The 72,089-nt window shown below is 40.5% G+C and overlaps 3 protein-coding genes and 1 long non-coding RNA gene across 4 annotated transcripts; 3 read left to right on the top strand and 1 right to left on the bottom strand.

Annotated features, from left to right (window-relative positions):
- Positions 1-18,659: 18,659 nt before the first annotated feature.
- Positions 18,660-20,943, bottom strand: LOC140583076 (uncharacterized). Its single transcript, XM_072707672.1, has 3 exons — positions 20,162-20,943; positions 19,925-20,070; positions 18,660-19,818 (listed from the first exon to the last, which is right to left on the bottom strand). The coding sequence occupies exons 1-3, from the start codon at positions 20,397-20,399 to the stop codon at positions 19,126-19,128; spliced, it is 1,077 nt and encodes a 358-aa protein (XP_072563773.1). The 5' UTR covers positions 20,400-20,943; the 3' UTR covers positions 18,660-19,125.
- A 1,232-nt stretch (positions 20,944-22,175) lies between these two features.
- LOC140583006 (uncharacterized) lies at positions 22,176-24,487 on the top strand. Its single transcript, XM_072707574.1, has 3 exons — positions 22,176-22,994; positions 23,084-23,229; positions 23,336-24,487. The coding sequence occupies exons 1-3, from the start codon at positions 22,757-22,759 to the stop codon at positions 24,026-24,028; spliced, it is 1,077 nt and encodes a 358-aa protein (XP_072563675.1). The 5' UTR covers positions 22,176-22,756; the 3' UTR covers positions 24,029-24,487.
- Positions 24,488-26,858: 2,371 nt separating this feature from the next.
- Positions 26,859-33,139, top strand: LOC140582770 (uncharacterized). The gene is made up of 4 exons (XM_072707081.1): positions 26,859-27,545; positions 27,905-27,946; positions 29,770-32,436; positions 33,110-33,139. Exons 3-4 carry the CDS (start codon positions 29,770-29,772, stop codon positions 33,137-33,139), a joined length of 2,697 nt encoding a protein of 898 aa, XP_072563182.1. The 5' UTR covers positions 26,859-27,545; positions 27,905-27,946.
- Positions 33,140-38,924: 5,785 nt separating this feature from the next.
- LOC140582946 (uncharacterized) lies at positions 38,925-40,223 on the top strand. Its single transcript, XR_011985751.1, has 4 exons — positions 38,925-39,426; positions 39,584-39,713; positions 39,876-40,037; positions 40,154-40,223. It is a non-coding gene; the product is annotated as an uncharacterized lncRNA (long non-coding RNA).
- The last annotated feature ends 31,866 nt before the right edge of the window (positions 40,224-72,089 follow it).

A 72,089-nucleotide genomic window follows, 5' to 3' on the forward strand; every position in this document is an offset into this window, starting at 1 on the left:
ACAGTCCTACATCAGTGAGCCAAATGTTGTAATGATTGGCTGAAGCATCCCTGAGATATAGCTGTCTGATTGAAATGGGCAAGACAACAGTACAGTCAGGGTGTGGCTGGTGGCTGTATCTTACCGAAAGTTTAAGTTTTTTCTCTAAATCTTTAAAAGGACTGTCTCCTGATTTGAATGACAACAGATTTATGTATGTTGGGCGAAAATCGTAGGAGGTTAACAAGAAAACCTGTTTTAAAAACAACTATAAATCATGCAAGAAGGAAAAGATGTAGAACCAAGTTCTATATGCAGTTGGATTCGTCATGACATAGTGAATTGGACTGGCAATAAATTTCAACTGTAGGCTTGACAGGTCTGGAGATATAGGCAGAAATGCAAATCGGGGTGCTGTAGCGCCCCCATCTGACTGACTGGGATGGGTCAGTGTGACTGAGTAGTGGGTAGGAATAGGAATCTTGTTGCCAAATTTGGTCAGTCTAGGACTTACGGTTTAGGCTGGGCATTCAGTTTTAGGGAAGAAAAATAATTATTGTTCAACCCTCTGTAGTAGTGCCTGAGCAGGTCTAAATTAACAATAATAGAAGCTTCATTGATCCTCATGGGGAAAACGCCTTCACGTCTCCCCAGCTCACTTCACGGAGAGTATGCTGTGCACATTGGGCTGCCTAGCTCGAAGTACCCACCGAAGCTGGGTTCGAACCTGCGACCCTCTGATTACAAGCATACAAGTTTAGCCCACTGAGCCACCCGTTGCTGTTGTTAAAACAGGTGAGATCGGTAGACAACTTCCTACCTGATCTGGTTACTCATTTCAGCTCAATGAGCCTAGGAGGGTCTTAGACACATATCTGGCCAAGTGAGGTGTCCTTTACAGGGAGGGCTGAGGGTCAGAGGACAAATATACCACCGAAATTTGATTTGGATTGCTCATCGTTAAACCTGTCAAATAGCTGCTTGATTTTGATTGGCCGATGGCAGCCACTCTTTAAGGACTGATGACTGCCATTGTAGGTGACTGACCTCAGGCTGGGTGCTAGTACAAATATCCTAAATTTCAGTTGGATTGGCCAAGGCAGTCAGGAGATATTGGCAGATTTTAGTTGTAGCGCCCCCTATGGACGAAATGCGGCCCGCCTCGGACCATGCCCCCAGAATGGTGTCCAGAGATAGGCTTTAAAATTTGGTCAAGGTATGCCAAGGCACGGCCAAGTTATAGCAGTCAGACCAAAACGGGCCAGTTTTGGACATTGTTTGGTCGTGGCTAATGGCCGTAGGACATAGAAATGTCTGAAATTTGTGGATGATTCTTGATCAGCTCAGAGTTGTGATTCGTTTGACACCTCATTTGTCTGATTTGGTAGGACAAGCTTGGACTGTAAGGAAAAAGTAAGATTTGCAAAATATGCAAATAAGCAAAAATCTACGTAGACGGAGCTTCATGGTCCCATTGACTTTTTGGTAGGGCATGGCTGTCTGCATCAGCAGAAAAAAAAATTTCAGTTGTAGGACAAACAGGACAGGAGATATCGACCGAAACGTGTTGGGGGGCGCTACGGCGCCCCCCTCCGGCTGAGTCGGACGGGTCGGACAACCTGAGTAGTGGGTAGGAATACCAATCATCCTACCAAATTTGGTCGGCCTAGGACTTACGGTTTAGGCTGGGCATTCAGTTTTAGGGAAGAAAAATAATAAAAATAAAAATAACTAGAAACTGCAGGCAGTTACTGAAGGGTCCAAAGGGTATGACAAGTAGGACAGGTAGGACAGGTAGGACAACAGATGGTTTGAGTAGAAGGTAGAAATCAGGATGGAGATTGTTGAGTGTCCGTCTAACAGGTCAGGAAATGTAGGACAGAATGTAGGACCCTGTGGTGTAGTGCCTGAACCTGGCTGAATGTAATGTTTTGGTGAGATAGTCTGAGTAGTAGGTAGAAATCAGGATATAGACTAGTTAGTATCGGTCTAACAGGTCAGCAAATGCAGGACAGAATGTAGAACCCTGTGGTGGAGTGCCTTAGCCTGACTTAATACATGTTTTGGGTCAGATGGCCTGACTAGTTGGTAGATTTAGGGACCTTCATACCTGGTCTGGTAAGTGTAGATATTACATAGTTGCTTTTTTATACTGCCTGTGTAAACATAGGCTGTGTTGCATATTCTTAACAAAGTGCTGAGTTGCGGGAGTGTGACATGTAACAGCAGTAATATCATGCTGTATGCTATTCTAGGATGTATATTTAGACAGGAGAAAGGCTAAAAGTATTGAAGGCATTATTGAAATGGAGCGCTGACTCCACCTGCTGGCCAATTTATTATAAAATTGTAATTGCTGTAGTGTACACAGCCTGAAGAAAGATTAAAGTTTGAAAGATTTGTAAAAGTCAAATGGCAGGAGAATATAAGCAGATTAAAAATATGGACTTAGATGAAGGTTAAGGTGATTAATATTTTAATTTTTAAATAAACAATAAGCAGATTTCAGCTGCATTAACCAAGGTTGGTCTTAGACATATTATGACAGTGGCTGTAGTGCCCCCGTTTGACTGATTGCCACCAAACTTGGAAGGTCTTTTGCAGCTTGGCTGAGGCAGTCTAGTAACACAGCCGTGCATCAAATTTTGTGAGGATTGGATGAAGCATGCCAGAGATATAGCTATTTGAATGAAATAGGCATGGAAACAGTGTGGCCAGCAGGTGGAGTCAGCGCTCCATTTTAGAAATTGTATTCAATACTTTCAGGCCTTCTTATGTGTAAATTAAGTCTGATAATGTTCTATGAGGCAAATTGGTGAAAAATGAAAGTGAATAAAAAATATGGACTCAGGTGAAGGGAAAGGTAACAATTCTTTCAAGGTTTTATGAGAAATAAGGACATTTCAGCTGAATTTGCTAAGGTGGGTCTTAGACATATATGGACAGTGGCTGTAGCGCCCCTGTTTGACCGATTGGCACCAATATTGGAGGGTCTGTCTGAGGTCCCTTACTACATTAGGCCGTCAAATTTGATGAGGATTGGCTGAAGCACGGCTGAGATTCAGATGGTTGATTGAAATGAGCATGGATATGGTGCAGGTTTGTTGTAGCTGGTGGCCATAGCATACAGGTCAAGATATTTTTATGAATTATCCATAAGGGCAATGTCCTGATTGATGTACTACCAGAATGACCTACTTGGGCTGGATATTGTAGAAGTTACAGTAATATGTTATTTATTAAGTTATTAAACATCACAAGGGAATGAAAATGACTATCATTGGGCATTGCATATGTCTTGATTTGGCATGACTCACAGAACTGGCAGTACAAAATATTTTAACCAGTAATATGTCACTAGAACAGAAATGAGATAAATGTAAGTTGAACTGATTTTCAAGGTTTATACAGACATGTTATATTGTTGTAGCGCCCCCGTTTGACCGATCGGCACCAAATTTGGAGGGCCCTTCCGGACTACTATTCTACAGGATATATTAAAGTTTGGTGATGATTGGCTGAGGCAGGCCTGAGATATAGCTGTCTGATTGAATTGGGCATGGCACCTGTATGGTTTGTGTGTGGCTGGTGACTATACCTCATGGAAAGTTTATGATTTTTTTATGAATTATTTATTATGACTGTCTCCTGATTTAAATGATACCAGATTTGTGTAGGTTTGGTGAAAATCCTAGGAGGTTAACGAAATGTCTTGTTTTCAGACCAATATGAATTATGCAAAAACGCAAAGATGCAGAAGCAAGTTCTACATGTTGTTTGATTTGGCATGTCGTACTTAATTGACCGGGCAACAATTAGACTGCCATAACAGGATGGAGATTTAGCGTAGCTCTAATGTGACAGGAGATGTAGGGCAAACCGTAGAGGAGGATACTAAAAAGTCAGACAGAACTACAGGTCAGCAGATGTCAGACAGAACAGAACTTGTTTAGGTCAGATGGTTTGAGTAGAAGGTAGAAATCATGATGTAGATTGTTGAGTGTCGGTCTAACAGGTCAGGAAATGTAGGACAGAATGTAGAACCCTGTGGTGTAGTGCCTGAACCTGACTGAATGCATTGTTTTGGTCAGATGGTCTCAGTAGTAGGTAGAAATCAGGATATAGATTAGTTAGTATCGGTCTAACAGGTCAGCAAATGTAGGACAGAATGTAGAACCCTGTGGTGGAGTGCCTTAGCCTGACTGAATGCATGGTTTGGGTCAGATGGCCTGACTAGTTGGTAGATTTAGGGACCTTCATACCTGGTCTGGTAAGTCTAGATATTACAGTTTTCTTTTTTATACTGCCTGTGTAAACATAGGCTGTGTTGCATATTCTTAACAAAGTGCTGAGTTGCGTATTGTGACATGTAACAGCAGTAATATCATGCTGTATCATATTCTAGGTTATACATTTAGACAGGAGAAAGGCTAAAAGTATTGAAGGCATTATTGAAATGGAGCGCTGACTCCACCTGCTGGCCAATTTATTATAAAATTGTAATTGCTGCAGTGTACACAGCCTGAAGAAAGATTGAAGTTTGAAAGATTTGTAAAAGTCAAATGGCAGGAAAATATAAGCAGATTAAAAATATGGACTTAGATGAAGGGAAAGGTGATTAATTTTTTAATTTTTAAATAAACGATAAGCAGATTTCAGCTGCATTAACCAAGGTTGGTCTTAGACATATTAGGACAGTGGCTGTAGTGCCCCCGTTTGACCGATTGCCACCAAACTTGGAAGGTCTTTCTGAAGTCTAGTAACACAGATGTGCGTCAAATTTTGTGAGGATTGGATGAAGCATGCCAGAGATATAGCTATTTTAATGAAATGGGCATGGAAACAGTGTGGCCAGCAGGTGGAGTCAGCGCTCCATTTTAGAAATTGTATTCAATACTTTCAGGCCTTCTTATGTGTAAATTAAGTCTGATAATGTTCTATGAGGCAAATCGGTGAAAAATGAAAGTGAATAAGAAATATGGACTCAGGTGAAGGGAAAGGTAACAATTCTTTCAAGGTTTTATGAGAAATAAGGACATTTCAGCTGAATTTGCTAAGGTGGGTCTTAGAAATATATGGACAGTGGCTGTAGCGCCCCCATTTGACCGATTGGAACCAAAATTGGAGGGTCTGTCTGAGGTCCCTTACTACATTAGGCCGTCAAATTTGATGAGGATTGGCTGAAGCACAGCTGAGCTTTAGATGGTTGATTGAAATGAGCATGGATATGGTGCAGGTTTGTTGTAGCTGGTGGCCATAGCGTACAGGTTAAGATATTTTTATGAATTATCCATAATGGCAATGTCCTGATTGATGTACTACCAGAATGACCTACTTGGGCTGAACATTGTAGAAGTTACAGTAATATGTTATTTATTAAGTTTTTAAACATCACAAGGGAATGAAAATGACTATCATTGGGCATTGCATATGTCTTGATTTGGCATGACTCACAGAACTGGCAGTACAAAATATTTTAACCAGTAACATGTCACTAGAACAGAAATGAGATAAATGTAAGTTGAACTGATTTTCAAGGTTTATACAGACATGTTATGTTGTTGTAGCGCCCCCGTTTGACCGATCGGCACCAAATTTGGAGGGCCCTTCCGGACTACTATTCTACAGGATATATTAAAGTTTGGTGATGATTGGCTGAGGCAGGCCTGAGATATAGCTGTCTGATTGAATTGGGCATGGCACCTGTATGGTTTGTGTGTGGCTGGTGACTATACCTCATGGAAAGTTTATGATTTTTTTTATGAATTATTTATTATGACTGTCTCCTGATTTAAATGATACCAGATTTGTGTAGGTTTGGTGAAAATCCTAGGAGGTTAACGAAATGTCTTGTTTTCAGACCAATATGAATTATGCAAAAACGCAAAGATGCAGAAGCAAGTTCTACATGTTGTTTGATTTGGCATGTCGTACTGAATTGACCTGGCAAGAAATGTCGATTGTAGGCTTCACCGTTCTCGAGAAATAGGCAGAAATGCAAAAGTTGTCACTGTTGCGCCCCCATCTGGCCGAGTGAGGTGTCCTTTACAGTTTAGGCAGAGGGTCAGAGCACAAATGTATCACCCAAATTTGATTTAGATTGGTCATTGAGAAGCCTGTGAAATGCCTGCTTGATTTTGATTGGCTGATGGCGGCCACTCTTTAAGGAATAATTACTGCCATTGTAGGTGACTGACCACAGGCTGCTTCCTAGTACATATCTACCAAATTTCAGTTAGATTGGCAAAGGCAGTCAGGAGATATTGCCAGTTTTTAGTTGTAGCGCCCCCTATTGACGAAATGCGGCCCGCCTCGGACCGTGTCCCCAGAATGGTGTAGGGAGGTAGCATTTCAAATTTGGTCAAGGTAGGCCAAGGCACGGCCAAGTTATAGCCGTCAGACCAAAACGGGCCAAATTTGGACATTGTTTGGGCGTGGCTAATGGCCGTAGGATATAAAAATGTCTGAATTTTGTGGATAATTCTTGATCAGCAGAGAATTCTGATTCGTCTGACACCTCATTTGTCTGATTTGGTAGGACAAGCCAGGACTTTAAGGAAAAAGTAGGATTGGCAAATTATGCAAATTAGCAAAAAATCTAAGTAGGCGGAGCTTCATAGTCCAAATGGCAAGTTGGTAGGGCTTTGCTGTCTGTATATGTAGAACAAAGAATTTCGATTGTAGGTCTAACAGGACAGGAGATATCGACCGAAACGTGTTGGGGGGCGCTAAGGCGCCCCCATCTGGCTGGCAGGACTGGGTAGGACAACCTGAGTAGTGGGTAGGAATTGACATCATCTGACCAAGTTTGGTTGGTCTAGCTCTTACAGTTTAGGCTGTACATTCAGTTTTAGGGCAGAAAAATAATAATAATAATAATAATAATAATAATCCTAAGAAAAACAATAATGGTCCATAAGGACTTCGTCCTTTGGACCCTTAATAATAATAATCCTAAGAAAAACAATAATGGTCCATAAGGACTTCGTCCTTTGGACCCTTAATAATAATAATAATAATAATCCTAAGAAAAACAATAATGGTCCATAAGGACTTCGTCCTTTGGACCCTTAATAATCCTAAGAAAAACAATAATGGTCCATAAGGACTTCGTCCTTTGGACCCTTAATAATAATAATAATCCTAAGAAAAACAATAATGGTCCATAAGCATTTCATGCTTTGGACCCTTAATAATAAAGATAACTGCAAGCAGTGACAATCGGGTCCAAAGCTAATGGAAAGAAGCAATAAGAACATAAGAACATAAGAACTATACAAACGAGAGGAGGCCATTCGGCCCATCGAGCTCGCTTGGGGAGAACTTAACTAATAGCTCAGAGTTGTTAAAATCTTATCTAGCTCTGATTTAAAGGAACCCAAGGATTCAGCTTGCACTACGTTATCAGGAAGACTATTCCATACTCTGACTACACGCTGTGTAAAGAAGTGCTTCCTTAAATCCAGTTTGAAATGTTCTCCCGCTAATTTCCACCTATGGCCACGAGTTCTTGTATTGGAACTAATGCTGAAGTAACTATTCGGTTGAACAGCATCCAAACCTGTTAGAATCTTATAGACCTGGATCATGTCCCCCCTCAGTCTCCTTTGCTTGAGGCTGAACAGATTTAGCTCAAATAACCTTTCCTCGTATGACATTCCTCTAAGACCAGGAATCATTCTTGTGGCCCTACGCTGCACCTTTTCTAAGGCCGCTATGTCCTTTTTAAGATATGGTGACCAAACCTGTACACAATATTCTAGGTGAGGTCTCACCAAGGAATTGTATAATCTTAGCATTACCTCCCTTGACTTAAACTCCACACACCTGGAGATGTACCCCAACATCCTATTGGCCTTTTTTATTGCTTCCCCACACTGGCGAGAATGAGACATGGAAGCATCAACATACACACCAAGGTCTTTCTCATAATCAGCTACCTTTATTTCAGTAGGTCCCATAAAATACCTGTACTTTATATTTCTGCTCCCTACATGGAGTACCTTACATTTGTCTATGTTAAATTTCATCTGCCAGGTGTCAGCCCAGTCACTAATTAAATTAAGATCCCGCTGTAGCTGCTGAGCCGCTAGGTCAGTATCTGCTACACCACCCACCTTGGTGTCATCTGCAAATTTCACCAGTTTACTGTATATATTGGTGTCTATATCATTTATGTAAATTAGGAACAAAAGTGGTCCTAAAATTGAACCCTGCGGTACCCCACTATGAACGCAGGCCCACTGTGACATCGAGCCTCTTATAACTACTCGCTGCTTCCTATCCGTTAACCAGTTATCAATCCAAGTCGCTACAGTTCCTAAAATACCTGTCGCTTTGAGTTTAAGTGAGAGCCTCTTGTGGGGAACAACATCAAAAGCCTTTTGGAAATCTAAATAGATGACATCATAGGCCTTCTTATCATCAACTTCCTGAGTAGCTTCCTCAAAAAACTCCAACAGATTTGTTAAACAGGATCTACCTCTCCTAAATCCATGCTGGCTATCCCTCAAAATGTTATTTGAGTCCAGGTAATCTACCATTTTCTCTTTGATTATAGCCTCCATAACTTTACCAGTTATACAAGTTAGACTGATTGGCCTATAGTTTGACAAATTACTTCTATCCCCTTTTTTGAAAATGGGCGTTATGTTGGCATGCTTCCAATCAGAAGGTACCACACCTTCAGATAAGGATTTTTGAAACAGTAATGTTAAGGGTCGGCAAATAATATCCCTCATCTCTTTTAACACTATAGGTAAGATGCCATCAGGGCCCTGTGATTTATTTATTTTGAGCTTAGCTAGGCTTTGCAAAACATCAGCTTCAGTTATATATATATTAGTTATAGACGATGTTGAATTAGTAATAAGAACTGGTAAGTTACTAGTGTCCTCGACAGTGAATACCCGTGCAAAACTATCATTGAACTCATTTACTATGTCAATGTCGTTTTCAATTATAAGACCCTTACTATCCTGCAGATTAGTAATTTCAGCTTTTAGAGCTCTTTTAGAGTTAAAATACTGGAAGAAACTTTTAACGTCATCCTTAGCCTCCAATGCGATCTTCCTTTCGACATTCCTTTTAGCTCGTCTAATGTCATTTTTTAATTCAGCCTGTAGATTTAGATACTCTTGCTTTATTATGTCATCATCAGTTATTTTCCATCTCTGGAACAAAGCCCTTTTCCTCCTTACTTTATACTTTATGTCCCTATTAAACCACCTAGGTTGCAATTTCCTAGATTTATTCTTGCTAGAAACAGGTATGAAGTCCTCTTGTACTTGCAATAATGTGCTTTTAAAAAATTCCCATGCCTCTTCAACAGTTTTGTTATTTAACTCCATCCAGTTCACGGTTTCTAGTTTTAATCTCATACAATTGAAGTTAGCCTTCCTAACATTATATATTTTTGATTTGGACTTTGCTCTTCGGGCACTAAACTTAACCTCAAATTTAACCATGTTATGATCGCTACTGTCAAGTGGTTCTAAAACATCTAATTTACCAATCCTGTCCTGGTTATTAGACAAAACAAGATCAAGAATGGCATCTCCCCTGGTAGGGGTGTTAACAAACTGAGTAAAAAAACAATCCTGTACTAATTCCACCATCTCAAGTTCATTTTCAGAAGAGCCAGCAACAATGTCCCACTGTATCCCCGGTAGATTAAAATCACCCATAACTACCACATCATTTTTATTGCTCATAATCCTAATATCACTGTATAACAATCTGCTTTCCTCAGCAGCTACATTGGGTGCTCTGTAACAAACACCGACAATTAGGCTATTTGAGTTTGTAGCATCTAATTTTACCCATATAGCTTCCGTACTTTTACTTATATCAGTAAGCTCCCTTGCCTGCAAGATTTCCTTTACATATACTGCAACACCACCTCCCTTCTTACCTATACGGTCTTTACGGAACAATGTGTAACCATCCATATTATATTCTTGTCCATCCTTATCACTCAACCACGTTTCAGTTATTGCTATAATATCATAAGAGTCCGATGAGATAAGAGCCTCTAAATCATGAATTTTATTCCTAATACTCCTGGCGTTTAAATACAGACAACAAAGGGTAGGCTTATTACAGTGCCTACTTATAATATGATTTTTTTGGGCTTTCCGTTTCCCCCCAGTTACATACTTAACTAACCTCCCTGCCCCCCCAGTCCCTAGTTTAAACATTCCTCAACTACTCTACAAATACGCCTTCCCAGTACACTGGTTCCCCTCCGGTTCAGATGCAACCCATCCGGCTTGAACAGGTCCCACCTGTTCCAGAAGGTCCTCCAGTGCCCCATAAACCTAAACCCCTCTTTCCTACACCATCCTTTTAGCCACGCATTTAATCTCCTTATCTCAGCTAACTTAGCCTCACTTGCGCGTGGCACGGGGAGTATTTCGGAAAATACCACCATGGACGTTCTGCTTCTAAGCTTATTGGCGACTTCTATAAATTTATCCTGCAGAACAGCCCTTCTACCCTTGCCTATGTCGTTGGTGCCAACATGCACCACGACAACTGGATCCACCCCAGCTGGGGCCAAAAGCTTGTCCACACGATCTGGAAGGTCTCCTACCTGGGCACCAGGCAGGCAAGACACCGTACGGGACCCTCTATCACGCGTGCACACATAACTGTCTACTCCCCTAATAATTGAATCCCCCACTACCACAACCTCCCTCTTTCTGGGGGGAGGGGGCTCCTCAGTGCCCAAGGGCCCACCTGCTTCCCCAGTCCCTTCCGGCTCTAAAGCTGGAAGCACCTGAAACCTGTTAGACACAGACACCTCAGGTGATGCCGCCTCTGTAACGTGTGTACGCCTTTTCCTGCGTCTACGACCTACGGTCACCCAGCTCTCTCGACCTCTCTGCTCTTCATTCTCCCTCCACCCCGTTAGTGGCGTACACACCGTCTCCCTAAACGGCGTATCAACTAGCTCATCTAACTCACTGTTGCATTGGATGCGAGCCAGTTGCTCCTCAAGGTCGCGAACCTTGACCATGAGTGAGTCCACTAGCTTACATCGCTCGCAGATGAAGTCCGACTGGACACTAACGTCCAGAAGGGCAAACATCTTGCAAACGCAACACTGAGCTGGCCCCATAATTAACTAACTCACTATGACCCCGTACTCCCAGCCCAGTAAATTTATATAGTGTATTTAACTATAAAGATTAATTTGCGTAACAATAAATGCAGTAACGTGCGGAGTACACTAAAATAAGTTATTACTTGTGTTAAAACGGAACTTAATTATTATTTTATAAAAAATTTTAAACCTGATAAACTTACTACTACTTACCAGAAGAACTTCTGCCTGAACCAAGTATGAACTAAAAACAAGGCGAAATCGAAGTTGCTCTTGGGAGGTCGAAAAACCACAAAAACCCCCTCACAGCAGGCTACTGCCGGAGCGGGAAAAAAGTGGAAAATGTCCTCCCGGCCCCGACTGGCGACCGAGCAAAGCTCAGGAGCAACTGTCCTTTTCCGACGCTTGGTAGCGATACCGACGTTAGATGTTATTAGTTATAATCGCCCCGCGGGTGTTTGTTACGGAGTTTAAACGCGGACAGAAAAACGCCGCGCACGCGACACCCGCAGCTCTCTGTCGGTAATAATCGCGCTGTTGATTAACAGACAGGACAGACAAGCACTCACGCTGACCGAAATAAGAACAATAAATAGAAATAAACAGCCACCCACGTAAACAGGTAAAGCACACAAACACTCAAAACACTCCAAAAAAACAATCCCAAACAATCGCTGCAGCTCAACACCACTCTCTCGCAGCAATCCCAGCAATCCTCGCAGCAATCCCAGCAATCCTATGAATCCAATGAAGAGGAAAGAAGTGAATGGCATAAAATTAGAAGTTCACTAATTATTTGAAATGAAGTACAGACTGTAATTGATGAGCAATGCATTTAAATCAGCAGAAAATAGGAAATGCTACTATGAGATGATACCTGACATTTGAACATTACCGTAGAAATGTTGATTAAGGTACAATAAATGGAAATCGGTAGATGAGAAACAGAAGGGAAATGTGGTGACTAGCTGTTCAAAGAAATTGCAATTGCTGCAATGTACAGAGCCTGAAGTATCACTGAAGTTTGATACATTTCTAAAAGTCTAATGGCAGGAAAATTAAATCCTTTAGATGGTTGATTGAAATGAACATGGAAATGGTGCAGGTTGGGTGTAGCTGGTGGCCATAGCATACAGGTAGGTCAAGATATTTTTATGAATCATACATAAGGGCAGTGTGCTGATTGATCTACTACCAGAATGAGCTACTTGGGCTGGACATTGTAGGAGTTACAGTAATATGTCATTTATTAGGTTTTTAAACATCACAAGTCAATGCAAATGACTATCATTGAGCATTGCATATATCTTGATTTGACATGACACAAAGAAATTGCAGCACAAATGATTTTAACCAGTAATATGTCAATTGATCAAAAATGAGATAAATGTAAGTTGAATTGATTTTTCAGGTTTATACAGACATGTTATATTGCTGTAGCGCCCCCGTTTGACTGATTGGCACCAAATTTGGAGGGGTCTTCCGGAGTAGTATCCTACACAACATATTAAAGTTTGGTGATGATTGGCTGAGGCATGCCTGAGATATAGCTGTCTGACTGAAATGGCCATGGCACCTGTATGGTTTGGGTGTGGCTGGTGGCCCAACCTCATGGAAAGTTTAGGATTTTTTTAATATTTATTTATTATGACTGTCTCCTGATTTAAATGATACCAGATTTGTGTAGGTTTGGTGAAAATCCTAGGAGGCTAACGAAATGTCTTGTTTTCAGACCAATATGAATTATGTAAAAATGCTAAGGTGCAGAAGCAAGTTCTACATGTTGTTTGATTTGGCATGTCGTACTGAATTGACCTGGCAGTAAATGTTGATTGTAGGCTTCACCATTCTCGAGAAATAGGCAGAAACGCAAAAGTTGTCACTGTAGCGCCCCCATCTGGCCGAGTGAGGTGTCCTTTACAGGGTAGGCAGAGGGTGAGAGCACAAATGTATCACCCAAATTTGATTTAGATTGGTCATTGATAAGCCTGTCAAATGGCTGCTTGATTTTGATTGGATGATGGCGGCCACTCTTTAAGGACGAATTACTGCCATTGTATGTGACTGACCACAGGCTGCGTCCTAGTACATATCTGCCAAATTTCAGTTAGATTGGCCAAGGCAGCCAGGAGATACTGCCAGTTTTTAGTTATAGCGCCCCCTATTGACGAAATGCGGCCCGCCTTGGACCGTGTCCCCAGGATGGTGTTGCGAGGTAGGATTTCAAATTTGGTCAAGGTAGGCCAAGGAATTGCCAAGTTATAGCCGTCAGACCAAAATGGGCGAAATTTGGCCATTGTTTGGGCGTGGCTAATGGCCGTAGGATATAAAAATGTCGGAATTTTGTTGATGATTCTTGATCAGCTCAGAGTTCTGATTCGTTTGACACCTCATTTGTCTGATTTGGTAGAACAAGCTAGGACTTGAAGGGAAAAGTAGGATTTGCAAATTATGCAAATTAGCAAAAAATCTAAGTAGGCGGAGCTTCATAGTCCAAATGGTAAGTTGGTAGGGAATGGCTGTCTGTATCAGCAGAAAAAAGAATTTCAATTGTAGGACTAATAGGACAGGAGATATGGACTGAAACGCGTTGGGGGGCGCTAGAGCGCCCCCATCTGGCTGACAAGACTGGGTCAGAGAATCTGAGTAGCGGGTAAGAATTGACATCATCTTACCAAGTTTGGTTGGTCTAGCTCTTACGGTTTAGGCTGTACATTCAGTTTTACGGCAGGAAAAAAATAATAATAATAACTAGAAACTGCAGGCAGTTACTGAAGGGTCCAAAGGGTATGAAAAGTAGGACAGGTAGGACAAGTAGGACAGGTAGGACAAGTAATAGAGCAATAACGGCAGAGGACTGGTGACCAGGGTAGTAGAAAGTCAGACAGAATTAGACTGCCATAACAGGATGCAGATTTAGTGTAGCTCTATTGCGACAGGAGATGTAGGGCAAACTGTAGAGGAGGGTACTAACAAGTCAGACAGAACTACAGGTCAGCAGATGTCAGACAGAACAGAACTTGTTTCAGTCAGATGGTTTGAGTAGCAGGTAGAAATCAGGATGGAGATTGTTTAGTGTCGGTCTAACAGGTCAGGAAATGTAGGAAAGAATGTAGAACCCTGTGGTGTAGTGCCTGAACCTGACTGAATGCATTATTTTGGTCAGATGGTCTCAGTAGTAGGTAGAAATCAGGATATAGATTAAATATTATCGGTCTAAAAGGTCAGCAAATGTAGGACAGAATGTAGAACCCTGTGGTGGAGTGCCTTAGCCTGACTGAATGCATGGTTTGGGTCAGATGGCCTGACTAGTTGGTAGATTTAGGGACCTTCATACCTGGTCTGGTAAGTCTAGATATTACAGAGTTGCTTTGTTATACTGCCTGTGTAAACATAGGCTGTGTTGCATATTCTTAACAAAGTGCTGAGTTGCGTAGTGTGACATGTAACAGCAGTAATATCATGCTGTATCCTATTCTAGGTCGTACATTTAGACAGGAGAAAGGCTAAAAGTATTGAAGGCATTATTGAAATGGAGCGCTGACTCCACCTGCTGGCCAATTTATTATAAAATTGTAATTGCTGCAGTGTACACAGCCTGAAGAAAGATTGAAGTTTGAAAGATTTGTAAAAGTCAAATGGCAGGAAAATATAAGCAGATTAAAAATATGGACTCAGATGAAGGGAAAGGTGATTAATATTTTAATTTTTAAATAAACAATAAGCAGATTTCAGCTGCATTAACCAAGGTTGGTCTTAGACATAGTAGGACAGTGGCTGTAGTGCCCCCGTTTGACCGATTGCCACCAAACTTGGAAGGTATTTCTGAAGTCTAGTAACACAGATGTGCGTCAAATTTTGTGAGGATTGGATGAAGCACGCCAGAGATATAGCTATTTGAATGAAATGGGCATGGAAATAGTGTGGCCAGCAGGTGGAGTCAGCGCTCCATTTTAGAAATTGTATTCAATACTTTCAGGCCTTCTTATGTGTAAATTAAGTCTGATAATGTTCTATGAGGCAAATTGGTGAAAAATTAAAGCAAATAAAAAATATAGACTCAGGTGAAGGGAAAGGTAACACTTCTTTCAAGGTTTTATGAGAAATAAGGACATTTCAGCTTAATTTGCTAAGGTGGGTCTTAGAAATATATGGACAGTGGTTGTAGCGCCCCCGTTTGACCGATCGGCACCAAATTTGGACGGCCCTTCCGGAGTACTATCCTACACGACATATTAAAGTTTGGTGATGATTGGCTGAGGCATGCCTGAGATATAGCTGTCTGATTGAAATGGCCATGGCACCTGTATGGTTTGGGTGTGGCTGGTGGCCAGCGATTATTGCGGCTGGTGTGGCTGCTTCCCAGCGATTATTAATTGCTTTTATAAAACCAAGACCTAAATGAGAATGATACTAAAAAAACATTAGCATAACTTAAACCATCTAAAAACAGAAAACAGCAAATCGTCAACAAACTACAATTAAAAAGATGTGCCGTCAGACAATATTACAGATATTCTTACCTCTTGCAATGCCAGCAGCAAAATCTAAAAGACAAGCCTTGCAATGGCGGACACCGGAAAGCGGTCACGTACGGCAGCCAATCAGAACCGTAAAAACATGTCCCCCTTTTGGCGAATGTCTACTGAGCACAAACAAAATGTCCGCCACAGAAAGGCGTCTTCGCCGCTATGTAAGGGATAATGTACAGTCAGCCGGTAGTTATCGCAGAAATAAGCCCCGACAGTGTGATCAGGACCCGACGCGAAGCGGAGGGCCTTGTATCACACTGAAGGGGCTTATTTCGCGATGACTACCGGCTGCCTGTACATTATACCGCTTATTACACAGCTATTTGTCACATAAGGAAAAAACCTGGACATCAATATAAATTTGAAACATTTTATTGGCATATTTGTTTTAAATTAGCATTTTTACCCTTCCGCGAAACGATATAGTACCACGTGACCATGCGTTATTACTTTGGAGAGGTTATTTGAAAAGAACGAACCTGCAAATGTCTCAACTGACCAATCAGAATCAAGCATTCCAGAGAGCCATGTAATAAGCCGAATTAATGCTTAACCAGTTTATCCCTTTATGAAGTTAGTTTAGTCTAAATTAATAAATTCAACAGACTTAGCTCTTAAAGCATATAGCAGCAAACCTTTAACATACAACTAAAAACACCTTCGGCTGACAAAGAGCATATGATAACCTAGGCTGACCAGATAATCCATGTCAGGGAGGACACTTTAAGCTACTCCAGGTTTTACAAACTACTTTAAAACTGAAAGGCACCTGTGTTTGGCTAAATAGCTCACTTCTTCTTGTGCTTTGACTGGTTTGATTGAAAAACTCATCCAGCTGTTACACATTAACATTAGTGGCATATGCATGATTATAGGAGACTGATCAATCAGCACACAGCAAGAATTCGGTGCTTAACTGAGATCCAGGTCCTTTTAATTTAAATGGTATTTTACAAATCCTGTCCTAGCTCAATGTGTCCTCCCTGACATGGATTATCTGGTCACCCTAGATAACCCAATTAAAAAAGTAATAAAGTACAACTCCGACACTGACCAAAAAGCAATCATTTGCGTGCCGTTTGCGGTAAATCCCTTGTTGTAAACAATAACTACTAATCGAATTTTAATAACACAGAAGGATTCAAACATCGCCTGGCTGTTTCAGAATGCTTCGTTTTTGCTTAACCCGATAACATGTCTTATTGTAGGCAGTCCGGGCTAAATGTTAGTAAACGAAAATAAAGTTTATTTATTTAAAACTGAGGTACGCCTATCTAAAATCCAACAACAAGCAATCCAGCGAAAGAGGAAATGCTGCTTTCTGAAACTGACCCCAGCCGTTCGTAAAACTATTTATATTCATGGCTATATTTCACTGTTTGTCCGCTTTTTAGTCTTCACCGAGTAGGCCTATAGTCAATTAAACCGCAGATAATACCTAAGTAATAACAGGCGCTCTAAAACTACTAAAACGTTAAAACTGGACTGCATTATGCGTCTAGTTTCGGTCGCAAACCTACAGTCGATTTGTACGACAGACACGCGTATTTAATAAATGCTTCCCAGCGATTATTAATTGCTTTTATAAAACAAAGACCGAACTGAGAATGATACTAAAAAAAACCTTAGCATAACTTAAACCATCTAAAAACAGAAAACAGCAAGTCGTCAACAAACTACAATTAAAAAGATATGTCGTCAGACAATATTACATATATTCTTACCTCTTGCAACGCGACCAGCAAAATCAAAAAGACAAGCCTTGCTGTGGCGGGGGAATGTGGTCACGTACGGCAGCCAATCAGAACCGTAAAAACACATCCCCCTGTCGGCGAATGTCTACTGAGCTTAAACAAGAGAAAGGCGTCTTCGCCGATATGCCGAATTAATGCTTAACCAGCTTATCCCTTTATGAAGTTAGTTTAGTCTAAATTAATAAATTCCACAGACTTAGCTCTTAAAGCATATAGCAGCAAACCTTTAACATACAACTAAAAACACCTTCGGCTGACAAAGAGCATATGATAACCCAATTAAAAAAGTAATAAAGTACAACTCCGACACTGACCAAAAAGCAATCATTTGCGTCCGTTTGCGGTAAATCCCTTGTTGTAAACAATAACTACTAATCGAATTTTAATAACACAGAAGGATTCAAAACATCAAGATTTCAAACATCGCCTGGCTGTTTCAGAATGCTTCGTTTTTGCTTAACCCGATAACATGTCTTATTGTAGGCAGTCCGGGCTAAATGTTAGTAAACGAAAATAAAGTTTATTTATTTAAAACTGAGGTACGCCTATCTAAAACATTAAAACTGGACTGCATTATGCGTTTAGTTTCGGTCGCAAACCTACAATCGATTTGTACGACAGACACGCGTATTTAATAAACGCTTCCCAGCGATTATTAATTGCTTTTGTAAAACCAAGACTGAACTGAGAATGATACTAAAGAAACCTTAGCACAACTTAAACCATCTAAAAACAGAAAACACCAAATCGTAAACAAACTACAGTTAAAAAGATCTGCCGTCAGACAATATTACAAATACACTTACCTCTTGCAACGCCAGCAGCAAAATCTAAAATACAAGCCTTGTATAGCGGACACCTGGAAGCGGTCACGTACAGTACGGCAGCCAATTAGAACCGTAAAAACACGTCCCCCTGTCGGCAAATGTGTGTCAATATGTTGTAATTACATATTCTAAACTACAAACATTTTCTGATATATTAGACTGTGAAACTAACATATTTGGCAAGCTTGTAATAAGTGTAGTCTAACAAAATACAATTAAGCAAATCGCCTGCACTGTTCATTAGCTCAGAAAATGCGGGCTTTGACACAATTTAATGTTATGAAAATGCGCTATACAAATGAACAGTATATTTTCATGAGAGGTCGATTTGGCTACATACAGTATGTATATGCTCTCCTCTCAATAAATAGAACATTTTAAATCATAATGAAGTTCACAAACAAACATTCCCATAGTACGATTTGCCTTTAAACCCAAACAACTTCAAAAACATGAAACATTCACAGTCAATTTGACGTGGTTTTACTTTATAACACATAAAACACAAACCAAAATACAACCGAATTCGCCCTTCTCATGTAATACAAACTGTCATGTCACAAATAAATAGGTCAAACAAGAAGTAATGTACAGTACAATTAGTAGTCCCATACTACTGCCATTTACACAAACTTTATACAAAAAACTTCAAAACTTCACGCTCACAGCAACAGTAATGTACAGTACAAGTAGCCCTATACACCTGCTATTTACACAAACTTTATACAAAAAACTTCAAAACGTCACGCTCACAGCAACAGTAATGTACAGTACAAGTAGTCATATACTACTGCTATTTACACAAACTTTATACAAAAAACCTCAAAACTTCACGCTCAGACTGTCAGAGCAACACAACAAACATATTAAACTAAAAACAGAACACGCTAATACAAAACAAACTACTCCGGCGAGTCATCACATCTCTAGCTAGACGAAGGGACTGCGCTATCTGCAATGTCTACAATAGAAGAAACGTTGCATTCGTCGTCAAAAGAGAACTGAAGGCATTCCTCAAAAAGAAGATGCTCTTCAATAGCTTCCTCTTTGTCCATTAATGATGTTATATTCCGTCGTTTTAAATAGTCCACCAGAGTACAGTGTCCGACAGTCAATGTATAATCTGCGCCGTCATCATTTTTCACTTTTAAAGTTCCGCGTAATACTTTTGAAAATGCCCCCGATTTCTGCAGCATCCTGCAGCTCTGGCATCGTGCAAACCTGCTCTGGCTGTCCCAAGTATCCTGCCGGCTTCCACACAGGGCACACTTCAGGCTTGCCTTAATCTCAGCTCCACATATGGAAGCCTTCACCGTCACAACCGATTCCTCTTCTTGTACAGCGTCCGCGTCTCCCACATCCAAATCGCAGATCTTCTCAATCATGCTCTCTACGGTTGTTGTTAGTTCCACTTTCCCTTCAAAAACTCTAGTCGAAAGCTCCGTAAAGACGTAAGATGAGTCAACCTCCACGTCATGGATCAGTCTCTCCCAAACGCAAAGACTCATCTGGGCAGTTCCATCAAAGACTGTGAATCTCTTCACCTCTTTGTCGCTGCCTCTAATGCTTACAGTTTTCTGCAATGACGCTGCCACGACCTTGGCTTTCACCAAAGGCACCTATAGGAATGAACACCAGTCATTACTTTTCTAAACTTCTCATCCAGAAATAGCGAAATTTTACAAAAGGTGTACATTGTCATTGCAAACTTATTCTTAAACGCACCTTCTTGCCTGCCGGCAGAGCTGTGACATCAACCAGTGTCTGCCTAACGGGTGCTGCAGGTTTCCGAAAAGGAAACGTCACCTTCGTTACAGACAGCTCGGTCAACTGGTTCCCCATCACGTCGAAGTCAGACGTGCCTTTAAAACCTACCAAAAAAAAAAAAAAACCAACAGACATTAATACATACTCAGTAACAACCATGTCCTGGAAAACTGTGCTCTGTAAAGCAATACTTACTCAAAGCCTTTCTGACATGTGTCAGGCGTATTGCCGTGCCATTATCTGAAGCTTGGCTGAACAGCGCACGCTTTCTCGGACTGAAGATGGTCACATCGTGAAATTCTTCACGTCCAGTCTGTAGTACAGCATTAAAAAAACCTCTGTTTTTAGTGGTGAATTTTAATGCTGAGATAGAGTGGATATAGCCACTGACTACGTCTGTGTCCATCCTCATTTTCTTCGCTGGAGTCTCCATGTCGAAAAAGCAATTAGAAAAACATGCAAAACACCCCAATATATATACTGCTGGGACATGCCATTAACCTCCCCTTATTACACGACTCTCTGGAATGCTTGATTCTGATTGGTCAGGTGAGACATTTGCAGGTTTGTTCTTTTCAAATAATAACCGCTCTTTTCAAATAATAACCGCTCCAAAGTAATAACGCATAGCCGCTACTACTTGTATGTTTAAAATGTTAGTCACGTCGTACTATATCGTTTCGCCGAAAGATAAAAATGTTAATTTAAAACAAATATGCCAAGAAAATGTTTCAAATTCATATTCATATATTGTCTCGTGTAGAGTTAATGTTGTCTACACTGACTATAATTTATGTTTTTGTATTTGGGTACATATGTTTGTTCCTTATTTTATTTTTCCTTATTTATATAATTCTCTATGTCCGACATGGGGACTGCACCTAATTTAGTTGTACTTGTTACAATGACAATAAAGTTATTCTGATATTCATGTCCAGTTTTTTTCCTTATGTGGCAAGTAGCCATGTAATAAACTGGATAATGTACAGGCAGCCGGTAATTATCGCGAAATAAGCCCCGACAGTGTGATACAAGAAGCGGAGAGTCTTGTATCACACTGAAGGGGCTTATTTCGCGATAATTACTGGCTGCCTGTACATTATCCCTTACTTACACGGCTACTTGCCACATAAGGAAAAAAACTGGACATGAATATGAATTTGAAACATTGGCGTCGGGTCCTGATCACACGGTCGGGGCTTATTTCGCGATAACTACCGGCTGCCTGTACATTATCCCGCTTATTACACGACTCTCTGGAATGCTTGATTCTGATTGGTCAGTTGAGACATTTGCAGGTTCGTTCTTTTCAAATAATAACCGCTCTTTTCAAATAATAACCGCTCCAAAGTAATAACCCCTAGCCGCTACTACTTGTATGTTTAAAATGTTAGTCACGTTGTACTAATTATCGCGAAATAAGCCCCTTCAGTGTGATACAAGAAGCGGAGGGTCTTGTATCACACTGAAGGGGCTTATTTCGCGATAACTACCGGCTGCCTGTACATTATCCCTTACTTACACGGCTACTTGCCACATAAGGAAAAAAACTGGACATGAATATGAATTTGAAACATTGGCGTCGGGTCCTGATCACACTGTCGGGGCTTATTTCGCGATAACTACCGGCTGCCTGTACATTATCCAGTTTATTACACGGCTACTTGCCACATAAGGAAAAAAACTGGACATGAATATCAGAATAACTTTATTGTCATTGTGACAAGTACAATGAAATTAGGTGCAGTCCCCATGTCGGACATAGAAAATTATATAAATAAGGAAAAATAAAATAAGGAACAAACATATGTACCCAAATACAAAAACATAAATTATAGTCAGTGTAGACAACATTAACTCTACACGAGACAATATATGAATATGAATTTGAAACATTTTCTTGGCATATTTGTTTTAAATTAACATTTTTATCTTTCCGCGAAACGATATAGTACGACGTGACTAACATTTTAAACATACAAGTAGTAGCGGCTATGCATTATTACTTTGGAGCGGTTATTATTTGAAAAGAGCGGTTATTATTTGAAAAGAACGAACCTGCAAATGTCTCAACTGACCAATCAGAATCAAGCATTCCAGAGAGTCGTGTAATAAGCGGGATAATGTACAGGCAGCCGGTAGTTATCGCGAAATAAGCCCCTTCAGTATGATACAAGACTCTCCGCTTCTTGTATCACACTGTCGGGGCTTATTTCGCGATAATTACCGGCTGCCTGTACATTATCCAGTTTATTACACGGCTACTTGCCACATAAGGAAAAAAACTGGACATGAATATCAGAATAACTTTATTGTCATTGTAACAAGTACAACTAAATTAGGTGCAGTCCCCATGTCGGACATAGAGAATTATATAAATAAGGAAAAATAAAATAAGGAACAAACATATGTACCCAAATACAAAAACATAAATTATAGTCAGTGTAGACAACATTAACTCTACACGAGACAATATATGAATATGAATTTGAAACATTTTCTTGGCATATTTGTTTTAAATTAACATTTTTATCTTTCGGCGAAACGATATAGTACGATGTGACTAACATTTTAAACATACAAGTAGTAGCGGCTATGCGTTATTACTTTGGAGCGGTTATTATTTGAAAAGAGCGGTTATTATTTGAAAAGAACAAACCTGCAAATGTCTCACCTGACCAATCAGAATCAAGCATTCCAGAGAGTCGTGTAATAAGGGGAGGTTAATGGCATGTCCCAGCAGTATATATATTGGGGTGTTTTGCATGTTTTTCTAATTGCTTTTTCGACATGGAGACTCCAGCGAAGAAAATGAGGATGGACACAGACGTAGTCAGTGGCTATATCCACTCTATCTCAGCATTAAAATTCACCACTAAAAACAGAGGTTTTTTTAATGCTGTACTACAGACTGGACGTGAAGAATTTCACGATGTGACCATCTTCAGTCCGAGAAAGCGTGCGCTGTTCAGCCAAGCTTCAGATAATGGCACGGCAATACGCCTGACACATGTCAGAAAGGCTTTGAGTAAGTATTGCTTTACAGAGCACAGTTTTCCAGGACATGGTTGTTACTGAGTATGTATTAATGTCTGTTGGGTTTTTTTTTTTTGGTAGGTTTTAAAGGCACGTCTGACTTCGACGTGATGGGGAACCAGTTGACCGAGCTGTCTGTAACGAAGGTGACGTTTCCTTTTCGGAAACCTGCAGCACCCGTTAGGCAGACACTGGTTGATGTCACAGCTCTGCCGGCAGGCAAGAAGGTGCGTTTAAGAATAAGTTTGCAATGACAATGTACACCTTTTGTAAAATTTCGCTATTTCTGGATGAGAAGTTTAGAAAAGTAATGACTGGTGTTCATTCCTATAGGTGCCTTTGGTGAAAGCCAAGGTCGTGGCAGCGTCATTGCAGAAAACTGTAAGCATTAGAGGCAGCGACAAAGAGGTGAAGAGATTCACAGTCTTTGATGGAACTGCCCAGATGAGTCTTTGCGTTTGGGAGAGACTGATCCATGACGTGGAGGTTGACTCATCTTACGTCTTTACGGAGCTTTCGACTAGAGTTTTTGAAGGGAAAGTGGAACTAACAACAACCGTAGAGAGCATGATTGAGAAGATCTGCGATTTGGATGTGGGAGACGCGGACGCTGTACAAGAAGAGGAATCGGTTGTGACGGTGAAGGCTTCCATATGTGGAGCTGAGATTAAGGCAAGCCTGAAGTGTGCCCTGTGTGGAAGCCGGCAGGATACTTGGGACAGCCAGAGCAGGTTTGCACGATGCCAGAGCTGCAGGATGCTGCAGAAATCGGGGGCATTTTCAAAAGTATTACGCGGAACTTTAAAAGTGAAAAATGATGACGGCGCAGATTATACATTGACTGTCGGACACTGTACTCTGGTGGACTATTTAAAACGACGGAATATAACATCATTAATGGACAAAGAGGAAGCTATTGAAGAGCATCTTCTTTTTGAGGAATGCCTTCAGTTCTCTTTTGACGACGAATGCAACGTTTCTTCTATTGTAGACATTGCAGATAGCGCAGTCCCTTCGTCTAGCTAGAGATGTGATGACTCGCCGGAGTAGTTTGTTTTGTATTAGCGTGATCTGTTTTTAGTTTAATATGTTTGTTGTGTTGCTCTGACAGTCTGAGCGTGAAGTTTTGATGTTTTTTGTATAAAGTTTGTGTAAATAGCAGTAGTATATGACTACTTGTACTGTACATTACTGTTGCTGTGAGCGTGACGTTTTGAAGTTTTTTGTATAAAGTTTGTGTAAATAGCAGGTGTATAGGGCTACTTGTACTGTACATTACTGTTGCTGTGAGCGTGAAGTTTTGAAGTTTTTTGTATAAAGTTTGTGTAAATGGCAGTAGTATGGGACTACTAATTGTACTGTACATTACTTCTTGTTTGACCTATTTGTTTGTGACATGACAGTTTGTATTACATGAGAAGGGCGAATTCGGTTGTATTTTGGTTTGTGTTTTATGTGTTATAAAGTAAAACCACGTCAAATTGACTGTGAATGTTTCATGTTTTTGAAGTTGTTTGGGTTTAAAGGCAAATCGTACTATGGGAATGTTTGTTTGTGAACTTCATTATGATTTAAAATGTTCTATTTATTGAGAGGAGAGCATATACATACTGTATGTAGCCAAATCGACCTCTCATGAAAATATACTGTTCATTTGTATAGCTCATTTTCATAACATTAAATTGTGTCAAAGCCCGCATTTTCTGAGCTAATGAACAGTGCAGGCGATTTGCTTAATTGTATTTTGTTAGACTACACTTATTACAAGCTTGCCAAATATGTTAGTTTCACAGTCTAATATATCAGAAAATGTTTGTAGTTTAGAATATGTAATTACAACATATTGACACACATTCGCCGACAGGGGGACGTGTTTTTACGGTTCTAATTGGCTGCCGTACTGTACGTGACCGCTTCCAGGTGTCCGCTATACAAGGCTTGTATTTTAGATTTTGCTGCTGGCGTTGCAAGAGGTAAGTGTATTTGTAATATTGTCTGACGGCAGATCTTTTTAACTGTAGTTTGTTTACGATTTGGTGTTTTCTGTTTTTAGATGGTTTAAGTTGTGCTAAGGTTTCTTTAGTATCATTCTCAGTTCAGTCTTGGTTTTACAAAAGCAATTAATAATCGCTGGGAAGCGTTTATTAAATACGCGTGTCTGTCGTACAAATCGATTGTAGGTTTGCGACCGAAACTAAACGCATAATGCAGTCCAGTTTTAATGTTTTAGATAGGCGTACCTCAGTTTTAAATAAATAAACTTTATTTTCGTTTACTAACATTTAGCCCGGACTGCCTACAATAAGACATGTTATCGGGTTAAGCAAAAACGAAGCATTCTGAAACAGCCAGGCGATGTTTGAAATCTTGATGTTTTGAATCCTTCTGTGTTATTAAAATTCGATTAGTAGTTATTGTTTACAACAAGGGATTTACCGCAAACGGCACGCAAATGATTGCTTTTTGGTCAGTGTCGGAGTTGTACTTTATTACTTTTTTAATTGGGTTATCATATGCTCTTTGTCAGCCGAAGGTGTTTTTAGTTGTATGTTAAAGGTTTGCTGCTATATGCTTTAAGAGCTAAGTCTGTGGAATTTATTAATTTAGACTAAACTAACTTCATAAAGGGATAAACTGGTTAAGCATTAATTGGGCATAGGCGAAGACGCCTTTCTCTTGTTTAAGCTCAGTAGACATTCGCCGACAGGGGGACGTGTTTTTACGGTTCTGATTGGCTGCCGTACGTGACCACATTCCCCCGCCATAGCAAGGCTTGTCTTTTTGATTTTGCTGGTCGCGTTGCAAGAGGTAAGAATATAGGCTATGTAATATTGTCTGACGACACATCTTTTTAATTGTAGTTTGTTGACGACTTGCTGTTTTCTGTTTTTAGATGGTTTAAGTTGTGCTAAGGTTTTTTTTAGTATCATTCTCAGTTCGGTCTTTGTTTTATAAAAGCAATTAATAATCGCTGGGAAGCATTTATTAAATACGCGTGTCTGTCGTACAAATCGATTGTAGGTTTGCGACCGAAACTAGACGCATAATGCAGTCCAGTTTTAACGTTTTAGTAGTTTTAGAGCGCCTGTTATTACTTAGGTATTATCTGCGGTTTAATTGACTATAGGCCTACTCGGTGAAGACTAAAAAGCGGGCAAACAGTGAAATATAGCCATGAATATAAATAGTTTTACGAACGGCTGCGGTCAGTTTCAGAAAGCAGCATTTCCTCTTTCGCTGGATTGCTTGTTGTTGGATTTTAGATAGGCGTACCTCAGTTTTAAATAAATAAACTTTATTTTCGTTTACTAACATTTAGCCCGGACTGCCTACAATAAGACATGTTATCGGGTTAAGCAAAAACGAAGCATTCTGAAACAGCCAGGCGATGTTTGAAATCCTTCTGTGTTATTAAAATTCGATTAGTAGTTATTGTTTACAACAAGGAATTTACCGCAAACGGCACGCAAATGATTGCTTTTTGGTCAGTGTCGGATTTGTACTTTATTACTTTTTTAATTGGGTTATCATATGCTCTTTGTCAGCCGAAGGTGTTTTTAGTTGTATGTTAAAGGTTTGCTGCTATATGCTTTAAGAGCTAAGTCTGTGGAATTTATTAATTTAGACTAAACTAACTTCATAAAGGGATAAGCTGGTTAAGCATTAATTCGGCATAGCGGCGAAGACGCCTTTCTGAGGCGGACATTTTGTTTAAGCTCAGTATAGACATTCGCCGACAGGGGGATGTGTTTTTAGGGTTCTGATTGGCTGCCGTACGTGACCGCTTCCCCCCGCCATAGCAAGGCTTGTCTTTTTGATTTTGCTGCTAGCGTTGCAAGAGGTAAGAATATATGTAATATTGTCTGACGACACATCTTTTTAATTGTTGTTTAAATTGTTGTTTGTTGACGATTTGCTGTTTTCTGTTTTTAGATGGTTTAAGATGTGCTAAGGTTTTTTTTTAGTATTCTCAGTTCGGTCTTGGTTTTATAAAAGCAATTAATAATCGCTGGGAAGCATTTATTAAATACGCGTGTCTGTCGTACAAATCGATTGTAGGTTTGCAACCGAAACTACTAACATTTAGCCCGGACTCCCTACAATAACACATGTTATCGAGTTAAGCAAAAACGAAGTATTCTGAAACAGCCTGGCGATGTTTGAAATCCTTCTGTGTTATTAAAATTCGATTAGTAGTTATTGTTTACAACAAGTGATTGTCAGCCGAAGGTGTTTTTAGTTGTATGTTAAAGGTTTGCTGCTATATGCTTTAAGAGTTAAGTCTGTGGAATATTAATTTAGATTAAACAACTAACTTTATAAAAGGATAAGCTGGTAAAGCATTAATTCGGCATAGCGGCGAAGACGCCTTTCTGTGGCGGACATTTTGTTTTCGCGGCAGACATTTTCTTTACGCTCAGTAGACATTCGCCGAAAGGGGGACTTGTTTTTACGGTTCTGATTGTCTGCCGTACGTGACCGCTTCCAGGTCTCCGCTATAGCAAGGCTTGTGTTTTAGATTTTGCTGCTCGCGTTGCAAGAGGTAAGAATATATGTAGTATTGTCTTTGTGCCATTGCACTACTAAGAATGGTACAGTGCAAAATCTGTCTGTACGTTTATGGGAAGTTTATCATGCAGCTGCATATACTAATGAAATGTATGTACAAATGCACCTGTCAATCATTAACTGATGCATGTTGTCTTTGTAGACTGAAGGGCTGTGATATCACAGGAATCAAAAGTAAATATTTTTAGGGTGATGTCTATCAGCAATCGTGTTTGAGGTTTTCTTAAGTTGAATAACATTGAAAGGTATATCAACTTTACATGGTGTTTTCAATGAAGGTGACTGTTGGCAAATGTTTATGAAATGAAACTTGTGTGTCACTTTTCTCTGCAGAGTTGTGCTGGACTGCCACCCTTGAGGAGAAAGTGATATACGGTATGCTTTGTGTACTTAGACAACATACACTGACATACACTGTGTGCAGAATTAGGCAAGTAATATTTCCGGAGATATTTCTTGCCAACAGTTGGGCAGAATTATACATTCTGAAGTTTTTCTTTTGCTCTAAGTAAATGTACTTAGAGAAAATGTTACATTATAGTTTCACAAAGGAAAATAAAAGAAAAGCACTTCTGTGGGCACAATTATCAAGCAATCAGAAACTAAGTGGATTTTTTTCACTTAACTATCAACAGAAATAATAATGAAATTGTCTGAAGTCTATATAAGGAACAACGAACGTCACCAAGTTTATTGTCCTGTATCGTCACCTTTATTCTGAATGACCATCATCAGCCTGTTTGCCATTGAACCACCGAAGTCTTTGTTTTGATCCTGTCTTATATTAGCCACGTCAGCTAGGACCGTGTCCCAGATGCTGATCTGAGAAGTGTCCTGCTTGCTTGGTAAATCTCATACTTCACTCGGGCTGTGTAGCTCTTAATGGGCGTTGAGTCAGGCGATGATGACAGCCTGGTCATAAGTCAGTGACCTTTTTTGTCTAATCTATGGAATACTTTGATGCATGGGAAGGGGCACTGTCTTGCATGCATATCAAGGAGACAGGCACTGTTGTGCATGAATATCATAGGAAGGGGCAGTGTTCTGCATGCATGTCATAACATTTTTGAAAGCTGCTGAAATTTCCTCTAGAAATTGGCAGTAGTTAATTTTATACCACCTGGAAGTCTGAAAGAGCCAACAAGTTCATCACTGATAACTGCAGCCCACACCATCACTTCTCCACTGCCCTGTGGGTGCTCGAAGAAGATGACCATCCATGGACCTATCCATCTGCTACAAGAGTCACTCTCACCTCATCTGATTTTTTTCACAAAACCTTTATAAAATCATTCTTGACATGTCTGTGTGCATTCTTGACTTTTTAGCTTGCATACCTTTATTGCGTAGAGCTTATATTACAGCAATTCTGATCCTAGTGATTTCATGTAACACACTACAAAGTGCTTCCAGAGCGTTCAGATTGCAGTTGTTAAAAGTGGTGGCATTTGATTCTAAAGTCTTCTTTTTAATTGAACACATAACTTTGGCAGTTATTTTGTTGCCTCGCTATATGCTGCTTCCATCCTCTTTGTGTGTTGCCCACAAAACAATCAATTGTACAATAATTATGTTTTGAATGTTTAGCAGGTTTGGTTATTTCGACTGGCACTTTAATATTTTGATTTTCTTCTGTCTGCAAGGTGCTTTTCTGGCCCATTTCAGTAATCATAAACATGCTTCATTCTGCATAGGAAAGTATGTTTTCCTGTTATCAAAACAAAGTACTCAGATCAAAAACCAAACATTTTGCCATTTTTAAACATTCTGTTTTAGGTTCATCTGGACTGAAAACATTGGTCGACAAGATACAAATAAAGTACATGCCTAATTCTGCACACAGTGTACATATCACAAACGTGGGTCAGTTAGTGTTGAGGTGAAACTTTTGTGTGTAATGCAGATGTGACAGGTAAGTGTTTTGTCTGATTAAAAAAAAAACATAAGTCATGAGGCATATTTATTTTAGGATAATGAGTGTAATGGTTAAAATTCAGTTTGTAGGTTGTGTAACTTCCAGACAGTTGCTGAGTCAGCTGCATCACTGACTTACTGTAAGTGGTGAGAAAGCTGTTAGTGGAACTGCTCCTGATTGATGTGCACTATGTATACACATTTGATGGCTTTGTGACAACATCAGTGCAAAGTACAGTTGCAAGCAGGTGTGCTTCTCCCCCCCCCCCCCCGTTCATCTGCAGATGCCTCGCACAAAGGCTTCCCGGCGTTCCGCAGCAGCGAAGAAGAGGCTGTTGGACCGGCAGCGAGCTCCTGATAGTTTTGATGTGGCTATGACTGATGACGGGGTTAACCCGTTTCCCCCCTCTCGGAATACCAAAACGGCGATGACTGTGACTAATCGGACGAGCCACAACCAACGGACTGACCCCGCTGCTGCTGCCGTCCATGTCGTGGCTATGACTGATGACGGGGTTAACCCGTTTCCCCCCTCTCGGAATACCAAAACGGCGATGACTGTGACTTTCCTGACGAGCCACGACCAACAACCTGAGCAGGCCGCACAGCAGCGGCCTGTGTCCGTCATGGCTATGACTGATGACGGGGTTAACCCGTTCCCCCCCTCTCGGAATACCAAAACGGCGATGACTGTGACTTTTCCGACGAGCCATGACCACCGGGTTCCCGCCCTGGGTGCCATTTGTAGGACCGTCGACGAGTTCTGTATGCCTTTTCTTGATAAAGATAAGGCAAGGACGGACGAGGTACTGCAGCCCCCTCATAAAAGAAAGGCTGCAAAGTGGACTGACCCCAAAAGTGAACCAGAATGTGAACCAGCATGCGAACTTGAAACAAAACTTGAAACAAAACTTGAAACAGAACTTGAAACAGAACTTGAAAGTGAACTTGAACTGAGAAATACCCTGGCAGTGCCAAACTATTACCCAACCGTGGATCAACAACAGCATGTGAACCCTGTAACTATCTGTGTATCTCCTCATTTTCCTCAGGCACGTGCAGTGAGAGGCTCATTCCATCAAGGACACCCACGATTTGGAGTCAACAGTAACAAGCAATGTGTTGCTAATAGTTTGATTGCTATAGTAACGTGTAAGGTAAAGAATGTTTTAACCTGGTCAGTCACAGACATTGATCAAGTGCTGCTGAAAGGAGATGACCTCTACACTACCATCAGAGATGCTAGGAGAATTGGAGATGCTTCTGGGTATCTGTTAGTTAGAGATCTACCAACAGAGTACACATTGAATGGTGATAAATATGAAATAAACTACCATGATGACATGTTTGTTGGCTTGTTTGGTGTCAGTGAATATGGAGATATGGGTGACATTTTCATGTCAGCTGATGCAGCGGTAAGAAGAGTATTCTCACAGTATGATGCGTGTCTTTTTACTCTTAAAGTAAATACATGTGCCATCATTAAGCAAGGGTCATGGTATGTGGTGATCGACTCCCATTCCCGACGAGGAGATGGAGCAAGCGACGCATCAGGCAGAAGTATATTGGTGTGCCACTCTACCATAGATTCTTTGCTAGACCATGTGGATACCCTAGGACTATCTTTAGATGCAACAGGGGAACAGTTTGAGATTACAGCTGTGAGTGTGACTAGTCGAAGCATCCTGCACCAGCATCCAGATGGCAACTGCCCAGCCACCAGCGTCAACCAGCTTACCAGCATGTCAGGCCATCCAGACGGTAAGTCCTCAGTCACCAGTGTCAACCAGCGTACCAACATATCAGACCATCCAGACGACAACTCCTCAGTGACCAGAGTCCAGCAGTTTGCCAGAATGTCAGACAGCCAATATGGTGTGGTAAGGCCAAATGTGACACATGGTACAGACCCTGAGGTTGATGTCCGTGTGAACAATGAAGGTGATGTAGTTTTTATCAGTGAGCTACGCAGTGAGCAGTTTCTGTTCAGTCCTTTGACAATCCAGCAGCAAAGAAGGCTTTCCTGTAAGCTTGGTGTGGTGTACATTGATCATGGCCATGTAAACATGGATGCAGAGTTTCCAATGGGTGATCCTTGCAGAATGGTGCCAATCACTGGTGATGGCAACTGCTTTTTCAGATCTCTGGCTTTTGCTATTACTGGAAATGAGAAAGAACACAGGAAAATTAGGTGTGCTATTGTTGCTCACATACTAAGAAATGAATCCAGGTATGTTGCTTGTCTTAGAGATGGTCACTCTTCTGTCACTGAGTATGTCACTGCATCACGGATGAAATATGTTGGTACTTGGGCATCTGAGGTAGAGATTCAAGCTGCCGCTGATCTGCTTGGTGTGGATATTTTCACATACTCTGACAACAAATGGTTGAAGTACTCCACATGTATTGGTTCTGATCAGAGAGGTATATACCTGAAACATTGTAATGAGTCACATTATGAGGTTGTAATTTGTGTGAAAGGGCATGACACTGAGGGTTGTGCAACACAATGCTCTGAAATCGATAACACACCATCTGAAATGGCATCAAGTCGACGAAAACTTGAACGAGAAAAAAGACGGTATGAAGTAAGTATGGTGTACAAGGAGGAACAACTTGAGAGAAGCATAAAGCGCTACCGTGAGGATGAAGTGTACAGAGAACATGTTAAACAGTCAAGTATAAGTAAGTATGCAACAGATATGGGGCACCGCAAATATGTACAGCAGTCAAGTGTGAGCAAATATGCAACAGATGATAGACACCAGCAACGTGTAAAGCAGTTGAGTGTGAGCAAGTATGCGACAGACGTTGAACACCAGCAACGTGTGAAGCAGTCGAGTGTTAGGAAATATGCCACAAATGTTGAACACCAGCAATGTGTGAAGCAGTCAAGTGTTAGGAAATATGCCACAAATGTTGAACACCAGCAACGTGTGAAGCAGTCAAGTGTAAGTAAATATGCCACAGACATTGAACACCAGCAACGTGCGAAGCAGTCAAGTGTAAGTAAATATGCCACAGACATTGAACACCAGCAACGTGCGAAGCAGTCAAGTGTAAGTAAATATGCCACAGACATTGAACACCAGCAACGTGCGAAGCAGTTAAGTGTTGATAAATACAAAACAAACAGCGATTTTGCTACTGCAGTAAAAAAGAGAAATGTTGAGAAACGAACTAAGCAGAAGGATAAAAGAACAGATATTGCGTATGTGATCGAACAATTTGGAGAGAAAATAAATACAGGCCCTGTATACATTTGCTCAGTTTGTCATCGAATGTTGTTTAAATACCAAGTTGTGATATGCAGAAAAGATGAATACCTAAAAAAATCACAAGGAGTTGCATTACTGGCAATGCAGTGCATAACTGACACATACTTACACAAATGTATAGATACTTGTTCTGATGATTGTAGCAGTCTGTTGGGCCCTACAGGTTCATTATGGATTTGTCACACATGTCATAGAAAGATTCTTGATGGGAAAATGCCAGCAGAGAGCGTTGGAAACTGTCTAGCTCTAGACCCAGTTCCTCCTGAGTTGCAGTGTCTAAATACTCTGGAACAACATCTGATTGGTATTCATATTCCTTTTATGAGAATTGTGTCTTTGCCAAAAGGTGGACAAAATGGTGTTCATGGTCCTGTGACTTGTGTCCCGTCAAGCATTTCGAATGTAGCTGAATCTTTACCAAGAGTGAATAATGATGACCTTATGATCCGTGTGAAGTTGAAGCGGAAGTTAACTTACAAAGGGCATTACAAATATGAATTTGTGCATCCAGAAAAAATAAAGAAGGCTTTGGTGTATCTTACAGAGAATAACAAATTTTATAGCAATGTGCAGTTCAATGATGACTGGATTAATCCCCTGCAGAAAACTGAAGTGCCTGGTGATGTAAGTGACATACATGCAGATGAAGAGCGTAATGAAAATAACATGGAGGATGAGGAGATGGATGAAACTCTGCATGATAGACAACAACATGGCATGCACATGGATACGTGTCTTCAACCTGTCGACATAGCACAAGAGGTGTTGGATCAACACTTTGATGGAATCATGTCTATGGCACCTGCAGAAGGAAACAACCCAGTGAGGCTTCTAACTGATGAGTCAAATGAAGCTAAATGTTTTCCAGTCCTTTTCCCAAAAGGAACAGGCACTTTTCATGACAGAAGGAAGGGAAAACTGACACTGTGTAGGTATTTAAATACAAGAATTCTTAATGCAGATGGACGTTTTGGGAAAAACTTGGACTATATATTTTATGGGCAGTATTTGTCTGAGCTTCAGCAGGTTGTGTCAAATGTGTCAATTGCTGTGAGAAAGGGCTATGATGCACGGGATAAGTGTCCTGTCACATCAGAAACTTTGACAAATAAGGAGTCTCTACAAAAGATGTTCAATTTTGATGAAGGTTATAAATTTCTAAGACCAATCAGAGGCACCCCTGTTTTTTGGCAAAGTGTTCAGAAAGATCTGTTTGCAATGGTAAGACAGCTTGGTATTCCCACATGGTTTTGCTCATTTTCTTCTGCTGATTTACGCTGGAGAGAACTTATGACAGCAATCTTCAAACAAGATGGCATAGATGCATCAAGTGCTGAGCTTGACTGGTCAGAAAGGTGTGCACTGTTGAAAAACAATCCTGTGACAGCTGCCAGAATGTTTGATTATCGATTCCACTGCTTCCTAAAAGATGTCATCATGTCAGAAGCACAACCCATTGGCAAAATAGTTGATTATTTCTACAGAGTAGAATTTCAGCAACGAGGATCACCTCACACTCACTGTTTGTTTTGGGTGGAAGATGCGCCTAAGGTTGGCAAAGATGATGAAGATGAGGTATCAGCTTTCATTGATCAATATGTGACATGTGAAATGCCAGAGGGTGACGATGAAATGCATGAAATTGTATGTAGTGTACAGCAACATAGTAAGAGGCACTCAAAAACATGCAAGAAAAAAGGGAAAACTTGTAGATTCAATTTCCCACGTCCTCCAAGCAACAGAACATTTGTGTCATCATGCAAAGTTGGAGATGGTGAGACAGACGGACAGCCCCTGAAAAAAGAAGTAGCAGACGCTATCATGAAAAAAGTGAAGGATGCTGTACTAAACCCTGAGGCCAACTATGACTCTGTTGATTCCTTATTTAGTACAATTGGTATCAGTCAGGACATATTTCAGGCTGCGTACTCAAGAATCACAAAGAAAACTACCATTGTTCTTAAGAGGAGACCATGTGAAGTGTGGGTCAACCAATATAACAGAGACCTTTTACGCTGTTGGAATGCAAACATGGACATTCAGTTTGTGGTTGATGCATATTCATGTATTGTGTACATCATTTCCTACATTTCCAAAGCTGAGAGAGAGATGGGACTGCTACTGGCAAATGCTCAGAAAGAGGCCTCCCAGCAAGGTAACCTTGATGCAAAAGAAGCTCTTCGCCAACTTGGCAGTGTTTTCCTGCACAATCGTGAAGTTTCGGCCCAGGAAAGTGTTTATCGTCTGACTAACATGAGGTTGAAAGAGGGATCACGAAAGGTGCAGTTTATCCCAACCGGAGAAAATGTGGTAAAAATGAGCCTTCCATTGAACATCATACGGAAGAAAGCTGAGTGTGAGAATGAGGATGAACAAGGTATTTGGATGAACAGTATCACTGATAGATATAAAGCCAGACCAGAAACAAAAGAGTTTGCAGTAATGTGCCTGGCGAGATTTGCATCTGAGTACAGAATACTATGTAAGTCTCAGAGCTCATGCCCTGGAAGTGTGCAGTTGGACAGAAAATTAGGATTTGTGAAGAAAAGGACACGCACAGAGGCAGCCGTTGTTCGGTATGCTCGCTTTTCACCCACAAAGGACCCAGAAAAATATTACCACAGCATTTTGCAACTTTTTCTGCCACATTATTTCGATGCACAATTAAAACCTTCTACTTTTGGCAGTTACCAGGAATTCTATGAGACTGGTTGTGTCAAGTTCTTTGATGATGAATTGCATTCAGTAAAACTGGTTGTGCAGTCAAACATGTCAAGTTTTGAAAAGGAATCACATGCAATTGACAAAGCTGAAGAAGACTTACAGCAGCATGGTGTAATGGAAGATGCCTGGGCAGAGATTTGTCCGGAAACTGAACGTGAACGGCTAGAGTGTCTTGCTAGCAAATCCAACACTACACCAGAAATGAGAGAACAACGTGATGAGATACCAGATTTGTTACCAAGGCCGAGGCGCTATATGTTGCATGACAATCCTTGTGGTATGTCCAGGCAGGAAGCACTGGCTTTGCTTCGCTCACTGAATAACAAGCAGTCTGAGACTTTTTACAAAATACGAAACTGGTGTTTACAGAAGGCACGTGGTGAAAACCCAGAACCATTTCATGTATTCATATCTGGACCTGGAGGTGTGGGCAAGTCAGTCTTGATCAAAGCAATACATTATGAGGCAGCTCGTATCTTGCGTCAGTTGTCACAAAATCCAGATGAGACACACGTGTTACTGACTGCTCCAACTGGGGTTAGTGCTTACAACATCAAAGCTGCAACAATACACGCCTGTTTCCATATTGCAACGGACGCAAAGCTGCCATATGAACCACTTGGAGATGAAAAAATAAATTCATTGAGAGCTGAACTGGGAAACCTGCAAATATTGATCATAGATGAAATTTCAATGGTTGATCACAAGCTGCTTGCATGTATTCATGGCAGATTAAGACAAATCAAACAAATTGGAGATTATTCTGCTTTTGGAAATGTCTCAATCATTGCTGTTGGAGATTTCTACCAGCTTTGTCCTGTGAAAGGGAAAGCTTTGTATACTGAGGGTAAAGCTGTTGATCTATGGCAGAATCATTTCGCTATGGTGGAGCTGACTGAAATTATGAGACAGAAAGACATGCAGTTTGCACAGTTGCTGAATCGGCTAAGGAAACGCAAAAGGGGTGATGCAATGCTGGAGGAAGACATTGCTATGCTGAAACTACGTGTGACAGGTGAAGGACAAGACAGTACTGGTCTTCATATTTATGCAACCAATGATGAAGTTGATCAACATAACTACCATATGCTGCGGAAGATCTGCTCAGACCATGTCATCATTCATGCTCAGGATTTTCAAAGGGTTGCTGCAACTGGCAGACTGGAAAAGAAACATGGACATCATGCTAATGTTCAGAAGACATGTCTCCCCGAATCACTACATGTAGGTGTCAATGCACGAGTAATACTTCTGAAAAATATTGACGTTTCAGACGGCTTGGTAAATGGTGCATTTGGTACAGTTAGTGACATCTGCTTTGATACTGATGAGGATTTTCCATCAGAGATATACATCACATTTGACAACGAAGCAGCTGGAAAGTCACTCAGGGGAAAGAAGCCATGCCTAAAAGCAGGGTTGGACAAAGCTACACAAATCAAAGCAGAGGAGGAGAGAGTGACAAACAGTGGTGGAACACGACGGCAGTTTCCATTGAAATTGGCTTGGGCTTGTACAGTACACAAGGTACAAGGTCTGACAGTAGATAAGGCTGTTGTATCACTAAAGAAGATATTTGCAGCTGGACAGGCATATGTAGCATTAAGCCGTGTCACTTCTCTGGAAGGCCTTATAATAGAAGACTTTAAGGAGACTGCTATATATGCAAAACAAGACATTGAGACTGCAATGCAAAGCATGCCTGCATTTATTGAGCCCGTCATGGAAGTGCCATCATTATGTAAGATTTTACTGCACAATGTTGAAGGACTTACATGTCACCTGGATGACCTAAAGCAAGACAGAAGGTATATGGAAGCTGATATCATCTGCTTGACAGAGACATGGTTAAATTCAAAGGAAGACACAGAAGGTGTACAGCTGCCTGGATTTTCATACCATGGGAAGCCCAGACATCAGGCATATGATGGTAGTGATGCTATCTCTGCTGAACTGAAGAAGCAACAACATGGTGGTGTGGGTTTGTATTATAAAGAACATACCAACTGTACTGTGACTGATGTGCAGTGTGTCAACATTGAGTGTGTGCAGTTCAGTGTGGGCCTACTAAGAACAACAGTCTTGGTACTATACAGACCACCCTTGTATAATCTAACAATCTTTCAGAAGAACCTGATGCAGTTGATCACTCAGTTGGACAGTGTGGAAGGTGGGAAAATCATCATGGGCGACTTCAATGAAAATCTTCTGGCAGTAAGTACAATTGCTAATTTCATGGAAGAACATGGGTATGCTCAACTTGTGAAAGAAGCAACCACTGGGAAAGGCACTTTGATTGATCATGTGTATGTGAAAGACATTGTGACTAACAGCATCTCTGTTTCAGTAATGCCGACGTATTTCAGCCATCATGAATGTGTAGTGCTACATTATCTGTAAGAAACTGTATAAAAAAACAAAAAAAAAATTTGTCATGCAGTAAATCATTTGGCAGTAAGTACAATTGCTAATTTTATGGAAGAACATGGGTATGCTCAACTTGTGAAAGAAGCAACCACTGGGAAAGGCACTTTGATTGATCATGTGTATGTGAAAGACATTGTGACTAACAGCATCTCTGTTTCAGTAATGCCGACGTATTTCAGCCATCATGAATGTATAGTGCTACATCATGTATAAGAAACTGTATAAAAAAATATGAAAAAATTTGTCATGCAGTAAATCATTTGACAGTAAGTACAATTGCTAATTTTATGGAAGAACATGGGTATGCTCAACTTGTCAAAGAAGCAACCACTGGGAAAGGCACTTTGATTGATCATGTGTATGCGAAAAATATTTTGACTAATAGAATTTTTATTTCAGCAATGTAGATGTATTTCAGCCATCATGAATGTGTAGTGCCACATTATCTGTAAGAAACTGTATAAAAGACATTATGAGTAAGAAACATAAATTTTTTGCTGCAGTGATAGTTTTCTGGGGTGCGTCAGCCTCGGGAGGCTGGCACTGCGACTGGGGCTATGGCTGTACTAGGGGGGATTGGCAGGGAGGCTTGGCCTGGTGCCAAGCTTTGGGGGTTAGGCCTGGGGCTGGCCGTCAGCTGCTACCACTGGGGTTGCCGGTAGGCTGTGGGGGGCTAGGACTAGGGCTGGCCTTCAGAAGGCTGCAACTAGGCCTCAGAGGTTGGCAGTGGAGCTGGTGTTCCAGGGCTTGGCATTTAGCCTGAGGCTGATGTTGGGCTTTGGGGGTTGGGGTCGACCTTGAGGGGGCTGCTGCTGGGCCTGGGGCTGGCACCATGCTTTTGGGGGCTGCGGCTGGGCTTCAGGAAGCTGGCACTGGGGCTGAGGCAGGGGGTACTAAAGCTGGACATGGCGGCCTGTTGCTGGGGATAAGTCTGAGGTGGGCTGCTTGGGTTACCACTAGGCATAGGACTAAGGTTACGGGAGGGTCACTAGGGCTAGGCATAAGGGGGCTAGGATGGGGCACATGGCACTGGGGGTTGGTGTGGGGGCTAGGGGAAGTTTAGGACAGAGCAAGCAATGTGGTCTTTGAAAAGGGAGGTAATGTGCTCTGTCAAGTACCTCACAACAGCAGTATGCCAAACTTGTTAATGTCATGAATTTTCCACAAAAAAATAAACAATTTTAGATGTCCTGTGATATAATTCAGTATTTATTAAATGCATTGTTGCCTATATAGAAATTTTGTGTTGTGGGCCAGTACAGTGCACTGAACCTCTTTACAAAGCACCACACACTTGGAAAATGTAAATGTATAGTTGCTTATGTAACGTAGAATATATAATTACAATGAATTAAATGTAAGGAGATGAAGAAGTACCATCAGATGTAGACACTACCAAACTAATGTCTTGTACCACAAAACGTGCTGAAAAGACACAGAATTTCACAAAGCAAGGCTTTGATTGAAAAGAATGGTGAGAGGGTGAAGAGGCACAGACATCTATGGGCAAAGGTAAGACCATATACTGACATGTCTCTGTATAGTGTCGTAGAGTGTACTTTCACACTGTAAAAGGAAATGGACATATGTACACTGACTGTATTATGGCATTATGTATATGATGTAATTTTTGGAGTAATGTGTATGTTTTGTGTGTTTCTTGAAACAGCTAAAATGAAGTAACACTAAACAGTCATACATGTGGATGACCTAAAATCTAAGTGGGAAAGCTGGGCAGTGTGTGTGAGACATTCATCTAGACACAGTGGATGTGCCATGACTGGGTGGGCAAAGCAAAGGTACGTGAGTGACAGTTTCTCACTTAACATGAGCATGCTAGTTAAGACATACCAGTTTGCAGTGTATGAGCTTATAAATTGGGTAACTAAGTATTGTCAGAAATCCCTACTACATTGTTATATTCCATGTTTTAACCTGCCTTCTCCTATGTATAACCTCAGGTTACTAAGGCACAACTGTCATGTGCTTCCCTGATGATCAAGCCAACACACATCTGTCTGTTGAAGCTCTGCTATACTGCATCCTCCGTCATACAGCTGTACATTGGGAGTGTGACACATCACACTGAATGCTGCATAGCCAGAGGAGCAGGCGCTGACCTTGTGAGTTTGCCTTTTTCAGACATTTCTTCCTCTTTGGTGTAGTTCTAGTTTTACTCTGTCAGTGTTTGTCTAACTTACATGCCAGTTCATGCTTTTAATCTTTTAATCTTTTCCAGCGCCTGCTGTTGATGACACTGACCCCATGCCCACCACATCAACTTTCGTTAACACATCACACTGCCTGGTACGTTGGAACAATGAGATGGGCTGGCCTGGTGAGTTTGCCTCTTTGATGGATTATTTTGTCTGTGAAGTAGTTTCACTTTACAACTGCAAGTGTCTGATTGGCTGACATGCAGCTTTCTGGTTTTACTCTCTTTTCCAGTGCCTTATCTTCATATCAGTGACACCGTACTCACCACATCAAGTTTCCCTGCGCCCATGTTGTCGACAACCAAAGCGTTCTCTAAAGGACTCAGAGACTGGACACAGACAGTATGAACTACACACAGATGCCTGAAGTGAAATGCACCAGAAATCATCTCCACACACTATAGTCTGACAGCAAAGGTACTTTGAGTGAAATGTGCTGCTGCTTGTGGATGTTTATTGCTATAATGTCTCACAATTTTTCTTGTAGTATTTATTGAGTTATTTTCACTTTTACTCTGCAATAACAAAACATTAATGATGTGTTGTGACAGTTCTGTAGTACATAATATGTCATGTAATTTACAGTCATGATGCCATGGTTAAATTGATGTCAAAATAACGATCCAGCTTTGTTTGTGATGCCTGTGTTGACTTACACCAAATTGTATATTCAAAAGAATATTGCCATGTAGGGAGTTGTGTAGTATATATATACAGTATGAGTGCTACTATCACACTTTGTGGTCTTTGTACACTGTGTATGTAAGAATGGCATACACATCATATGCGAAATATTATGTCAATTGTGCTGGCTCAACTATTGTGGCCTCAATGTACTTTTTCAGCCTCCTCAAACAATGACACAAACCTAAATGTTTGGTTAAGACAAATGTAGTCAATTGCAATTTTACAATGTGTATAATGTGTTTTATATTATGTCTCTAATGAATAATAATAAATATTATAATCATTAATACAGTCATCATTCTTAAGCATGTTAAATACACATGTAAATGTCAGAATAAATTTTAATTAGCGTATAGGTGAAACAGGCAGTGAAGAAAATACGCATACAAAAAGTGCAGTTGAACCCGGTTATGTTGCCGGCCTAGGTGGTTGCCAAAAAGCGTCGAGATAACCGATGATCGAGATAACAGAAAACCAATATGGGGGCAATATACCATGTTGACATATGCTTGAAATTTATTTATGTGCGTTAATAAATGAGAATGTACATGCACTGGTTTTTGGTGTTTTTTTACACAACAGCGTTGCCGCGATTTGTTTGCTGACGCGATCGGCATGTTATATAAATGTACATACATGTTGGCTAACAACAAAAGGCATATGTGCACCAACCAAAAGCAGACATTTACCAGTATATAATATAAACCACCGTCGATTCTCGATAGAAGCCTTTAATTATATCATCCAACATTGCAAACACAAAGATCGCTCACAAAATCACATAAAAACCTGTGGGGTGTAGTTCGTTGTCACAAAAAGCAAACCAGTGTCAAAATCAAATTCACAAGTAATTTCGCTCTGACAGCTCTGAAAAGTATCGTACACGCAATTAATATGGTTTCTTTACAAAGTCTAAAATGCTTTGTTGCTTTTTGCCTTTGACAGTCTACTTGAAAATAAATGCTTCGATATTACTTATGCTGTCTAAAACAGTTTCATCCCCTGCAAAAGAACCATACCGTCGATTTTTTGTAGCATTTTTATCACCTCACTGGCAGAGGGAATTTGTTCCAAATCTTCGTCCGCATCTTCTTCATCTTCGTTGTCATTGCCGCATGCGGATATGCTTGGCTTTGGTTTTGATGGGGATTTACCTAGATCGCGTTTAACCGCTGCGTTGTTCAGCAAATTACCATGCGAATGGGATTTGAGTACGCGCTGTTTAGCACGTGAGATACATTTTAAAAAGCCGGCGATTAGTCACAGGGATCGAGATAACCGATGTTAAGTGGCGATTTTGGCCCTCTTTCGGGCTCGAGATATTAGGGTTCAGCGACATAAAAGAATCGACATAACCGATGAGAAATGCTAATGCAAAGAGGGAATTTTGGTGATTGCACTTCAAAAACATCGACTTAATAGGGTTGGCGAGTTAGCCGAGGTCGAGATAAGTGGGTTCGACAGTATTACAATGCCCTGAGCAACATTTAAGAAAAAACACACTACACTATAATGACATTCTATAGTGACTGGCCATAATGTATAATATGAACCTGCTGTATGCATGCATTAATGAAATACAGGACGAACTACTGGCCAATCTATAAAAAAAATCCAAAAAAGTACAATATAAGTAGAGCACCATCTCCACCTACTGGCCAATTGAATACAAAAAAGCGAAAAATCTGCAATATACACTGCCTGGTTTATAAATAAAATCTGATAATTTTCTGAGTCAAATAGCAGAAAAATGAAAGGAGCTTAAAATATGGACTGAGGTGAAGGGAAAGTCAACAAGTCTTTGAAGGTATTATGAAGGATATTTCAGATGAATTAGCCAAGGTAGGTCTTAGACATATTAGGACAGCGGCTGTAGCACCCCCGTTTGACAGATTGCCACCAAACTTGGAAGGTCTGTCTGTAGTCCAGTGATACAGAAGCGAGTCAAATTTTGTAAGGATTGGATGAAGCATGCCAGAGATATAGCTGTTTGATTGAAATGGGCAGGGAAATGGTGTGGCCAGCAGGTGGAGTCAGCGCTCCATTTTAGAAATTGTATTCAATACTTTCAGGCCTTCTTATGTGTAAATTAAGTCTGATAATGTTCTATGAGGCAAATGGGTGAAAAATGAAAGTGAATAAAAAATATGGACTCAGGTGAAGGGAAAGGTAACAATTCTTTCAAGGTTTTATGAGAAATAAGGACATTTCAGCTGAATTTGCTAAGGTGGGTCTTAGACATATATGGACAGTGGCTGTAGCGCCCCCGTTTGACCGATTGGCACCAAAATTGGAGGGTCTGTCTGAGGTCCCTTACTACATTAGGCCGTCAAATTTGATGAGGATTGGCTGAAGCACGGCTGAGATTTAGATGGTTGATTGGGTCAGATGGTTTGAGTAGAAGGAAGAAATCATGATGTAGATTGTTGAGTGTCGGTCTAACAGGTCAGGAAATGTAGGACAGAATGTAGAACCCTGTGGTGTAGTGCCTGAACCTGACTGAATGCATTGTTTTGGTCAGATGGTCTGAGTAGTAGGTAGAAATCAGGATATAGATTAGTTAGTATCGGTCTAACAGGTCAGCAAATGTAGGACAGAATGTAGAACCCTGTGGTGGAGTGCCTTAGCCTGACTTAATGCATGGTTTTGGTCAGATGGCCTGACTAGTTGGTAGATTTAGGCACCTTCAAACCTGGTCTGGTAAATCTAGATATTACAGGGTTGCTTTTTTATACTGCCTGTGTAAACATAGGCTGTGTTGCATATTCTTAACCAAGTGCTGAGTTGCGTAGTGTGACATGTAACAGCAGTAATATCATGCTGTATGCTATTCTAGGTTGTATATTTAGACAGGAGAAAGGCTAAAAGTATTGAAGGCATTATTGAAATGGAGCGCTGACTCCACCTGCTGGCCAATTTATTATAAAATTGTAATTGCTGTAGTGTACACAGCCTGAAGAAAGATTGAAGTTTGAAAGATTTGTAAAAGTCAAATGGCAGGAAAATATAAGCAGATTAAAAATATGGACTTAGATGAAGGGAAAGGTGATTAATATTTTAATTTTTAAATAAACAATAAGCAGATTTCAGCTGCATTAACCAAGGTTGGTCTTAGACATATTATGACAGTGGCTGTAGTGCCCCCGTTTGACCGATTGCCACCAAACTTGGAAGGTCTTTCTGAAGTCTAGTAACACAGATGTGCGCCAAATTTTGTGAGGATTGGATGAAGCATGCCAGAGATATAGCTATTTGAATGAAATGGGCATGGAAACAGAGTGGCCAGCAGGTGGAGTCAGCGCTCCATTTTAGAAATTGTATTCAATACTTTCAGGCCTTCTTATGTGTAAATTAAGTCTGATAATGTTCTATGAGGCAAATCGGTGAAAAATGAAAGTGATTAAAAAATATGGACTCAGGTGAAGGGAAAGGTAACAATTCTTTCAAGGTTTTATGAGAAATAAGGACATTTCAGCTGAATTTGCTAAGGTGGGTCTTAGAAATATATGGACAGTGGCTGTAGCGCCCCCGTTTGACCGATTGGCACCAAAATTGGAGGGTCTGTCTGAGGTCCCTTACTACATTAGGCCGTCAAATTTGATGAGGATTGGCTGAAGCACAGCTGAGCTTTAGATGGTTGATTGAAATGAGCATGGATATGGTGCAGGTTTGTTGTAGCTGGTGGCCATAGCGTACAGGTTAAGATATTTTTATGAATTATCCATAATGGCAATGTCCTGATTGATGTACTACCAGAATGACCTACTTGGGCTGAACATTGTAGAAGTTACAGTAATATGTTATTTATTAAGTTTTTAAACATCACAAGGGAATGAAAATGACTATCATTGGGCATTGCATATGTCTTGATTTGGCATGACTCACAGAACTGGCAGTACAAAATATTTTAACCAGTAACATGTCACTAGAACAGAAATGAGATAAATGTAAGTTGAACTGATTTTCAAGGTTTATACAGACATGTTATGTTGTTGTAGCGCCCCCGTTTGACCGATCGGCACCAAATTTGGAGGGCCCTTCCGGACTACTATTCTACAGGATATATTAAAGTTTGGTGATGATTGGCTGAGGCAGGCCTGAGATATAGCTGTCTGATTGAATTGGGCATGGCACCTGTATGGTTTGTGTGTGGCTGGTGACTATACCTCATGGAAAGTTTATGATTTTTTTATGAATTATTTATTATGACTGTCTCCTGATTTAAATGATACCAGATTTGTGTAGGTTTGGTGAAAATCCTAGGAGGTTAACGAAATGTCTTGTTTTCAGACCAATATGAATTATGCAAAAACGCAAAGATGCAGAAGCAAGTTCTACATGTTGTTTGATTTGGCATGTCGTACTGAATTGACCTGGCAAGAAATGTCGATTGTAGGCTTCACCGTTCTCGAGAAATAGGCAGAAATGCAAAAGTTGTCACTGTTGCGCCCCCATCTGGCCGAGTGAGGTGTCCTTTACAGTTTAGGCAGAGGGTCAGAGCACAAATGTATCACCCAAATTTGATTTAGATTGGTCATTGAGAAGCCTGTGAAATGCCTGCTTGATTTTGATTGGCTGATGGCGGCCACTCTTTAAGGAATAATTACTGCCATTGTAGGTGACTGACCACAGGCTGCTTCCTAGTACATATCTACCAAATTTCAGTTAGATTGGCAAAGGCAGTCAGGAGATATTGCCAGTTTTTAGTTGTAGCGCCCCCTATTGACGAAATGCGGCCCGCCTCGGACCGTGTCCCCAGAATGGTGTAGGGAGGTAGCATTTCAAATTTGGTCAAGGTAGGCCAAGGCACGGCCAAGTTATAGCCGTCAGACCAAAACGGGCCAAATTTGGACATTGTTTGGGCGTGGCTAATGGCCGTAGGATATAAAAATGTCTGAATTTTGTGGATAATTCTTGATCAGCAGAGAATTCTGATTCGTCTGACACCTCATTTGTCTGATTTGGTAGGACAAGCCAGGACTTTAAGGAAAAAGTAGGATTGGCAAATTATGCAAATTAGCAAAAAATCTAAGTAGGCGGAGCTTCATAGTCCAAATGGCAAGTTGGTAGGGCTTTGCTGTCTGTATATGTAGAACAAAGAATTTCGATTGTAGGTCTAACAGGACAGGAGATATCGACCGAAACGTGTTGGGGGGCGCTAAGGCGCCCCCATCTGGCTGGCAGGACTGGGTAGGACAACCTGAGTAGTGGGTAGGAATTGACATCATCTGACCAAGTTTGGTTGGTCTAGCTCTTACAGTTTAGGCTGTACATTCAGTTTTAGGGCAGAAAAATAATAATAATAACTAGAAACTGCAGGCAGTTACTGAAGGGTCCAAAGGGTATGACAAGTAGGACAGGTAGGACAGGTAGGACAACAGATGGTTTGAGTAGAAGGTAGAAATCAGGATGGAGATTGTTGAGTGTCCGTCTAACAGGTCAGGAAATGTAGGACAGAATGTAGGACCCTGTGGTGTAGTGCCTGAACCTGACTGAATGTAATGTTTTGGTGAGATAGTCTGAGTAGTAGGTAGAAATCAGGATATAGACTAGTTAGTATCGGTCTAACAGGTCAGCAAATGCAGGACAGAATGTAGAACCCTGTGGTGGAGTGCCTTAGCCTGACTTAATACATGTTTTGGGTCAGATGGCCTGACTAGTTGGTAGATTTAGGGACCTTCATACCTGGTCTGGTAAGTGTAGATATTACATAGTTGCTTTTTTATACTGCCTGTGTAAACATAGGCTGTGTTGCATATTCTTAACAAAGTGCTGAGTTGCGGGAGTGTGACATGTAACAGCAGTAATATCATGCTGTATGCTATTCTAGGATGTATATTTAGACAGGAGAAAGGCTAAAAGTATTGAAGGCATTATTGAAATGGAGCGCTGACTCCACCTGCTGGCCAATTTATTATAAAATTGTAATTGCTGTAGTGTACACAGCCTGAAGAAAGATTAAAGTTTGAAAGATTTGTAAAAGTCAAATGGCAGGAGAATATAAGCAGATTAAAAATATGGACTTAGATGAAGGTTAAGGTGATTAATATTTTAATTTTTAAATAAACAATAAGCAGATTTCAGCTGCATTAACCAAGGTTGGTCTTAGACATATTATGACAGTGGCTGTAGTGCCCCCGTTTGACTGATTGCCACCAAACTTGGAAGGTCTTTTGCAGCTTGGCTGAGGCAGTCTAGTAACACAGCCGTGCATCAAATTTTGTGAGGATTGGATGAAGCATGCCAGAGATATAGCTATTTGAATGAAATAGGCATGGAAACAGTGTGGCCAGCAGGTGGAGTCAGCGCTCCATTTTAGAAATTGTATTCAATACTTTCAGGCCTTCTTATGTGTAAATTAAGTCTGATAATGTTCTATGAGGCAAATTGGTGAAAAATGAAAGTGAATAAAAAATATGGACTCAGGTGAAGGGAAAGGTAACAATTCTTTCAAGGTTTTATGAGAAATAAGGACATTTCAGCTGAATTTGCTAAGGTGGGTCTTAGACATATATGGACAGTGGCTGTAGCGCCCCTGTTTGACCGATTGGCACCAATATTGGAGGGTCTGTCTGAGGTCCCTTACTACATTAGGCCGTCAAATTTGATGAGGATTGGCTGAAGCACGGCTGAGATTCAGATGGTTGATTGAAATGAGCATGGATATGGTGCAGGTTTGTTGTAGCTGGTGGCCATAGCATACAGGTCAAGATATTTTTATGAATTATCCATAAGGGCAATGTCCTGATTGATGTACTACCAGAATGACCTACTTGGGCTGGATATTGTAGAAGTTACAGTAATATGTTATTTATTAAGTTATTAAACATCACAAGGGAATGAAAATGACTATCATTGGGCATTGCATATGTCTTGATTTGGCATGACTCACAGAACTGGCAGTACAAAATATTTTAACCAGTAATATGTCACTAGAACAGAAATGAGATAAATGTAAGTTGAACTGATTTTCAAGGTTTATACAGACATGTTATATTGTTGTAGCGCCCCCGTTTGACCGATCGGCACCAAATTTGGAGGGCCCTTCCGGACTACTATTCTACAGGATATATTAAAGTTTGGTGATGATTGGCTGAGGCAGGCCTGAGATATAGCTGTCTGATTGAATTGGGCATGGCACCTGTATGGTTTGTGTGTGGCTGGTGACTATACCTCATGGAAAGTTTATGATTTTTTTATGAATTATTTATTATGACTGTCTCCTGATTTAAATGATACCAGATTTGTGTAGGTTTGGTGAAAATCCTAGGAGGTTAACGAAATGTCTTGTTTTCAGACCAATATGAATTATGCAAAAACGCAAAGATGCAGAAGCAAGTTCTACATGTTGTTTGATTTGGCATGTCGTACTTAATTGACCGGGCAACAATTAGACTGCCATAACAGGATGGAGATTTAGCGTAGCTCTAATGTGACAGGAGATGTAGGGCAAACCGTAGAGGAGGATACTAAAAAGTCAGACAGAACTACAGGTCAGCAGATGTCAGACAGAACAGAACTTGTTTAGGTCAGATGGTTTGAGTAGAAGGTAGAAATCATGATGTAGATTGTTGAGTGTCGGTCTAACAGGTCAGGAAATGTAGGACAGAATGTAGAACCCTGTGGTGTAGTGCCTGAACCTGACTGAATGCATTGTTTTGGTCAGATGGTCTCAGTAGTAGGTAGAAATCAGGATATAGATTAGTTAGTATCGGTCTAACAGGTCAGCAAATGTAGGACAGAATGTAGAACCCTGTGGTGGAGTGCCTTAGCCTGACTGAATGCATGGTTTGGGTCAGATGGCCTGACTAGTTGGTAGATTTAGGGACCTTCATACCTGGTCTGGTAAGTCTAGATATTACAGAGTTTTCTTTTTTATACTGCCTGTGTAAACATAGGCTGTGTTGCATATTCTTAACAAAGTGCTGAGTTGCGTATTGTGACATGTAACAGCAGTAATATCATGCTGTATCATATTCTAGGTTATACATTTAGACAGGAGAAAGGCTAAAAGTATTGAAGGCATTATTGAAATGGAGCGCTGACTCCACCTGCTGGCCAATTTATTATAAAATTGTAATTGCTGCAGTGTACACAGCCTGAAGAAAGATTGAAGTTTGAAAGATTTGTAAAAGTCAAATGGCAGGAAAATATAAGCAGATTAAAAATATGGACTTAGATGAAGGGAAAGGTGATTAATTTTTTAATTTTTAAATAAACGATAAGCAGATTTCAGCTGCATTAACCAAGGTTGGTCTTAGACATATTAGGACAGTGGCTGTAGTGCCCCCGTTTGACCGATTGCCACCAAACTTGGAAGGTCTTTCTGAAGTCTAGTAACACAGATGTGCGTCAAATTTTGTGAGGATTGGATGAAGCATGCCAGAGATATAGCTATTTTAATGAAATGGGCATGGAAACAGTGTGGCCAGCAGGTGGAGTCAGCGCTCCATTTTAGAAATTGTATTCAATACTTTCAGGCCTTCTTATGTGTAAATTAAGTCTGATAATGTTCTATGAGGCAAATCGGTGAAAAATGAAAGTGAATAAGAAATATGGACTCAGGTGAAGGGAAAGGTAACAATTCTTTCAAGGTTTTATGAGAAATAAGGACATTTCAGCTGAATTTGCTAAGGTGGGTCTTAGAAATATATGGACAGTGGCTGTAGCGCCCCCATTTGACCGATTGGAACCAAAATTGGAGGGTCTGTCTGAGGTCCCTTACTACATTAGGCCGTCAAATTTGATGAGGATTGGCTGAAGCACAGCTGAGCTTTAGATGGTTGATTGAAATGAGCATGGATATGGTGCAGGTTTGTTGTAGCTGGTGGCCATAGCGTACAGGTTAAGATATTTTTATGAATTATCCATAATGGCAATGTCCTGATTGATGTACTACCAGAATGACCTACTTGGGCTGAACATTGTAGAAGTTACAGTAATATGTTATTTATTAAGTTTTTAAACATCACAAGGGAATGAAAATGACTATCATTGGGCATTGCATATGTCTTGATTTGGCATGACTCACAGAACTGGCAGTACAAAATATTTTAACCAGTAACATGTCACTAGAACAGAAATGAGATAAATGTAAGTTGAACTGATTTTCAAGGTTTATACAGACATGTTATGTTGTTGTAGCGCCCCCGTTTGACCGATCGGCACCAAATTTGGAGGGCCCTTCCGGACTACTATTCTACAGGATATATTAAAGTTTGGTGATGATTGGCTGAGGCAGGCCTGAGATATAGCTGTCTGATTGAATTGGGCATGGCACCTGTATGGTTTGTGTGTGGCTGGTGACTATACCTCATGGAAAGTTTATGATTTTTTTTATGAATTATTTATTATGACTGTCTCCTGATTTAAATGATACCAGATTTGTGTAGGTTTGGTGAAAATCCTAGGAGGTTAACGAAATGTCTTGTTTTCAGACCAATATGAATTATGCAAAAACGCAAAGATGCAGAAGCAAGTTCTACATGTTGTTTGATTTGGCATGTCGTACTGAATTGACCTGGCAAGAAATGTCGATTGTAGGCTTCACCGTTCTCGAGAAATAGGCAGAAATGCAAAAGTTGTCACTGTTGCGCCCCCATCTGGCCGAGTGAGGTGTCCTTTACAGTTTAGGCAGAGGGTCAGAGCACAAATGTATCACCCAAATTTGATTTAGATTGGTCATTGAGAAGCCTGTGAAATGCCTGCTTGATTTTGATTGGCTGATGGCGGCCACTCTTTAAGGAATAATTACTGCCATTGTAGGTGACTGACCACAGGCTGCTTCCTAGTACATATCTACCAAATTTCAGTTAGATTGGCAAAGGCAGTCAGGAGATATTGCCAGTTTTTAGTTGTAGCGCCCCCTATTGACGAAATGCGGCCCGCCTCGGACCGTGTCCCCAGAATGGTGTAGGGAGGTAGCATTTCAAATTTGGTCAAGGTAGGCCAAGGCACGGCCAAGTTATAGCCGTCAGACCAAAACGGGCCAAATTTGGACATTGTTTGGGCGTGGCTAATGGCCGTAGGATATAAAAATGTCTGAATTTTGTGGATAATTCTTGATCAGCAGAGAATTCTGATTCGTCTGACACCTCATTTGTCTGATTTGGTAGGACAAGCCAGGACTTTAAGGAAAAAGTAGGATTGGCAAATTATGCAAATTAGCAAAAAATCTAAGTAGGCGGAGCTTCATAGTCCAAATGGCAAGTTGGTAGGGCTTTGCTGTCTGTATATGTAGAACAAAGAATTTCGATTGTAGGTCTAACAGGACAGGAGATATCGACCGAAACGTGTTGGGGGGCGCTAAGGCGCCCCCATCTGGCTGGCAGGACTGGGTAGGACAACCTGAGTAGTGGGTAGGAATTGACATCATCTGACCAAGTTTGGTTGGTCTAGCTCTTACAGTTTAGGCTGTACATTCAGTTTTAGGGCAGAAAAATAATAATAATAATAACTAGAAACTGCAGGCAGTTACTGAAGGGTCCAAAGGGTATGACAAGTAGGACAGGTAGGACAGGTAGGACAACAGATGGTTTGAGTAGAAGGTAGAAATCAGGATGGAGATTGTTGAGTGTCCGTCTAACAGGTCAGGAAATGTAGGACAGAATGTAGGACCCTGTGGTGTAGTGCCTGAACCTGACTGAATGTAATGTTTTGGTGAGATAGTCTGAGTAGTAGGTAGAAATCAGGATATAGACTAGTTAGTATCGGTCTAACAGGTCAGCAAATGCAGGACAGAATGTAGAACCCTGTGGTGGAGTGCCTTAGCCTGACTTAATACATGTTTTGGGTCAGATGGCCTGACTAGTTGGTAGATTTAGGGACCTTCATACCTGGTCTGGTAAGTGTAGATATTACATAGTTGCTTTTTTATACTGCCTGTGTAAACATAGGCTGTGTTGCATATTCTTAACAAAGTGCTGAGTTGCGGGAGTGTGACATGTAACAGCAGTAATATCATGCTGTATGCTATTCTAGGATGTATATTTAGACAGGAGAAAGGCTAAAAGTATTGAAGGCATTATTGAAATGGAGCGCTGACTCCACCTGCTGGCCAATTTATTATAAAATTGTAATTGCTGTAGTGTACACAGCCTGAAGAAAGATTAAAGTTTGAAAGATTTGTAAAAGTCAAATGGCAGGAGAATATAAGCAGATTAAAAATATGGACTTAGATGAAGGTTAAGGTGATTAATATTTTAATTTTTAAATAAACAATAAGCAGATTTCAGCTGCATTAACCAAGGTTGGTCTTAGACATATTATGACAGTGGCTGTAGTGCCCCCGTTTGACTGATTGCCACCAAACTTGGAAGGTCTTTTGCAGCTTGGCTGAGGCAGTCTAGTAACACAGCCGTGCATCAAATTTTGTGAGGATTGGATGAAGCATGCCAGAGATATAGCTATTTGAATGAAATAGGCATGGAAACAGTGTGGCCAGCAGGTGGAGTCAGCGCTCCATTTTAGAAATTGTATTCAATACTTTCAGGCCTTCTTATGTGTAAATTAAGTCTGATAATGTTCTATGAGGCAAATTGGTGAAAAATGAAAGTGAATAAAAAATATGGACTCAGGTGAAGGGAAAGGTAACAATTCTTTCAAGGTTTTATGAGAAATAAGGACATTTCAGCTGAATTTGCTAAGGTGGGTCTTAGACATATATGGACAGTGGCTGTAGCGCCCCTGTTTGACCGATTGGCACCAATATTGGAGGGTCTGTCTGAGGTCCCTTACTACATTAGGCCGTCAAATTTGATGAGGATTGGCTGAAGCACGGCTGAGATTCAGATGGTTGATTGAAATGAGCATGGATATGGTGCAGGTTTGTTGTAGCTGGTGGCCATAGCATACAGGTCAAGATATTTTTATGAATTATCCATAAGGGCAATGTCCTGATTGATGTACTACCAGAATGACCTACTTGGGCTGGATATTGTAGAAGTTACAGTAATATGTTATTTATTAAGTTATTAAACATCACAAGGGAATGAAAATGACTATCATTGGGCATTGCATATGTCTTGATTTGGCATGACTCACAGAACTGGCAGTACAAAATATTTTAACCAGTAATATGTCACTAGAACAGAAATGAGATAAATGTAAGTTGAACTGATTTTCAAGGTTTATACAGACATGTTATATTGTTGTAGCGCCCCCGTTTGACCGATCGGCACCAAATTTGGAGGGCCCTTCCGGACTACTATTCTACAGGATATATTAAAGTTTGGTGATGATTGGCTGAGGCAGGCCTGAGATATAGCTGTCTGATTGAATTGGGCATGGCACCTGTATGGTTTGTGTGTGGCTGGTGACTATACCTCATGGAAAGTTTATGATTTTTTTATGAATTATTTATTATGACTGTCTCCTGATTTAAATGATACCAGATTTGTGTAGGTTTGGTGAAAATCCTAGGAGGTTAACGAAATGTCTTGTTTTCAGACCAATATGAATTATGCAAAAACGCAAAGATGCAGAAGCAAGTTCTACATGTTGTTTGATTTGGCATGTCGTACTTAATTGACCGGGCAACAATTAGACTGCCATAACAGGATGGAGATTTAGCGTAGCTCTAATGTGACAGGAGATGTAGGGCAAACCGTAGAGGAGGATACTAAAAAGTCAGACAGAACTACAGGTCAGCAGATGTCAGACAGAACAGAACTTGTTTAGGTCAGATGGTTTGAGTAGAAGGTAGAAATCATGATGTAGATTGTTGAGTGTCGGTCTAACAGGTCAGGAAATGTAGGACAGAATGTAGAACCCTGTGGTGTAGTGCCTGAACCTGACTGAATGCATTGTTTTGGTCAGATGGTCTCAGTAGTAGGTAGAAATCAGGATATAGATTAGTTAGTATCGGTCTAACAGGTCAGCAAATGTAGGACAGAATGTAGAACCCTGTGGTGGAGTGCCTTAGCCTGACTGAATGCATGGTTTGGGTCAGATGGCCTGACTAGTTGGTAGATTTAGGGACCTTCATACCTGGTCTGGTAAGTCTAGATATTACAGAGTTTTCTTTTTTATACTGCCTGTGTAAACATAGGCTGTGTTGCATATTCTTAACAAAGTGCTGAGTTGCGTATTGTGACATGTAACAGCAGTAATATCATGCTGTATCATATTCTAGGTTATACATTTAGACAGGAGAAAGGCTAAAAGTATTGAAGGCATTATTGAAATGGAGCGCTGACTCCACCTGCTGGCCAATTTATTATAAAATTGTAATTGCTGCAGTGTACACAGCCTGAAGAAAGATTGAAGTTTGAAAGATTTGTAAAAGTCAAATGGCAGGAAAATATAAGCAGATTAAAAATATGGACTTAGATGAAGGGAAAGGTGATTAATTTTTTAATTTTTAAATAAACGATAAGCAGATTTCAGCTGCATTAACCAAGGTTGGTCTTAGACATATTAGGACAGTGGCTGTAGTGCCCCCGTTTGACCGATTGCCACCAAACTTGGAAGGTCTTTCTGAAGTCTAGTAACACAGATGTGCGTCAAATTTTGTGAGGATTGGATGAAGCATGCCAGAGATATAGCTATTTTAATGAAATGGGCATGGAAACAGTGTGGCCAGCAGGTGGAGTCAGCGCTCCATTTTAGAAATTGTATTCAATACTTTCAGGCCTTCTTATGTGTAAATTAAGTCTGATAATGTTCTATGAGGCAAATCGGTGAAAAATGAAAGTGAATAAGAAATATGGACTCAGGTGAAGGGAAAGGTAACAATTCTTTCAAGGTTTTATGAGAAATAAGGACATTTCAGCTGAATTTGCTAAGGTGGGTCTTAGAAATATATGGACAGTGGCTGTAGCGCCCCCATTTGACCGATTGGAACCAAAATTGGAGGGTCTGTCTGAGGTCCCTTACTACATTAGGCCGTCAAATTTGATGAGGATTGGCTGAAGCACAGCTGAGCTTTAGATGGTTGATTGAAATGAGCATGGATATGGTGCAGGTTTGTTGTAGCTGGTGGCCATAGCGTACAGGTTAAGATATTTTTATGAATTATCCATAATGGCAATGTCCTGATTGATGTACTACCAGAATGACCTACTTGGGCTGAACATTGTAGAAGTTACAGTAATATGTTATTTATTAAGTTTTTAAACATCACAAGGGAATGAAAATGACTATCATTGGGCATTGCATATGTCTTGATTTGGCATGACTCACAGAACTGGCAGTACAAAATATTTTAACCAGTAACATGTCACTAGAACAGAAATGAGATAAATGTAAGTTGAACTGATTTTCAAGGTTTATACAGACATGTTATGTTGTTGTAGCGCCCCCGTTTGACCGATCGGCACCAAATTTGGAGGGCCCTTCCGGACTACTATTCTACAGGATATATTAAAGTTTGGTGATGATTGGCTGAGGCAGGCCTGAGATATAGCTGTCTGATTGAATTGGGCATGGCACCTGTATGGTTTGTGTGTGGCTGGTGACTATACCTCATGGAAAGTTTATGATTTTTTTTATGAATTATTTATTATGACTGTCTCCTGATTTAAATGATACCAGATTTGTGTAGGTTTGGTGAAAATCCTAGGAGGTTAACGAAATGTCTTGTTTTCAGACCAATATGAATTATGCAAAAACGCAAAGATGCAGAAGCAAGTTCTACATGTTGTTTGATTTGGCATGTCGTACTGAATTGACCTGGCAAGAAATGTCGATTGTAGGCTTCACCGTTCTCGAGAAATAGGCAGAAATGCAAAAGTTGTCACTGTTGCGCCCCCATCTGGCCGAGTGAGGTGTCCTTTACAGTTTAGGCAGAGGGTCAGAGCACAAATGTATCACCCAAATTTGATTTAGATTGGTCATTGAGAAGCCTGTGAAATGCCTGCTTGATTTTGATTGGCTGATGGCGGCCACTCTTTAAGGAATAATTACTGCCATTGTAGGTGACTGACCACAGGCTGCTTCCTAGTACATATCTACCAAATTTCAGTTAGATTGGCAAAGGCAGTCAGGAGATATTGCCAGTTTTTAGTTGTAGCGCCCCCTATTGACGAAATGCGGCCCGCCTCGGACCGTGTCCCCAGAATGGTGTAGGGAGGTAGCATTTCAAATTTGGTCAAGGTAGGCCAAGGCACGGCCAAGTTATAGCCGTCAGACCAAAACGGGCCAAATTTGGACATTGTTTGGGCGTGGCTAATGGCCGTAGGATATAAAAATGTCTGAATTTTGTGGATAATTCTTGATCAGCAGAGAATTCTGATTCGTCTGACACCTCATTTGTCTGATTTGGTAGGACAAGCCAGGACTTTAAGGAAAAAGTAGGATTGGCAAATTATGCAAATTAGCAAAAAATCTAAGTAGGCGGAGCTTCATAGTCCAAATGGCAAGTTGGTAGGGCTTTGCTGTCTGTATATGTAGAACAAAGAATTTCGATTGTAGGTCTAACAGGACAGGAGATATCGACCGAAACGTGTTGGGGGGCGCTAAGGCGCCCCCATCTGGCTGGCAGGACTGGGTAGGACAACCTGAGTAGTGGGTAGGAATTGACATCATCTGACCAAGTTTGGTTGGTCTAGCTCTTACAGTTTAGGCTGTACATTCAGTTTTAGGGCAGAAAAATAATAATAATAATAATAACTAGAAACTGCAGGCAGTTACTGAAGGGTCCAAAGGGTATGACAAGTAGGACAGGTAGGACAGGTAGGACAACAGATGGTTTGAGTAGAAGGTAGAAATCAGGATGGAGATTGTTGAGTGTCCGTCTAACAGGTCAGGAAATGTAGGACAGAATGTAGGACCCTGTGGTGTAGTGCCTGAACCTGACTGAATGTAATGTTTTGGTGAGATAGTCTGAGTAGTAGGTAGAAATCAGGATATAGACTAGTTAGTATCGGTCTAACAGGTCAGCAAATGCAGGACAGAATGTAGAACCCTGTGGTGGAGTGCCTTAGCCTGACTTAATACATGTTTTGGGTCAGATGGCCTGACTAGTTGGTAGATTTAGGGACCTTCATACCTGGTCTGGTAAGTGTAGATATTACATAGTTGCTTTTTTATACTGCCTGTGTAAACATAGGCTGTGTTGCATATTCTTAACAAAGTGCTGAGTTGCGGGAGTGTGACATGTAACAGCAGTAATATCATGCTGTATGCTATTCTAGGATGTATATTTAGACAGGAGAAAGGCTAAAAGTATTGAAGGCATTATTGAAATGGAGCGCTGACTCCACCTGCTGGCCAATTTATTATAAAATTGTAATTGCTGTAGTGTACACAGCCTGAAGAAAGATTAAAGTTTGAAAGATTTGTAAAAGTCAAATGGCAGGAGAATATAAGCAGATTAAAAATATGGACTTAGATGAAGGTTAAGGTGATTAATATTTTAATTTTTAAATAAACAATAAGCAGATTTCAGCTGCATTAACCAAGGTTGGTCTTAGACATATTATGACAGTGGCTGTAGTGCCCCCGTTTGACTGATTGCCACCAAACTTGGAAGGTCTTTTGCAGCTTGGCTGAGGCAGTCTAGTAACACAGCCGTGCATCAAATTTTGTGAGGATTGGATGAAGCATGCCAGAGATATAGCTATTTGAATGAAATAGGCATGGAAACAGTGTGGCCAGCAGGTGGAGTCAGCGCTCCATTTTAGAAATTGTATTCAATACTTTCAGGCCTTCTTATGTGTAAATTAAGTCTGATAATGTTCTATGAGGCAAATTGGTGAAAAATGAAAGTGAATAAAAAATATGGACTCAGGTGAAGGGAAAGGTAACAATTCTTTCAAGGTTTTATGAGAAATAAGGACATTTCAGCTGAATTTGCTAAGGTGGGTCTTAGACATATATGGACAGTGGCTGTAGCGCCCCTGTTTGACCGATTGGCACCAATATTGGAGGGTCTGTCTGAGGTCCCTTACTACATTAGGCCGTCAAATTTGATGAGGATTGGCTGAAGCACGGCTGAGATTCAGATGGTTGATTGAAATGAGCATGGATATGGTGCAGGTTTGTTGTAGCTGGTGGCCATAGCATACAGGTCAAGATATTTTTATGAATTATCCATAAGGGCAATGTCCTGATTGATGTACTACCAGAATGACCTACTTGGGCTGGATATTGTAGAAGTTACAGTAATATGTTATTTATTAAGTTATTAAACATCACAAGGGAATGAAAATGACTATCATTGGGCATTGCATATGTCTTGATTTGGCATGACTCACAGAACTGGCAGTACAAAATATTTTAACCAGTAATATGTCACTAGAACAGAAATGAGATAAATGTAAGTTGAACTGATTTTCAAGGTTTATACAGACATGTTATATTGTTGTAGCGCCCCCGTTTGACCGATCGGCACCAAATTTGGAGGGCCCTTCCGGACTACTATTCTACAGGATATATTAAAGTTTGGTGATGATTGGCTGAGGCAGGCCTGAGATATAGCTGTCTGATTGAATTGGGCATGGCACCTGTATGGTTTGTGTGTGGCTGGTGACTATACCTCATGGAAAGTTTATGATTTTTTTATGAATTATTTATTATGACTGTCTCCTGATTTAAATGATACCAGATTTGTGTAGGTTTGGTGAAAATCCTAGGAGGTTAACGAAATGTCTTGTTTTCAGACCAATATGAATTATGCAAAAACGCAAAGATGCAGAAGCAAGTTCTACATGTTGTTTGATTTGGCATGTCGTACTTAATTGACCGGGCAACAATTAGACTGCCATAACAGGATGGAGATTTAGCGTAGCTCTAATGTGACAGGAGATGTAGGGCAAACCGTAGAGGAGGATACTAAAAAGTCAGACAGAACTACAGGTCAGCAGATGTCAGACAGAACAGAACTTGTTTAGGTCAGATGGTTTGAGTAGAAGGTAGAAATCATGATGTAGATTGTTGAGTGTCGGTCTAACAGGTCAGGAAATGTAGGACAGAATGTAGAACCCTGTGGTGTAGTGCCTGAACCTGACTGAATGCATTGTTTTGGTCAGATGGTCTCAGTAGTAGGTAGAAATCAGGATATAGATTAGTTAGTATCGGTCTAACAGGTCAGCAAATGTAGGACAGAATGTAGAACCCTGTGGTGGAGTGCCTTAGCCTGACTGAATGCATGGTTTGGGTCAGATGGCCTGACTAGTTGGTAGATTTAGGGACCTTCATACCTGGTCTGGTAAGTCTAGATATTACAGAGTTTTCTTTTTTATACTGCCTGTGTAAACATAGGCTGTGTTGCATATTCTTAACAAAGTGCTGAGTTGCGTATTGTGACATGTAACAGCAGTAATATCATGCTGTATCATATTCTAGGTTATACATTTAGACAGGAGAAAGGCTAAAAGTATTGAAGGCATTATTGAAATGGAGCGCTGACTCCACCTGCTGGCCAATTTATTATAAAATTGTAATTGCTGCAGTGTACACAGCCTGAAGAAAGATTGAAGTTTGAAAGATTTGTAAAAGTCAAATGGCAGGAAAATATAAGCAGATTAAAAATATGGACTTAGATGAAGGGAAAGGTGATTAATTTTTTAATTTTTAAATAAACGATAAGCAGATTTCAGCTGCATTAACCAAGGTTGGTCTTAGACATATTAGGACAGTGGCTGTAGTGCCCCCGTTTGACCGATTGCCACCAAACTTGGAAGGTCTTTCTGAAGTCTAGTAACACAGATGTGCGTCAAATTTTGTGAGGATTGGATGAAGCATGCCAGAGATATAGCTATTTTAATGAAATGGGCATGGAAACAGTGTGGCCAGCAGGTGGAGTCAGCGCTCCATTTTAGAAATTGTATTCAATACTTTCAGGCCTTCTTATGTGTAAATTAAGTCTGATAATGTTCTATGAGGCAAATCGGTGAAAAATGAAAGTGAATAAGAAATATGGACTCAGGTGAAGGGAAAGGTAACAATTCTTTCAAGGTTTTATGAGAAATAAGGACATTTCAGCTGAATTTGCTAAGGTGGGTCTTAGAAATATATGGACAGTGGCTGTAGCGCCCCCATTTGACCGATTGGAACCAAAATTGGAGGGTCTGTCTGAGGTCCCTTACTACATTAGGCCGTCAAATTTGATGAGGATTGGCTGAAGCACAGCTGAGCTTTAGATGGTTGATTGAAATGAGCATGGATATGGTGCAGGTTTGTTGTAGCTGGTGGCCATAGCGTACAGGTTAAGATATTTTTATGAATTATCCATAATGGCAATGTCCTGATTGATGTACTACCAGAATGACCTACTTGGGCTGAACATTGTAGAAGTTACAGTAATATGTTATTTATTAAGTTTTTAAACATCACAAGGGAATGAAAATGACTATCATTGGGCATTGCATATGTCTTGATTTGGCATGACTCACAGAACTGGCAGTACAAAATATTTTAACCAGTAACATGTCACTAGAACAGAAATGAGATAAATGTAAGTTGAACTGATTTTCAAGGTTTATACAGACATGTTATGTTGTTGTAGCGCCCCCGTTTGACCGATCGGCACCAAATTTGGAGGGCCCTTCCGGACTACTATTCTACAGGATATATTAAAGTTTGGTGATGATTGGCTGAGGCAGGCCTGAGATATAGCTGTCTGATTGAATTGGGCATGGCACCTGTATGGTTTGTGTGTGGCTGGTGACTATACCTCATGGAAAGTTTATGATTTTTTTTATGAATTATTTATTATGACTGTCTCCTGATTTAAATGATACCAGATTTGTGTAGGTTTGGTGAAAATCCTAGGAGGTTAACGAAATGTCTTGTTTTCAGACCAATATGAATTATGCAAAAACGCAAAGATGCAGAAGCAAGTTCTACATGTTGTTTGATTTGGCATGTCGTACTGAATTGACCTGGCAAGAAATGTCGATTGTAGGCTTCACCGTTCTCGAGAAATAGGCAGAAATGCAAAAGTTGTCACTGTTGCGCCCCCATCTGGCCGAGTGAGGTGTCCTTTACAGTTTAGGCAGAGGGTCAGAGCACAAATGTATCACCCAAATTTGATTTAGATTGGTCATTGAGAAGCCTGTGAAATGCCTGCTTGATTTTGATTGGCTGATGGCGGCCACTCTTTAAGGAATAATTACTGCCATTGTAGGTGACTGACCACAGGCTGCTTCCTAGTACATATCTACCAAATTTCAGTTAGATTGGCAAAGGCAGTCAGGAGATATTGCCAGTTTTTAGTTGTAGCGCCCCCTATTGACGAAATGCGGCCCGCCTCGGACCGTGTCCCCAGAATGGTGTAGGGAGGTAGCATTTCAAATTTGGTCAAGGTAGGCCAAGGCACGGCCAAGTTATAGCCGTCAGACCAAAACGGGCCAAATTTGGACATTGTTTGGGCGTGGCTAATGGCCGTAGGATATAAAAATGTCTGAATTTTGTGGATAATTCTTGATCAGCAGAGAATTCTGATTCGTCTGACACCTCATTTGTCTGATTTGGTAGGACAAGCCAGGACTTTAAGGAAAAAGTAGGATTGGCAAATTATGCAAATTAGCAAAAAATCTAAGTAGGCGGAGCTTCATAGTCCAAATGGCAAGTTGGTAGGGCTTTGCTGTCTGTATATGTAGAACAAAGAATTTCGATTGTAGGTCTAACAGGACAGGAGATATCGACCGAAACGTGTTGGGGGGCGCTAAGGCGCCCCCATCTGGCTGGCAGGACTGGGTAGGACAACCTGAGTAGTGGGTAGGAATTGACATCATCTGACCAAGTTTGGTTGGTCTAGCTCTTACAGTTTAGGCTGTACATTCAGTTTTAGGGCAGAAAAATAATAATAATAATAATAATAATAATAATCCTAAGAAAAACAATAATGGTCCATAAGGACTTCGTCCTTTGGACCCTTAATAATAATAATCCTAAGAAAAACAATAATGGTCCATAAGGACTTCGTCCTTTGGACCCTTAATAATAATAATAATCCTAAGAAAAACAATAATGGTCCATAAGGACTTCGTCCTTTGGACCCTTAATAATAACTAGAAACTGCAGGCAGTTACTGAAGGGTCCAAAGGGTATGACAAGTAGGACAGGTAGGACAGGTAGGACAACAGATGGTTTGAGTAGAAGGTAGAAATCAGGATGGAGATTGTTGAGTGTCCGTCTAACAGGTCAGGAAATGTAGGACAGAATGTAGGACCCTGTGGTGTAGTGCCTGAACCTGACTGAATGCAATGTTTTGGTGAGATAGTCTGAGTAGTAGGTAGAAATCAGGATATAGACTAGTTAGTATCGGTCTAACAGGTCAGCAAATGCAGGACAGAATGTAGAACCCTGTGGTGGAGTGCCTTAGCCTGACTTAATACATGTTTTGGGTCAGATGGCCTGACTAGTTGGTAGATTTAGGGACCTTCATACCTGGTCTGGTAAGTGTAGATATTACATAGTTGCTTTTTTATACTGCCTGTGTAAACATAGGCTGTGTTGCATATTCTTAACAAAGTGCTGAGTTGCGGGAGTGTGACATGTAACAGCAGTAATATCATGCTGTATGCTATTCTAGGATGTATATTTAGACAGGAGAAAGGCTAAAAGTATTGAAGGCATTATTGAAATGGAGCGCTGACTCCACCTGCTGGCCAATTTATTATAAAATTGTAATTGCTGTAGTGTACACAGCCTGAAGAAAGATTAAAGTTTGAAAGATTTGTAAAAGTCAAATGGCAGGAGAATATAAGCAGATTAAAAATATGGACTTAGATGAAGGGAAAGGTGATTAATATTTTAATTTTTAAATAAACAATAAGCAGATTTCAGCTGCATTAACCAAGGTTGGTCTTAGACATATTATGACAGTGGCTGTAGTGCCCCCGTTTGACTGATTGCCACCAAACTTGGAAGGTCTTTTGCAGCTTGGCTGAGGCAGTCTAGTAACACAGCCGTGCATCAAATTTTGTGAGGATTGGATGAAGCATGCCAGAGATATAGCTATTTGAATGAAATAGGCATGGAAACAGTGTGGCCAGCAGGTGGAGTCAGCGCTCCATTTTAGAAATTGTATTCAATACTTTCAGGCCTTCTTATGTGTAAATTAAGTCTGATAATGTTCTATGAGGCAAATTGGTGAAAAATGAAAGTGAATAAAAAATATGGACTCAGGTGAAGGGAAAGGTAACAATTCTTTCAAGGTTTTATGAGAAATAAGGACATTTCAGCTGAATTTGCTAAGGTGGGTCTTAGACATATATGGACAGTGGCTGTAGCGCCCCTGTTTGACCGATTGGCACCAATATTGGAGGGTCTGTCTGAGGTCCCTTACTACATTAGGCCGTCAAATTTGATGAGGATTGGCTGAAGCACGGCTGAGATTTAGATGGTTGATTGAAATGAGCATGGATATGGTGCAGGTTTGTTGTAGCTGGTGGCCATAGCATACAGGTCAAGATATTTTTATGAATTATCCATAAGGGCAATGTCCTGATTGATGTACTACCAGAATGACCTACTTGGGCTGGATATTGTAGAAGTTACAGTAATATGTTATTTATTAAGTTATTAAACATCACAAGGGAATGAAAATGACTATCATTGGGCATTGCATATGTCTTGATTTGGCATGACTCACAGAACTGGCAGTACAAAATATTTTAACCAGTAATATGTCACTAGAACAGAAATGAGATAAATGTAAGTTGAACTGATTTTCAAGGTTTATACAGACATGTTATATTGTTGTAGCGCCCCCGTTTGACCGATCGGCACCAAATTTGGAGGGCCCTTCCGGACTACTATTCTACAGGATATATTAAAGTTTGGTGATGATTGGCTGAGGCAGGCCTGAGATATAGCTGTCTGATTGAATTGGGCATGGCACCTGTATGGTTTGTGTGTGGCTGGTGACTATACCTCATGGAAAGTTTATGATTTTTTTATGAATTATTTATTATGACTGTCTCCTGATTTAAATGATACCAGATTTGTGTAGGTTTGGTGAAAATCCTAGGAGGTTAACGAAATGTCTTGTTTTCAGACCAATATGAATTATGCAAAAACGCAAAGATGCAGAAGCAAGTTCTACATGTTGTTTGATTTGGCATGTCGTACTTAATTGACCGGGCAACAATTAGACTGCCATAACAGGATGGAGATTTAGCGTAGCTCTAATGTGACAGGAGATGTAGGGCAAACCGTAGAGGAGGATACTAAAAAGTCAGACAGAACTACAGGTCAGCAGATGTCAGACAGAACAGAACTTGTTTAGGTCAGATGGTTTGAGTAGAAGGTAGAAATCATGATGTAGATTGTTGAGTGTCGGTCTAACAGGTCAGGAAATGTAGGACAGAATGTAGAACCCTGTGGTGTAGTGCCTGAACCTGACTGAATGCATTGTTTTGGTCAGATGGTCTCAGTAGTAGGTAGAAATCAGGATATAGATTAGTTAGTATCGGTCTAACAGGTCAGCAAATGTAGGACAGAATGTAGAACCCTGTGGTGGAGTGCCTTAGCCTGACTGAATGCATGGTTTGGGTCAGATGGCCTGACTAGTTGGTAGATTTAGGGACCTTCATACCTGGTCTGGTAAGTCTAGATATTACAGAGTTTTCTTTTTTATACTGCCTGTGTAAACATAGGCTGTGTTGCATATTCTTAACAAAGTGCTGAGTTGCGTATTGTGACATGTAACAGCAGTAATATCATGCTGTATCATATTCTAGGTTATACATTTAGACAGGAGAAAGGCTAAAAGTATTGAAGGCATTATTGAAATGGAGCGCTGACTCCACCTGCTGGCCAATTTATTATAAAATTGTAATTGCTGCAGTGTACACAGCCTGAAGAAAGATTGAAGTTTGAAAGATTTGTAAAAGTCAAATGGCAGGAAAATATAAGCAGATTAAAAATATGGACTTAGATGAAGGGAAAGGTGATTAATTTTTTAATTTTTAAATAAACGATAAGCAGATTTCAGCTGCATTAACCAAGGTTGGTCTTAGACATATTAGGACAGTGGCTGTAGTGCCCCCGTTTGACCGATTGCCACCAAACTTGGAAGGTCTTTCTGAAGTCTAGTAACACAGATGTGCGTCAAATTTTGTGAGGATTGGATGAAGCATGCCAGAGATATAGCTATTTTAATAAAATGGGCATGGAAACAGTGTGGCCAGCAGGTGGAGTCAGCGCTCCATTTTAGAAATTGTATTCAATACTTTCAGGCCTTCTTATGTGTAAATTAAGTCTGATAATGTTCTATGAGGCAAATCGGTGAAAAATGAAAGTGAATAAGAAATATGGACTCAGGTGAAGGGAAAGGTAACAATTCTTTCAAGGTTTTATGAGAAATAAGGACATTTCAGCTGAATTTGCTAAGGTGGGTCTTAGAAATATATGGACAGTGGCTGTAGCGCCCCCATTTGACCGATTGGAACCAAAATTGGAGGGTCTGTCTGAGGTCCCTTACTACATTAGGCCGTCAAATTTGATGAGGATTGGCTGAAGCACAGCTGAGCTTTAGATGGTTGATTGAAATGAGCATGGATATGGTGCAGGTTTGTTGTAGCTGGTGGCCATAGCGTACAGGTTAAGATATTTTTATGAATTATCCATAATGGCAATGTCCTGATTGATGTACTACCAGAATGACCTACTTGGGCTGAACATTGTAGAAGTTACAGTAATATGTTATTTATTAAGTTTTTAAACATCACAAGGGAATGAAAATGACTATCATTGGGCATTGCATATGTCTTGATTTGGCATGACTCACAGAACTGGCAGTACAAAATATTTTAACCAGTAACATGTCACTAGAACAGAAATGAGATAAATGTAAGTTGAACTGATTTTCAAGGTTTATACAGACATGTTATGTTGTTGTAGCGCCCCCGTTTGACCGATCGGCACCAAATTTGGAGGGCCCTTCCGGACTACTATTCTACAGGATATATTAAAGTTTGGTGATGATTGGCTGAGGCAGGCCTGAGATATAGCTGTCTGATTGAATTGGGCATGGCACCTGTATGGTTTGTGTGTGGCTGGTGACTATACCTCATGGAAAGTTTATGATTTTTTTATGAATTATTTATTATGACTGTCTCCTGATTTAAATGATACCAGATTTGTGTAGGTTTGGTGAAAATCCTAGGAGGTTAACGAAATGTCTTGTTTTCAGACCAATATGAATTATGCAAAAACGCAAAGATGCAGAAGCAAGTTCTACATGTTGTTTGATTTGGCATGTCGTACTGAATTGACCTGGCAAGAAATGTCGATTGTAGGCTTCACCGTTCTCGAGAAATAGGCAGAAATGCAAAAGTTGTCACTGTTGCGCCCCCATCTGGCCGAGTGAGGTGTCCTTTACAGTTTAGGCAGAGGGTCAGAGCACAAATGTATCACCCAAATTTGATTTAGATTGGTCATTGAGAAGCCTGTGAAATGCCTGCTTGATTTTGATTGGCTGATGGCGGCCACTCTTTAAGGAATAATTACTGCCATTGTAGGTGACTGACCACAGGCTGCTTCCTAGTACATATCTACCAAATTTCAGTTAGATTGGCAAAGGCAGTCAGGAGATATTGCCAGTTTTTAGTTGTAGCGCCCCCTATTGACGAAATGCGGCCCGCCTCGGACCGTGTCCCCAGAATGGTGTAGGGAGGTAGCATTTCAAATTTGGTCAAGGTAGGCCAAGGCACGGCCAAGTTATAGCCGTCAGACCAAAACGGGCCAAATTTGGACATTGTTTGGGCGTGGCTAATGGCCGTAGGATATAAAAATGTCTGAATTTTGTGGATAATTCTTGATCAGCAGAGAATTCTGATTCGTCTGACACCTCATTTGTCTGATTTGGTAGGACAAGCCAGGACTTTAAGGAAAAAGTAGGATTGGCAAATTATGCAAATTAGCAAAAAATCTAAGTAGGCGGAGCTTCATAGTCCAAATGGCAAGTTGGTAGGGCTTTGCTGTCTGTATATGTAGAACAAAGAATTTCGATTGTAGGTCTAACAGGACAGGAGATATCGACCGAAACGTGTTGGGGGGCGCTAAGGCGCCCCCATCTGGCTGGCAGGACTGGGTAGGACAACCTGAGTAGTGGGTAGGAATTGACATCATCTGACCAAGTTTGGTTGGTCTAGCTCTTACAGTTTAGGCTGTACATTCAGTTTTAGGGCAGAAAAATAATAATAATAACTAGAAACTGCAGGCAGTTACTGAAGGGTCCAAAGGGTATGACAAGTAGGACAGGTAGGACAGGTAGGACAACAGATGGTTTGAGTAGAAGGTAGAAATCAGGATGGAGATTGTTGAGTGTCCGTCTAACAGGTCAGGAAATGTAGGACAGAATGTAGGACCCTGTGGTGTAGTGCCTGAACCTGACTGAATGTAATGTTTTGGTGAGATAGTCTGAGTAGTAGGTAGAAATCAGGATATAGACTAGTTAGTATCGGTCTAACAGGTCAGCAAATGCAGGACAGAATGTAGAACCCTGTGGTGGAGTGCCTTAGCCTGACTTAATACATGTTTTGGGTCAGATGGCCTGACTAGTTGGTAGATTTAGGGACCTTCATACCTGGTCTGGTAAGTGTAGATATTACATAGTTGCTTTTTTATACTGCCTGTGTAAACATAGGCTGTGTTGCATATTCTTAACAAAGTGCTGAGTTGCGGGAGTGTGACATGTAACAGCAGTAATATCATGCTGTATGCTATTCTAGGATGTATATTTAGACAGGAGAAAGGCTAAAAGTATTGAAGGCATTATTGAAATGGAGCGCTGACTCCACCTGCTGGCCAATTTATTATAAAATTGTAATTGCTGTAGTGTACACAGCCTGAAGAAAGATTAAAGTTTGAAAGATTTGTAAAAGTCAAATGGCAGGAGAATATAAGCAGATTAAAAATATGGACTTAGATGAAGGTTAAGGTGATTAATATTTTAATTTTTAAATAAACAATAAGCAGATTTCAGCTGCATTAACCAAGGTTGGTCTTAGACATATTATGACAGTGGCTGTAGTGCCCCCGTTTGACTGATTGCCACCAAACTTGGAAGGTCTTTTGCAGCTTGGCTGAGGCAGTCTAGTAACACAGCCGTGCATCAAATTTTGTGAGGATTGGATGAAGCATGCCAGAGATATAGCTATTTGAATGAAATAGGCATGGAAACAGTGTGGCCAGCAGGTGGAGTCAGCGCTCCATTTTAGAAATTGTATTCAATACTTTCAGGCCTTCTTATGTGTAAATTAAGTCTGATAATGTTCTATGAGGCAAATTGGTGAAAAATGAAAGTGAATAAAAAATATGGACTCAGGTGAAGGGAAAGGTAACAATTCTTTCAAGGTTTTATGAGAAATAAGGACATTTCAGCTGAATTTGCTAAGGTGGGTCTTAGACATATATGGACAGTGGCTGTAGCGCCCCTGTTTGACCGATTGGCACCAATATTGGAGGGTCTGTCTGAGGTCCCTTACTACATTAGGCCGTCAAATTTGATGAGGATTGGCTGAAGCACGGCTGAGATTCAGATGGTTGATTGAAATGAGCATGGATATGGTGCAGGTTTGTTGTAGCTGGTGGCCATAGCATACAGGTCAAGATATTTTTATGAATTATCCATAAGGGCAATGTCCTGATTGATGTACTACCAGAATGACCTACTTGGGCTGGATATTGTAGAAGTTACAGTAATATGTTATTTATTAAGTTATTAAACATCACAAGGGAATGAAAATGACTATCATTGGGCATTGCATATGTCTTGATTTGGCATGACTCACAGAACTGGCAGTACAAAATATTTTAACCAGTAATATGTCACTAGAACAGAAATGAGATAAATGTAAGTTGAACTGATTTTCAAGGTTTATACAGACATGTTATATTGTTGTAGCGCCCCCGTTTGACCGATCGGCACCAAATTTGGAGGGCCCTTCCGGACTACTATTCTACAGGATATATTAAAGTTTGGTGATGATTGGCTGAGGCAGGCCTGAGATATAGCTGTCTGATTGAATTGGGCATGGCACCTGTATGGTTTGTGTGTGGCTGGTGACTATACCTCATGGAAAGTTTATGATTTTTTTATGAATTATTTATTATGACTGTCTCCTGATTTAAATGATACCAGATTTGTGTAGGTTTGGTGAAAATCCTAGGAGGTTAACGAAATGTCTTGTTTTCAGACCAATATGAATTATGCAAAAACGCAAAGATGCAGAAGCAAGTTCTACATGTTGTTTGATTTGGCATGTCGTACTTAATTGACCGGGCAACAATTAGACTGCCATAACAGGATGGAGATTTAGCGTAGCTCTAATGTGACAGGAGATGTAGGGCAAACCGTAGAGGAGGATACTAAAAAGTCAGACAGAACTACAGGTCAGCAGATGTCAGACAGAACAGAACTTGTTTAGGTCAGATGGTTTGAGTAGAAGGTAGAAATCATGATGTAGATTGTTGAGTGTCGGTCTAACAGGTCAGGAAATGTAGGACAGAATGTAGAACCCTGTGGTGTAGTGCCTGAACCTGACTGAATGCATTGTTTTGGTCAGATGGTCTCAGTAGTAGGTAGAAATCAGGATATAGATTAGTTAGTATCGGTCTAACAGGTCAGCAAATGTAGGACAGAATGTAGAACCCTGTGGTGGAGTGCCTTAGCCTGACTGAATGCATGGTTTGGGTCAGATGGCCTGACTAGTTGGTAGATTTAGGGACCTTCATACCTGGTCTGGTAAGTCTAGATATTACAGAGTTTTCTTTTTTATACTGCCTGTGTAAACATAGGCTGTGTTGCATATTCTTAACAAAGTGCTGAGTTGCGTATTGTGACATGTAACAGCAGTAATATCATGCTGTATCATATTCTAGGTTATACATTTAGACAGGAGAAAGGCTAAAAGTATTGAAGGCATTATTGAAATGGAGCGCTGACTCCACCTGCTGGCCAATTTATTATAAAATTGTAATTGCTGCAGTGTACACAGCCTGAAGAAAGATTGAAGTTTGAAAGATTTGTAAAAGTCAAATGGCAGGAAAATATAAGCAGATTAAAAATATGGACTTAGATGAAGGGAAAGGTGATTAATTTTTTAATTTTTAAATAAACGATAAGCAGATTTCAGCTGCATTAACCAAGGTTGGTCTTAGACATATTAGGACAGTGGCTGTAGTGCCCCCGTTTGACCGATTGCCACCAAACTTGGAAGGTCTTTCTGAAGTCTAGTAACACAGATGTGCGTCAAATTTTGTGAGGATTGGATGAAGCATGCCAGAGATATAGCTATTTTAATGAAATGGGCATGGAAACAGTGTGGCCAGCAGGTGGAGTCAGCGCTCCATTTTAGAAATTGTATTCAATACTTTCAGGCCTTCTTATGTGTAAATTAAGTCTGATAATGTTCTATGAGGCAAATCGGTGAAAAATGAAAGTGAATAAGAAATATGGACTCAGGTGAAGGGAAAGGTAACAATTCTTTCAAGGTTTTATGAGAAATAAGGACATTTCAGCTGAATTTGCTAAGGTGGGTCTTAGAAATATATGGACAGTGGCTGTAGCGCCCCCATTTGACCGATTGGAACCAAAATTGGAGGGTCTGTCTGAGGTCCCTTACTACATTAGGCCGTCAAATTTGATGAGGATTGGCTGAAGCACAGCTGAGCTTTAGATGGTTGATTGAAATGAGCATGGATATGGTGCAGGTTTGTTGTAGCTGGTGGCCATAGCGTACAGGTTAAGATATTTTTATGAATTATCCATAATGGCAATGTCCTGATTGATGTACTACCAGAATGACCTACTTGGGCTGAACATTGTAGAAGTTACAGTAATATGTTATTTATTAAGTTTTTAAACATCACAAGGGAATGAAAATGACTATCATTGGGCATTGCATATGTCTTGATTTGGCATGACTCACAGAACTGGCAGTACAAAATATTTTAACCAGTAACATGTCACTAGAACAGAAATGAGATAAATGTAAGTTGAACTGATTTTCAAGGTTTATACAGACATGTTATGTTGTTGTAGCGCCCCCGTTTGACCGATCGGCACCAAATTTGGAGGGCCCTTCCGGACTACTATTCTACAGGATATATTAAAGTTTGGTGATGATTGGCTGAGGCAGGCCTGAGATATAGCTGTCTGATTGAATTGGGCATGGCACCTGTATGGTTTGTGTGTGGCTGGTGACTATACCTCATGGAAAGTTTATGATTTTTTTTATGAATTATTTATTATGACTGTCTCCTGATTTAAATGATACCAGATTTGTGTAGGTTTGGTGAAAATCCTAGGAGGTTAACGAAATGTCTTGTTTTCAGACCAATATGAATTATGCAAAAACGCAAAGATGCAGAAGCAAGTTCTACATGTTGTTTGATTTGGCATGTCGTACTGAATTGACCTGGCAAGAAATGTCGATTGTAGGCTTCACCGTTCTCGAGAAATAGGCAGAAATGCAAAAGTTGTCACTGTTGCGCCCCCATCTGGCCGAGTGAGGTGTCCTTTACAGTTTAGGCAGAGGGTCAGAGCACAAATGTATCACCCAAATTTGATTTAGATTGGTCATTGAGAAGCCTGTGAAATGCCTGCTTGATTTTGATTGGCTGATGGCGGCCACTCTTTAAGGAATAATTACTGCCATTGTAGGTGACTGACCACAGGCTGCTTCCTAGTACATATCTACCAAATTTCAGTTAGATTGGCAAAGGCAGTCAGGAGATATTGCCAGTTTTTAGTTGTAGCGCCCCCTATTGACGAAATGCGGCCCGCCTCGGACCGTGTCCCCAGAATGGTGTAGGGAGGTAGCATTTCAAATTTGGTCAAGGTAGGCCAAGGCACGGCCAAGTTATAGCCGTCAGACCAAAACGGGCCAAATTTGGACATTGTTTGGGCGTGGCTAATGGCCGTAGGATATAAAAATGTCTGAATTTTGTGGATAATTCTTGATCAGCAGAGAATTCTGATTCGTCTGACACCTCATTTGTCTGATTTGGTAGGACAAGCCAGGACTTTAAGGAAAAAGTAGGATTGGCAAATTATGCAAATTAGCAAAAAATCTAAGTAGGCGGAGCTTCATAGTCCAAATGGCAAGTTGGTAGGGCTTTGCTGTCTGTATATGTAGAACAAAGAATTTCGATTGTAGGTCTAACAGGACAGGAGATATCGACCGAAACGTGTTGGGGGGCGCTAAGGCGCCCCCATCTGGCTGGCAGGACTGGGTAGGACAACCTGAGTAGTGGGTAGGAATTGACATCATCTGACCAAGTTTGGTTGGTCTAGCTCTTACAGTTTAGGCTGTACATTCAGTTTTAGGGCAGAAAAATAATAATAATAATAATAATAAAGATAACTGCAAGCAG

The sequence above is a fragment of the Paramormyrops kingsleyae genome, chromosome 25, assembly GCF_048594095.1.
Source record: "Paramormyrops kingsleyae isolate MSU_618 chromosome 25, PKINGS_0.4, whole genome shotgun sequence".
NCBI classification, from domain to species: domain Eukaryota; kingdom Metazoa; phylum Chordata; class Actinopteri; order Osteoglossiformes; family Mormyridae; genus Paramormyrops; species Paramormyrops kingsleyae.

Coding starts and splice junctions, on each gene's coding strand:
- LOC140583076 (XM_072707672.1), bottom strand. CDS start 20,399: ATGGAGACTCCAGCGAAGAAAATGAGGATGGACACAGACGTAGTCAGT. Junction 20,071..20,161: donor ACATGTCAGAAAGGCTTTGA/GTAAGTATTGCT, acceptor TTTTTTTGGTAG/GTTTTAAAGGCACGTCTGAC. Junction 19,819..19,924: donor CTCTGCCGGCAGGCAAGAAG/GTGCGTTTAAGA, acceptor TCATTCCTATAG/GTGCCTTTGGTGAAAGCCAA.
- LOC140583006 (XM_072707574.1), top strand. CDS start 22,757: ATGGAGACTCCAGCGAAGAAAATGAGGATGGACACAGACGTAGTCAGT. Junction 22,995..23,083: donor ACATGTCAGAAAGGCTTTGA/GTAAGTATTGCT, acceptor TTTTTTTGGTAG/GTTTTAAAGGCACGTCTGAC. Junction 23,230..23,335: donor CTCTGCCGGCAGGCAAGAAG/GTGCGTTTAAGA, acceptor TCATTCCTATAG/GTGCCTTTGGTGAAAGCCAA.
- LOC140582770 (XM_072707081.1), top strand. CDS start 29,770: ATGCCTCGCACAAAGGCTTCCCGGCGTTCCGCAGCAGCGAAGAAGAGG. Junction 32,437..33,109: donor AACGTGTGAAGCAGTCAAGT/GTAAGTAAATAT, acceptor CTTTGCCAAAAG/GTGGACAAAATGGTGTTCAT.